At 43.7% G+C, this 72,089-nt stretch overlaps 1 protein-coding gene across 1 annotated transcript; it reads left to right on the forward strand.

The window, feature by feature from the left end:
- Positions 1 to 10,148: 10,148 nt before the first annotated feature.
- LOC309545700 (E3 SUMO-protein ligase ZBED1-like) lies at positions 10,149 to 35,016 on the forward strand (the record flags this gene model as incomplete). Its single annotated transcript, XM_082245035.1, has 3 exons — positions 10,149 to 10,493; positions 33,078 to 34,195; positions 34,338 to 35,016. The coding sequence occupies 3 exons, from the start codon at positions 10,149 to 10,151 to the stop codon at positions 35,014 to 35,016; spliced, it is 2,142 nt and encodes a 713-aa protein (XP_082101161.1).
- Positions 35,017 to 72,089: the final 37,073 nt, after the last annotated feature.

Genomic DNA, 72,089 nt, shown 5'->3' on the forward strand with positions numbered 1-72,089 from the left:
GGCGACCGCGGCCTGGACAGGGTTAACACAGGCTGCGGCTGGCACTTGCCTACCACTGTGCGGCTATGCCTGTGTCTCCTCTGGCTGCAGGGCTGAACTGTGCATCTCTCTCACACAGCTCAGCTTCAGAACCGCCGCTGACAGTTCCCCTCTCCTGTCTCTGCAGGGACGTGAGAGGGGGGAGAGAGCTCGTCCTCTTCTCCTCCTCCCACCCCTCTCCTACTGGGTCTACCCTGCCCACACTCCCCAGGGATGTGTGGGCGGGATGTTTAAATCCAGAGGAGAAAAACTGCAGACAGCCTCTGCCAGAGCCTCTATTCTGGGGTGAGTAAGCTCACCCTCTCTCCTGCCTCTCGGTATAAAAAACTAATGTAAGGGGAGGCTCTGTGTGGACTCTAATGTAAGGGGAGCTGTGCGGACTCTAATGTAAGGGGGGACTATGTGCAGACTCTGATGTAAGGGGGGCTCTGTGCATACTCTGATGTAAGGGAGGGCTCTGTGCAGACTCTAATGTAAGGGGGGGCTCTGTGTGGACTCTGATGTAGGGGGGGCTGTGCGAACTCTAATGTAAGAGGGGGCCATGTGCAGACTATGATGTAAGGGGGGCCCTGTGCAGACTCTGATGTAAGGGGGGGCTCTGTGTGCACTCTGATGTAAGGGGGGACTCTGTGCGGATTCTGATGCAAGGATGGGCTCTGTGCAGACTCTGCTGCAAGTGGGGCTGTGTGGACTCTGATGTCAGGGCCCTCTGTGTGAATTCTGATGTAAGGGGGACTGTGCGGACTCTGATGTAAGGGCGGCACTTTGCAGGGGGGAGTCAAAAAAGCTGCCCTCCCCCTCCACCTTAGACTCTATTGGCCACTGATTGCTAGAGCTGCCTCTCTCACCCCTCTCTCTCTCACCTCCCCTCTCTCTCTCTTACCCCCTCGCTCTCTCTCTTTCTCTCTCACCCCCCTCTCTCTCTCTCTCAACCCCTTCTCTCTCTCTCACCCTCTCTCTCTCTCTCTCACCCACCCTCTCTCTCACCCCCCATCTCTCTCTCTCACCCCCTCTCTCTCTCATCCCTCCTCTCCCCCTCTCTCTCTCACCCCCTCTCTCTCTCATCCCCCCTCTCTCTCTCTCCCCCTCTCTCTCACCTCCCCTCTCTCTCTCACCCCTCTCTCTCTATCTCTAATACCCTCTTTCATCCCCATCTCTCTCTCACCCCCCTCTCTCTTTTATCCGCCATCTCTTTCTCTCATCCCCCCTCTCTCTCTCTCTCATCCCCCCTCTCTTTCTCCCTCCCTCACCCATCTCCTCTCTCTCATCCCTCCTCTCTCTCTCCCTCCCTTCCTCACCCACCCACCCCCTTCTCTCTCTCCTTCCCTTCTCACCCCCTCTCATGAGATCTCAGGGGTTCATTCTGGGACTTGTAGTCCTTCAATTTTGGAGGGAGTCACATCCATTAAAAAGGAAGGAGTGGGGCAAATTTACATAGGAGGGCGAGGGGGCGCCCAATTTTAGTCTTGCCTAGGGCAGCACAAAACAAAAATACACCACTGCTTGATCCCATTCAAATCTGTCAAGTGACTGCTGAGCATTGTTCTCAGACAGCTTGCCCCACTGCTATCCAATCATGCTGAACCAAGGAGATGGATCTATCATTGCTTCTTACTCTCATTCACATATATGCGGTGCAGGAAACAGAGTAAATCTCACACAATCTCGGTATTTGCAGATGATACTAAACTAAGCATGCCAATATCTTTGATGCAGGATGTGGAAACCTTACAAGCGGACCTGAACAACACAATGGGGTGGGCAACTACATGGCAGATGAGGTTTAATGTTGAAAAATGTAAAGTAATGCACTTGGGCATCAGAAACACGAAAGCAAGCTACTCACTAGGGGGGGGGGACCTCTGGGTTAATCTAAGATGTAAAAGGACCTGGGGGTCCTAGTGGACAACAGGCTTGGCAGTGGCATGCAATGCCAAGCCGCTGCAAGCAAAGCCAACAAAATACTGGCATGTATAAAAAAGGGGATTCACTCCAGAAATAAAGATATTAATCTCCTACTCTACAAGACTCTGGTCTGGCCACATTTGGAGTATGCCGTCCAGTTCTGGGCACCGGTCCTCAGGAAGGATGTGCTTGAACTGGAGAGAGTCCAGAGAAGGGCGACAAAAATAATGAGGGGAATGGAGGACATCAGCTAAGAGGAAAAACTACAAGCATTGAACTTATTCTCTCTGGAGAAGAGACGCTTGAGGGGGGATATGATATCAATGTACAAATACTGTACTGGTGATGACCCTAGCATAAGGAACAAACTTTTCAGAGAAAGGGAATACAATAAGACATGTGGCCACTCACTAAAACTAGCGGAAAAATGGTTTAACCTTAAAATACGTAAGAGGTTCTTTACTGTCAGAGCAGTAAGGATGTGGAATTCTCTTCCACAAGCAGTAGTATCAGCAGGGAGCATTGGTAGCTTCAAAAAACGATTAGATGGGCACCTTAAAGACCACAACATACAGGGGTATACAATGTATGGTTAACAACAAACACACACATCATTGGTTGAATTGGATGGACTGATGTCTTTTTTCAACTTCACAAACTATGTAACTATGTAAATCCTGAGCGTTTCCTGCACCCCACTGAAATCGCACTCCATTCATGTAAACTGCCACCGGTTTCAATCTTAAATTAATGACACCCCAAAACTGGTTGCACAAAGAGTCCACACTACCCCCACCATGCTGAACACATCTTGAACGTTGCCAAGATGAACACATGAAGCCTTCTGTCTTTTGTTAAACCCTGTGCCTCCTCTGCTGACTACAGTGCATCCTGAAAGTATTCATGGCGCTTCCATTTTTCCATATTTTGCTATTTTACAGCCTTATTCCAAAGTGGATTAAATTCATTATTTTCCTCAAAATTCTACAAACAATGCCCCATAATGACAATGTAAAAGAAGTTTGTTCGAAATCCTCGCAAACTTTAAAAAAATAAAAAAGGAAAACAATCCCATGTGCATAAATATTCACAGCCTTTCCTCAATACTTTGTTGAAGCACCTTTGGCACCAATTACAGCCTCAAGTCTTATTGAATATGATGCTACAAGCTTGGCACACCTATTTTTGGGCAGTTTCTCCTATTCTTCTTTGCAGGACCTCTCAAGCTCCATCAGGTTGGATGGGGAGCATCGGTGCACAGCCATTTTTAGATCTCTGCAGGAATGTTAAATTGGGTTCAAGTCCGGGCTCTGGCTGGGCCACTCAAGAACATTCACAGAGTTGTCCCGTAGACACTCATTTGTTATCTTGGCTGTGTGCTTAAGGTTGTTGTCCTTTTGGAAGATGAACCTTCGCCCCAGTCTGAGGTCCAGAGTGCTCTGGAGCAGGTTTTAATCAAGGATGTATCTGTACATTGCTGCATTCATCTTTCCCTCAATCCTGACTGGTCTCCCAGTTCCTGCTGCTGAAAAACATCCCCAAAGCATGATACTGCCACCACCATGCTTCACTGTAGGGATGGTATTGGCCAGGTGATGAGCGATGCCTGGTTTCCTCCAGGCATGATGCTTACCATTCAGGCCAAAGAGTATAATCTTTGTTTCATCAGACCAGAGAATTTTGTTTCTCATGGTCTGAGAGTCCTTCCAGTGCCTTTTGGCAAACTCTAGGCGAACTGTCATGTGCCTTTTACTGAGGAGTGGCTTCCGTCTGGCCTCTCTACCATACAGGCCTGATTTATGGAGTGCTGCAGAGATGGTTGTTCTTCTGAAAGATTCTCCTCTCTCCACAGAGAAACACTGAAGCACCCATCTGGTTCTTGGTTCAAAGTACAAAACAGTTCTCTCAATATTGATGCAAAATGCCATGTGTATTCTTCCTGTTTCTATATTCACCACGGTGACAACTCTTCAGTATATACCACCAGCAATCACTCTCCGCGCTTACCATATTGTTTTGACCTGTTAGCAGTCACCACGCGCTTTCCCCTTTTAAGGGGTCTTATGAACCACTCCAGGACTCCAAGTGCTTCTATCTGATTTGTTCTCTGTCTTCCTCCAATAGTGTATAAATGACCGAATCAGCGCTCCACCTTAACTAGCGCTCAAAGGGAATAGAGATTATATACAAAGTTTAATCATGTACAGATATTTATTAAAATGTATTAAAATGCGCTCACAAAACCAGTGCACTGATTCCCAGCAGTGCACCACTTTAAACACGGACTTTCAATATATGGGTACATGCCTCCCTTAAGGCTAATATCCCAGCATCACTAGTCAGCATGTATCCAAGCATATCTTTCCTAATGGCATGATAATGTCATTAAGCTCTGCCCTGGCATGTTTCGTCACTTCCTTTGTCTTCCTCCAAAGGGACAAGGACCTTGACTAATCCAGCCCCAGACTATTTATGCTCTCTCCAGTCACCTTCTTAGCACACCCTTAGGGATTGACGGGGACTACATAAATATTCAGGCAGCTCACTCAGGCTGCTCCACTCCTATTTTCTGGTGCCTTCCAGAAAGCAGGGTGAAGCAATCAAGTGTGCAGCCTGTGGAATCCTGATCAGCCTAAAGCAGTCAGCAGAAGCTCCATTGATTACAGAATAGCATGACAAAAAGGACTACATATACCTGACAGCCTAGTACTTACTTAGGAGGGTGCTACAACTATAGTGTGGTATTGATGTGGTTAAGACACACCAAGTGCAACTATTGGTTGTGTCACTAATATAAATGGGATAAATGTTGGGAATAATTACATCATCACAGGGTGGTGCTGTAAATGTCCATATCAATAGCAAAGTGCCACATCCTCTGTAAACTGCACAATATGAAGTAAAAAAAATAGAGAATGAATACTAACAATATGGTTCATGATATCTATGCATACCTTATATGATATGTAAAAGACTCTTATTGTGTATTTTCGATTTACCCAGAATAAGTTAAGCTCCAGAGTAAGCGCACTGTCCCGAAACATGTTGAGCTAAGCTTCAATCGGCTACATCAACCCACACCAATCCTGTCTGGCAGCCTTGTATCCTTGGCTTGTGCACTATACCTTTTAGTGATGAGCCGAACACCCTCCGGTTCAGTTCGCACCAGAACACCGCAAACAGAGGAAACGTTTGTTCAAAACAACAAACTCCATTGAAGTCTATGGGACTCGAACCTCGAAAATCAAACGGCCTCATTTTGAAGGCTTAAATTCAAGTTATTGCCCCAAAAAAGTGTATGGGGTTCCGGGTACTGACCTGCGGAACATGTAGCAATGAAAAAAAAGTTTTTAAAAACAATCATTTTTAAAGGAGCAGTGATTTACTGATTTTAATGAGGCTTAAAGTGAAACTATTAAAATGAAAAATTCCTTCAAATATCGTGCCTAGGGGGTTCCCTGAATGTTCCTGTAAAGTAGGGCATCTATATGATGTATGTAGCCTGCTGCAGCAATACTGACATTTCTAAAGCAAAAATGTCATATACAAATTTACATACAAATTTTAAATCGCATGTACTTGTCATACAGGTGAAGAAAAATTGGGCCTTTTGGTGGTTGCAGTTACTCTTGTTGAGTGCAGGAACTGGCCCTGCTGCTAAAAAATCCATACAAATTTGAAATTGCATGTACTTGTCATACAGGTGCAGAAAAATTGGGCCTTTGGTGTTGGTGGTGCCTGAACACCATAACCCCTCACAATTACTCTTGCTGGGCACAGGGATAGGCCCTGCCATTAGAAATTAGATACAAAATTGAAATCGCATGAACTTGTCATACAGATGCAGAAAAATTAGGCCTTGGTTGTTGGTGGTGCCTGAACACCGCAACCCCTCGCAGTTACTCTTTCTGTGCGCAGGAACGGGACCTGCTGGTAAGAATTACATACAAATTTGAAATTGCATGTGCTATACAGGTGCCAAAAATTGGGATTTTGCTGTTGGTGGTGCCTGAACACCGTGACCAAGCCCTCGAAGATTCTCTTGCTCGGTGCAGGAACGGGACCTGCTGGTAAGAAATACATACAAATTTGAAATTGCATGTGCTTGTCATACAGGTGCAAAAATAGTAGGCCTTTGGAGTTGTTGGTGCCTGAACACCATAACCCCTCACAGTTAGCAGGGCACAGGGACAGGGCCTGCTGTTAAAAATGACATACAACATTTAAATTGTATACACCTATCATATAAGTGCAGAAAATGAGGCCTTGGGGGTTGGTAGTGACCTAAACCAAAAACATTGTTGGAAGCTAGCAGAATCAAGGTAGAGGAATAGGATAGACAGCATATGTAGTCATCAAGGGATGGCAGACCCCTAGAAAATTCAATCAGTTACATCAGCATCAGGGGCTTGATAGCTCTTGTTGATCCAGGACTGTTTGATTTTGATAAAAGTCAGCTGGTAAACAGAGTCTGTGGACAGGCACACTCTTTTGTCCGTCACAAAACCTCCAGCAGCACTAAACGTCCATTCAGAAAGCATGCTGGAAGCAGGACAGGCCAGTAGCTCCATTGCATATTGAGCAAGTTCTGGCCAGTGGTCCATCCTCCCCGTAGCCCATTGGATGCTGAGCTGCAAAGGTCTCCAAGTCTGCTCTTGCGCCTAGATAATCATGCACCATATGATGGAGACGCTGCTGATAGTTGCTTAAACCTAACAACCCTGGGTGCTACTGAGGACTAAAGAACTGTTTAAAGGCATCGGTCAGCCGGCCGCCTTCTCCACCACTCCTCCTTTGGCTGAACGATGCCTCTGAAACACGTCCAGAGTATGTTGACCTCCCAGTGTCTGGAAAGGTGGTACACAATTTTTTTTTCAAGGTCTCCTCAAGATGTTTCATCCTCTGCTCCCTCTGGGAAGGCAGGTTGAGCTCTGCAACTTTACCCTTTTAACGTGGATCAAGAAGGTTTGCCAACCAGTAATGATCCCTCTCGTTGATAGCACGAATCCTCAGGTCCTTTCGCAGGCTTTGCAGAATCAGGGAGCCCATGCAACATGAGTTGAAGGAGGTATGAGCTTCTGAGTCCTCTGGGTCACTAAGGATGACATTGTCAGCAGGAGCAACCGCTCCCCAACCACGTACAACTCCTAAGGTTTCTGGGGAATCAAAACCATCCCTTGAAGACTGCTGTATGCTATCCTCTAATTCCATGCTTCCGAAACCCTCATCCTCCTCCTCCTCTTCCTCCCATGTGTTTTGTGGCCCTGCAGGAATGATATCTGCATAAAGAGGGCCTTGTGAGAAAAGGAAGTCCTCCACTTTCTGCCCCTGTTCTGCCTCAAGTGCCCTGTCCATGATTCCACACAGCGTGTGCTTCAGCAGGTAGACTAGCGGGATAGTGTCACTGATGCATGCATTGTCCCAGCTCAACATGCATCCTAAATCAAAAGCCACTGGCGTGGCAAAAAAAGCCAAGGTCCCCTGACCCTGTCCTTGTGCCATACTCGCACAGGTACTGATTGATGGCCCTCTGCTGTGTGTGCAGCCGCTGCAGCATTGACGACATTGAGCTCCACCTGTTGGGCATGTCACAAATGAGGCGGTTGGTGGGCAGGTTGAATTCCCTTTGAATGTCAGATAAGCAAGCACTGGCATTGAACGAACGGCGGAAATGGCCACAGACTTTTCTGGCCTGCCTCAGGAGATCTTGGAAGCCTGGGTATCTGCTCAAGAAACACTGCACCACCAGATTCAGAACATGTGCCAAGCATTGGACATGTGTCAAGTGTCTCTGTCAGAGGGCAGAGAGAAGGTTGGTGCCATTGTTGCATACAACCATTCCTGGCTCAAGCTGTCATGGCGTCAACCATCTCTGAGCCTGCCCCTGTAGAGCTGACAGAATCTCTGCACCGCTGTGACTCCTATCCCCTTGACAGACCAACTGAAGCACAGCATGGAATATTTTAGCCTGACTGCTTGCGTAGCCCCTTGAACGCTTAGGGAGCACTGCTGCTTCAGAGGACAATTGAGCAGAAGAGGACATGGAGGAGGAGGAGGAGGAGGAGACCGTGGAGTAGCCAGATGTGGCAGAAACAGCACCAGCTTTTTGGAGGCATGTTGGCAAAACAAGCTGCAACACCAAACCATGTCCTGCATCCTTCCCAGTTGCCAGCAGAGTTACCCAGTGCGCCATGAAAGAAATGTAATGTCCCTGTCCATGTCTGCTGGACCAAGAGTCAGCAGTAATTTGCACCTTCCTGCTAACCGCTTTGTCCAACAAGGCCAACACTGCCTTCCACATGACAGTAGAGAGCCGGAATGGCCTTACGGGAAAATAAATGCCTTTTTGGGACCTGCCACTGTGGTGCAGCACATTCCACAAATTTGCAAAAGGGAGCCGAGTCTACCAGATGAAAAGGCAGCAACTGTAATGCTAGCAATTTGGCCAAGCTAGCATGTGGGTGGCTGGGACAGTATTTCTTTCTACGGTTCAAAAACTGGGGTAGTGAAATTTGCCTGCTGCTCAAATCAAGCAGTAGTGTACTGCTAGCAGATTGGGTGCAAGTCTGTGCCACTCATTGCTATACCATCATCCCTCTCAATGCTGGTATTTGAGAAGCCATGAGGTATAGTAGGGTTAGAGATCACAGATAAGGAGCTAGGTGATGTATGCTTGTTTTGATCTGGTGCCTCTTTCATCAGGTGCTGTTGAAACAGACTACATGGCAGGTCGTCATATGCCTTGTCAAGCATGTGGTGCCCAAGCGGCTTGTGTTCTGGCCACACTTGATCCGCTTTAGACAGATGTTACAAACAGCAACGCTGAAGTCTATTGCACATGTGCCGAAAAAGCCCACAATAATGAACTTTTGGGAGTCCACGGGGAGTTTTCAGCACCCTGCACCTGTGGAGCTCTGTGCTGTGACGCAATAGGTTGGTTACTGCTATGGCGGCCCCTGGAGCACATCCTGCCTCGTTGGAGTTGTGCGTCCTCCTCATCCTCCCCCTCCTCCTCCTCTATCCTGTCAGGCACCCAAGTACAGGCTCACGTTAGTCCCTTCAACAACCTTCAAACCAACATCACAGCTTTCAAATTGCTGCGCATCCTCCAGCAGCATGTCACTGACACTATGATCGAATAGTTCAGGTGACTCTTTTGTGCATGATGGTGGGGCGACAGAAGGAGTAGCTGTGGAGAAGGAGCCTGTGGAATGGGCAACTTTGGCAGCTGCGGTGGAAGGCAAACTACTGTGAGATTGGGGGGCTGAGGACGAGGAGGATGAGGACGGCTTATTGATCCACTCCCCCAACTCTTCCACATGTTGTGGCTGAATAGCATGGGCAGCACCCGAAATAAAGGATGGGTGAACCCCGCCTGCAGAGGATGCACTATGTCGACTGTGACCACCACTTTTCACAATGGACACAGAGGCTGCTTGCCCTCTTTTTGTGGCCTTTAAGCACCGGCCTCTCCTTGTCTGCCTTTCGGACATGATGTTGATACAGATCAATACAGGGTAAACGCAACTGACCAATAGATACTCAATGACCTGATATGATGTAATCGATAGCCCTATAGATGAGCTGTGGTGGTTATAGATGTACGCAAGTAACCGATTAACAATACTCTCACTGATGTGATGTAATCGATAGCCCTATAGATGACGAGCTGTATTGGTTATAGGATGTATGCAAGTGACCGATTAACAATACTCTCACTAATGTGAAGTAATCGATAGCCCTATAGATGAGCTGTGGTGGTTATAGTTGTACGCAAGTGACCGACTAACAATACTCTCACTGATGTGATGTAACTAATAGCCCTATAGATGATGAGCTGTGGTGGTTATAGGATGTACACAAGTGATCGATTAACAATACTCTCACTGATGTGATGTAATCGATAGCCCTATAGATGAGCTGTGGTGGTTATAGATGTACGCAAGTGACCAATTAAGAATACTTTCACTAATGTGATGTAATCAATGAACAAAATGAGGTTGAAGGATTTTAAGAGATGCATGAAAGTCAGCCAGCCCCCAGTCTGATGTACTCACCCTCCAGTCTGTCATCAACCAAATAAAACCTGTCTCTTGGTGCAAAGAACAGGGGTTTAGTTGACACACATTTGCAAACGCATGTGAAAGCTGCAGAGCCACTTCACGGCACCCTGTTAAATCTGCAGTCCTACATCTGCAGAAAATATGGTACCCAGGAGCCTGCGGTGGGAAGTATCACCGCAAAGTGACATCCTGGATACTGAGGAATGGTACCAGTACTTTAACAAAGCAGGGCTGGAGCTGTTACGGTTCATGGTATCAAAAAAACGGCTTAAACTTAAAAAACTGGACGGGGAAATTAATGTCATTAAGGGTAAATTAGAGGAATTTAAGACCAAAGAGTCATATAAACAAAAATCTGACTCCCTGAAAAAGCACTTGGAGAAAGAGGATATAGAGCAGAAAAATAAGAAAAGAAAAAAGTTCTTAAGGGATAGTGGGGACTATAAGAACAAACTTATCTTCAAATGGCAAGCTAATCGAGGGCCTGTAGGTCCAGCCCCTAATGAGGCGCAAAATCCCCCTTCTATTCTTCCCCCTAGTACCCCCATGGAAGTCACGTTACCATCGGGGCAGTTTCATTATCCCCACGTCACGTCTGACACCTGGGTACAGCCCCGGCGTGGACGTGGACGTGGTCGAGGAAGAGGCAGGGGTAGAGGTAGGGGCAGAGTAGCCTCTCAGCAAGGAGGGAATTTTTCTGCCTATGATAACAGATTCCTGCCTTTACAGGGGGAATTTGAGGGTGGAACCCAATATATCACCTCACACCCACAGGAAAGAGATTTTACGCCCTCTTTTCATCCTAAGGGACCCTACTATCAAAATAGGGGGGAGCAATGGGCTCATAACCCACAAAATTATCGCCCATTACAACCCGCACATTCTAATGCCTCTGGGGGACAGGGCCCACACAAACAATACAATACCCCTTTTCAGGGGGGTACCCCAAGAAGCAAAAGGCAGAAAGAAGGAAGAGAGGGACTAGAGGGGGGAGGAGGGTCCGCGACAAAAAGAAGTCGGCATTGAGAGACCAGGGTCTGTTTAACCTTAGTACCGCCTCCCTTTCGGTTGAGGAGAAACATGTACTGAATCATGGTCTAAAATATGCCCCTCCCCGACCTCTCAATAAATTTGACACATTTATAGATCTGCAAAAATATGTGCGCAAAATGAGTGTTAAGAGACATTTTCTGGGGAACCCGACGGTTTCCAGGATGGAGTATAATATGGGTGTGAAATCCACTTCATTTGCAAATGCCTCACTGTTCAACCCTCCTGGTCCTTTGGCCCCTACCTTGACGGTGTTTCGGGATTTAGTGGCCAAGGACCTCGACAAGCTGAGTCTCAAAAATGTGCACCAAACAGCTATGTTTAAACGAGGGATGCGCTCCCTAAAAGAGCGTAGTGATATTGTTGTGAGACCAGCTGATAAGGGGGGAGGGATAGTTATTCTGGACACCTCTGCCTATAATAGAGAGATGGACAGGTTGTTGTCCGATCATGACACCTATGTGCCCCTCAGAGGCAACCCTACAGTTGCCTATAAGAACGAGCTTTTAGCATTGGTGGAGGAGGGGTTTGATCGGAAACTTCTTACCAAAAAGGAGAAATCCTTTTTGGTACCATCTGCCCCTAGAGTTCCAATCATGTACTATTTGCCCAAGGTGCATAAGGATGCGGTGAACCCACCCGGGAGGCCGATCATTAGTGGCATTGATTCGGTTACCTCCCGGGTGGGGAAATACATCGATTTCTTTCTGCAACCCTTGGTGACAAAAACTCCCTCATTTCTGAGGGACTCTATGCAAGTGATCAATCTTTTGAAAGACATAGAGTGGAAAGACAGTTATATCCTAGCCACTGCTGATGTCTCGTCACTCTATACGGTGATTTCGCATCAGCATGGAAGGGAAGCTGTCGAGTACTTTTTGGGACATAGTACTATGTTGGGTTTCCAGAGTCGTTTCATCTTGACCCTGTTGGACTACGCCATGGCCCACAACTTCTTTTGGTTTGGGGGCACGTACTACAGGCAGAATAAGGGTGTGGCCATGGGCGCCAAGTTCGCGCCAAGTATGGCCAACCTATTCATGGCCAAGTGGGAGGAGGATGTCATCGGTGACGTTCCGAGGCCAGAGGTTGTCCTCTGGCGGAGGTACATCGATGACATCCTCCTCTTGTGGGATGGAGATGTGGAGTCTCTCGACTCATTTATCTCGATGCTCAATGATAATGACAGGGGCATCAGGCTCACCCACGAAAGTAGTAGATCTGAGATCCATTTTTTGGACCTCAAAATCAAGGTAGTGGGAGGTGCCCTGGAAACCTCCACGTTTTTTAAAGAGACTGACAGGAACGGATTTATTGACACATCCAGCTGCCACCATGTGGCGTGGCTTAAATCCGTTCCTGTCAGTCAGTTCCTCAGACTTAAAAGGAACTGTTCTAACAGATCTGATTTTCTGCAGGAGGCCAGTGTCCTTACATCCAAATTTATGGAAAAAGGCTATAATAAAGAGGAGCTGGAAAAGGCCCTGGTGCAAGCTGATAGCCGGAATAGGGACGACCTCCTACAACCGAGGATACGGGGGGAAAATAGAGATTTTGAACATGCCTTTTTCTCCTCGTACTCGATCCAGCACTTTTCAGTTAAGAAAATAATTCGCAAACACTGGCATATCCTGAAAAGTGATAGTCTGTTGGGGCCGGTGCTGCCGGCGGCCCCTAAGATTATCTTTAGGGGGGTGCCTCCATTGAGGCTACAAGTGGCCCCTAACATTCTGGATGCGCCTACCACCATCTCGTTTTTCCAACAGAGAGGGGGGTTTTACCGATGTAGACGCTGTGCCATCTGTAAGATCAATGCTTGCAATGAGAGGCGGGTTGAGTCGTTTACCTCCAATGCCACCCAACAAAGTTTTAGGATTAAGCCGTTCATTACTTGTACCACCAGACCTGTTGTCTATTTGTTGCGTTGCCCCTGTGGCCTTGAATATGTGGGCCGTACAATTCGTAAGTTACATGTACGTTTACAGGAGCATGTAGCAAACATTTTTAAACTGTTCCCGAAACACAGTGTCTCACGGCACTATGATCTTTGCCATGGAGGGGACCCAAAGGGCACGGTCTTCCTCGGCATTGATAAGTTTTCAGGGAGCTGGAGGGGCAGTAACCGTACCAGGGGGGTCTCCCAGTTGGAGACCAGCTGGATATATCGGTTAAAAACATATGCCCCCCACGGGTTAAACATAGATTGGGACATCAATTCCTTCATTAACAATGCTTGAATGGAGTGGTTATTTGATGTCCCAATATGTCTTATGTTTGCTGTTATGCTCAAGTTTTATGAATTTATTAATGTATTATGGGGTTTTATTATATCTCTTGCAATATAGGATATGCATTTTTAATTTTAATTACATTTTTATCTGTATTGTATATGTTTTATTAATGTGGTTGTAATTTTGCATTTGGGAGAGGAGTTACCCATTGAGACCTGTTTCCGACCGGGGGATGGCGCTGTATCCTCTTGTGTGTCCCAAGCGGTAGTGTCATATAAGTGTACTTATGCACTCTAGAACCATGAGTATCCTTTCGGTGAGACAGTATTAAAATCTTTGGTCCCGCAATACGGATCGAGATCTCACTTATATGGGACTATCGAGATGCGCTGGCTATCAGCGACCTTGGAGTCCCTATACATGCAATTAATTAATTCTTAATTGACATGTTGTTAATGATGGTTTGATTTCCGGGGTGCTGGCACGCAAACTGCTGGCTTCCGGCTTCTGACCGTGTTGATTCCGGTATCAGGGATGCTGGCATGTGATGTACTGGCTTCCTGTTCCGGATCATGTCAAGTCCGATCCGTCATATCCGGTTGTTGGAGCGCAACTGCGCAACTTCCGTGATTCAGGTCGTTGACTAGTTATCCCGCCCCTTCCGCCTCGCTCAGCATATAAATATTGATGGCTCACCGCAGGCCACACCCCCTGACGACGTCAATTGGCTGACGAAACGCGTAGGAGGAGCCTGCGGCACGCCGAGCTGAGACACACGAGGGGACGCGGCGGCCATCTTCTTGGTTTGGAACCAGGTCCTAGGATTGCTCCCTCGAGATATATGCTGTAATATCTCCATCTAAATGTGAGTTGCCACCTACTTTTTGGCCTAAATAAATGTGTGACGGTATTTCACCATGGGAGTTGTCCCTTCTTTTTATTTATGTACTCACATCGAGTGGAGCCATTGAAATCTTCCTAGTGAGCTGGACTGTCATCTACTTGGTCCATCTGATTTCCATTACAAGCGGTCAATGATCTCTGTGGTGGGGATCATTGCGTTGCGGTAAGGGGCCATTTCTTCTACTTGGTGGTGGTCTCCATACACTGGATTTCAGGATGGTGAAAGTTTGATATGAGATTTGGGGAGCACTTCCTTCCTCCTTTCTTTTGACGGACCTATCCTTCCAATTATCTGTGTTTATTGTTCATATGGACTGTTAAGTTCAAAGAACTAGTATACTAGCGCTACACCATATTTTGTTACATCTTAATTTAGTGTCCTCACACTGGAGGCACATGGCCGCTAATGGGTGGATGGGGGAACAGGTGAGAGGGAGACAGCCCAACCTCCCCCAACCCATCCTCATCCACGACTGGCTGTTGTCTCAAAGACTCAAATAATTAGGTTATAACCATGGTGCAAACTGGGAGAGACCAGCTGAAAAGCATTACACCTCCATCCCCTTGATGGATGCAGTATATAGATAGGAAGGGATTTTATGTATGGGGCATGGCCTGTAAAGCTCACTGCCTTTGAAATCCCTAATTTCCTCTTTGGGACTTTATGTGAGACAAGCATGTCATGCTATTGGTCTCCATCCCAGTATAAGGAAAACACTAAGGTCAAATCAAAACTGCATCCACCAAAAACGCACGAAAATCGCACGGTGGGACTTTATATGAGGCACCAAGCTGTAAGCAATGTGATGTGATGTAATCAATAGCCCTATAGATGAGCTGTGGTGGTTATAGATGTACGCAAGTGACAGATGAACAATACTCTCACTGATGTGATGTAATTGATAGCTCTATAGCTGTTGAGCTGTGGTGGTTATAGGATGTACGCAAGTGACCGATTAACACTACTCTCACTGATGTGATGTAATCGATAGCAATGTAGATGAGCTGTGGTGGTTATAGATGTACGCAAGTGACCGATTAACAATACCCTCACTGATGTGATGCAATCGATAGCCCTATAGATGAGCTGTGGTGGTTATAGATGTACGCAAGTGACTGATTAACAATATTTTCACTGATGTGATGTAATCGATAGCCTATAGATGAGAAATCTCTCTCCCTCCCTGCTAGGAATGAATCACTGGCACTGCACTGTCTGACAAACTGCAAAGAAAACGATTCTCTCCCTGCCTGAAACACGTTCCTGGCCCTCCCTACACTGCTAGGAATGTCTCACTGGCGCTGCACTGTCTGACAAATTGCAAAGAAACAAATCTCTCCCTGCCTCAAACATGTTCCTGGCCCTCCCTACACTGCTAGGAATGTCTCACTGGCACTGCACTGTCTGACAAACTGCAAAGAAACAAATCTCTCCCTGCCTCAAACATGTTCCTGGCCCTCTCTACATTGCTAGGAATGTTTCTCTGCACTGTCTGACAAACTCCAAAAAAAATAACTCTTGCCCTGCCTCACACGCGTTCCTCTCCCTGTCTCCTCGCCCGCACAATCACACTACACGCTGCAGCTGCGTGGGCAGCCTTTATGTAGTGTGGGGTGTGTACTTTGCCCCTGAGCCATGATTGACTAAAAGCAGCCTACCTTTAGTCCAATCATGGAAGAGATCATTTGATTGGCCAAAACATGAGGTCAGGGTGCATGCTTTGGCCAATCACATAACGTGCGGCGTGCACGCAGTGCATTATGGGAATCTCGAATTTCCCACGAAGAAGCATTTGTTCGCATTCGACGAACGATCGAACGACCAATGTTCGAGACGAAGTTAGCTTCGACTCAAACTCGAAGCTCATCCCTAATACCTTTATAGCAGGGGTCTTCAAACTATGGACCTCCAGTTGTTCGGGAACTACAATTCCCATCATGCCTAGTCATGTCTGCGAATGTCAGAATTTTACAATGCCTCATGGGATGTGCAGTTCCGCAACAGCTGGAGGGCCGTAGTTTGAGGATCCCTGCTTTATAGGATTGATTGTGGATCTCACAATATGATAGTAGCTGATGTTGGATATCAAGTTTTATATAAGAGATTTTGGATGTTTTTCTGTGTTGTAAAATATATGAAATACAATGTTGTTACTTTATTTAAAAAATTCAGTTGTTTTTAATTTGGTGCCTAGAAAGTCGATAATTTTTCACTTCATATTGTGCAAATAGGTTAAATGTCTAAATGATAACATTCACTTAAAAATAAATAACATAATAGGTAACACAGAGCTATGTTACAGCTAGAAATAATAGCTTTCATAATTTGTAGGTTTTACTTTTTGTTTCTTATGCTAGACCTGCACAACATAATAACTGGTATTGATTCCCCTGCTGTGCCATATTTGACATGAATGCACAGGTATTCCAAAGAATACATTTGAATCACTGTTCATTGAATCAAGGGCAGTGAAATGATAACTGTAACTTTCCCCCATTACGTTAATGAGACTATTGCAATAGCTGCTGTGACTGTATACTGAATCCTAACAAATGCCAATGGCTTCAAATGGAGTCACTGACAGATTCTATTGATTGAACTTTTACAGAAGATCAAAGTAGATTAACAACATGCTGAGAAAAAATTAAAACCCTCAGGTTTAAAGCAAATGTTCACGTTTAGTGAGTTCACAAAATCTGAATTCAGTACGAGGATAAAAAAGGTAATTTACTTGATTCATTTGCAATATATTGTCAGCTAAAGTGAAACGATAAAGTGCAACCTAATTTATCATGTTCTAAGACTGACTTCTTTTCTTTGAAATCTATTGCATTATAGAAGAAGAAAGGAAGGTAAGATTAGAGAAGAATGACCCAGCAACAAGTACAACGTACTAGGTGATTTTTTCTTTGATTTCACACATGACTAGTAGTTGTATATAGCAATGTGCTGAGTGAGAATATGACAAGAGTGTAACTAACCTTTGTGAAATATTCTGTGTTCCTCTCTGCCTTCTCCTCTTCACCCAACATGCACTTCCTGTCCTCTACTTTATATGCTCTATATATTTTAAATTTCTATCACTGCTGCATCCATACATGATTGTCTCCTATTCAATAATGAATGCTGCTTAAAGTGGTATTAAACCCAAAAGCAAACATGTATTATATTGTAGCTTACAAAAAAAAAAAAATGCAAAAAGTGGTCACTTCCTCCACCTATAACTGGTCTAAACAGCAAGGAGCACTGGAAGGACAAACAAATGTCAAAAAGCCATGGAATTTCCAGTCACAACTTCCCATCCAGCCTGCGACCAACCTGAATTAGCCTGTCTAACAGTATGCTTTAAAAACAAGGGTTTAGTTGCACACATTTGCAAATACATGCGTAAGCTGCAGGCCCTGGCAAGGCACCCTGATTCCTGCAGACCCTAACTCTACCTTTAAAGAGTCTCCACAGTGGGTGCACATGTATTATAATGGATAGATGAAGGACAGGTGACTGGAGGGAGCCCACCCATCCTCAAAGGCACAGGAACGCACTGAACACCCAGCACATTGCACAATGGCAGCAAAGGTGTCAGTGCGTTGCCTGACCAATATAACAACAATACAAAAAGTGGTCACTTCCCACACCTATAACTGGTCTAAACAGCAAGGAGCACTGGAAGGGCAAACGCGTTTTAAAAAAGCCATGGAATTTCCCATCACAACTTGCTAACCAGCCTGCAACCAACCAAATTAACCTGTCTAACAGTAAGCGTTAAAAACAGGGGTTTCGTTGCACACATTTGCAAATACATGCATAAGCTGCAACCCCCGGCAAGGCACCCTGATATCTGCAGTCCCTAACTCTACCTTTAAAGAGTCTCCACAGTGGGAGCACATGTATTATAATGCATAGATGTAGAACAGGTGACTGGAGGGAGCCCACCCCTCCTCAAAAGGAAAGGAGCGCATTGAACACCCAGCACATTGCAAGCTGGCAGCAAAGTGTGTTGCCTGACCAATATGTAAACAATACAAAAAGTAGTCACTTCCCCCACCTACAACTGGTCTAAACATCAGTTAGGGACTGCAGATATCAGGGTGCCTTGCTGGGGCCTGCAGCTTACGCATGTATTTACAAATGTGTGCAAATAAACCCCTGTTTTTAACGCATACTGTTAGATAGGTTAATTTGGTTAGTCGCAGGCTGGTTGGTAAGTTGTGACTGGAAATTCCTTGGCTTTTTTAACATGCTTGATGTAGTGTGGGTGTCAGCGCTGCTAATATGGAATCTACTCAAAGTGCTTGTGCTAAATCAATACATTCTAAAGTGCAATAACAATGTCATAAATCAAAATATACAATCAATATTACTTGCAACAATCAAACAATGAAGTGCAAAATAGGGAATGTATTTGGTGCTTATAAAGTGACAGTGCTTAAATAAACAGTCCTTCTGTATTTCCAAAGTGCCGCTGCTTGAAACATTAAACGGTGAATCACTCCATGTTCCCCTCTTGAGTTCCTACTCACCAACATTATGATAAGAATCAGCTAAGTAAGCGCTGTGAAGAATGGCAATAATCCTCCTTCTCCTTTCCCATTTCCAAGATCAAAACATATGGTTTTCTCCACGGTTAGGCTCACAATAAGGTGCATGGTAGAAATGAGAGAAGGATTCTCATAGTGTAAAACTGTAGCATTTATTAAAATGTAAAAACAAATCCACTTCCAAGTTAAGAAGCAGTAACAAGCCATGATTGCTAGTGGTGGACGCCGCCACGCTGTGCATTCCAACCACTGGATATGATGTCACAAACCAGTCCCCTGTCTGATGCGTTTTGCCCCCCCCTTTTTGGCGTCTTCTGAGGCTGGGGTGGCCTATGTGGTTCTGCCTTTTAAATTATAAACTTCTCCTACTTCTCCTAAATTGGAAAGGAGAAGGAGGATTATTGCCATGGGATAGTAGGCAGGAGTTTTGATCAACTACTGTTCATATCGTTATAATAAATATTATATAAAGCTTACTTGTTATAAACAAATAACACCAAGACAACGGGTTGGAAATAATTATGGCCGTGGCCATTTATTATCAGTTATAAACAATATTAAGGTTAAAAAATATTCATAAACAAATAAGTACATGAAAACAACCCAGTCACCACGACTCGGGTTGCATAAATTTAAAATCACTAAATATTTTTCCAACATAAATAAGAACTGAATTACCACAGTAAACTCAATATAACTGAATTATACTCGTCATATTATCAATAATAAATTGATAGTAATAATAAAACAACTGTCCCCCTTTGAATAATCAAAGGTGACACCACCACATAATAATTGGCCGTGGCAAAAACTTAAAACTTGGGAGGGAGGGTGAGAGCACCACAGCTCCGCTTCTGAGGCAAATTAATCTGAGCCCCACAGAACCCCTTTATATACCCCTACCCAAGCCTTCTAGAATGTTCTTCCCAGAAGGTCACATGACCCTAGGAGAGGTCGGCTGACCCCTCCCAGAGCCCCCCCCCCTTATCACTAAGTGCCCAGGGAAGACTTGAAATCGCCTCTCTCCCGCCACTATCCCATGAGAGAAAGGGGAGCTAGACACTGCTCCCCTTTACCTCACATGGGATAGTAGGCAGGAATTTTGATCAACTACTGTTTATATCATTATAATAAATATTATATAAAGCTTACTTGGTAGAACAAATAACACCAAGACAACGGGTTGGAAATAATTATGCCGTTTATTATTGGTTATAAACAATATTAAAACTCAATAATATTCATAAACGAATAAATACATGAATAAATACATGAAAACAACCCAGTCACCACGACTCGGGTTGCATAAATATAAAATCACTAAACATTTTTTCCAGAAGAAGTATGAAAAACCCCACCTGTCACCAACCACCCCAGCCAATTGACTACAAGTAAGTAAATCATTGTTAAATAAGTAAATCATTGTCCGAAAAGTGTACACCATCACTCCTATAAAGACTCATGATACCCCCTTCTAAATCCACATGCCTAAAGCAGTGTTTCTCAACTCCGGTCCTCAAGGCACACTAACAGAGCAGATTTTAAGTATTACCTTGGGGAGATGCAGACTAGAATACTGCAATTACTGAGCAGCAAATTATATCACCTGTGATGTATTTCAGTTTTCTTGCAAACCTGGCCAGTTGGTGTGCCCTGAGGACCGGAGTTGAGAAACATTGGCCTAAAGGACACTATTCCTAAAACTGCTAAAAACTTGTTCACAGTTCTTTAAACCCTTTTCTGTATTTTTTTCTAAAGGTCTTAACGAACGTATCTTGAGCCATCTAAGTCTCGGGACAACCTCGGAAAATATAATAAGAGTATTGGGAAAAGCCAACTGGAAACGATTTAAGTCATTCCTACTATTAAAAATGAGATCCAACATTCTCATTTGTCTGATATTGTTGCCCCCCAGGTGCACAATTAACACATCCGGAAAGGGCAACAACTGTAAAAGCCTACCTATTACAAATGACAAATCAGACCAGACCATTCCCCTCCTACCATTCCAAAAAGTTTTAAAAGACAAAGGTTTTCCATATAAACCCTTTTTCTCGCTCTCTGCTGGGCCCAGAGGACGAAGGAATGGCTGATTATCCAAATAATTCAAGCAATTCCTGTAGATATTGTCAGAAACTAATTTAGAAACTCTGAGCACAGCAAAGAAAGCGACAGAAAAAGCTGCTCTAAATAATAATGCTTCAAAATTAGAAAAACATACTACAATAGTACTATTACAAAGCTTCTCTAAAATTTCAGGAGTAATGGGAGTAGGCCTACCTGGCTGGAAATTAGTTCTTATATAACCTTCCAAAGCTTAACAGAAAAGAAATCTGAACAAGATGGCAAATTTTGTAATTTGAGAAAAAAGGAAATTCCAGCCAAAGTTTTGTTAACATACGACCAAGAATAATGTTTCTCAAATAAATAAAAAATTTAGAAATAGCAATACTAAGCTTTCCGAAAAAAACGTCACAAGGCTGTTGTATAGAATTCAAGATGGATAACCACAAAAACCAGGCGCGACTGATATCCAGCCAAGGTATTTGGAGCCAATGAACCTTTTATATTATTGGCTATAAACATTAAATTAGGTCCCAAAGGTGTGAAGGGCAAGCAATTCCCACTCAACCCGCTTCCGGTAACAGACGATAAAATCGCTCCATCTGCAAGCGAGATAAAGAGTCCGCCATGTCATTGTCACTTTCAAGCCACATATGTAGCTTTCAGCCAGATATTCAAGGATAAACATTTAACTACTAGGTAACGTAATAGACTTGGAAGATAAGCAATTAACAGCATAAAGCACTCCCTTATTATCTGTCCTAACCATGATATGCTTATTCCTAAAATTGTGGCCCCAGATCTCTAATGCCACAACCACCAGAAAAAGCTCCAATAAGACTATGTTGCGCTAATAGCCGGAATGCCACAACCCTGCACACCAATGAGTATGCCAAATTGCAGCAAACCCACCAGATCTGGCTGCATCGGTAAAGAGGCAAAAATCTTTATCTAATATGAAATCATCCTGCCAGACAGCTCTACCATTAAAGTGATAAAGAAACTGACACCAAACTAAAATATCCTCCCTCTTTTCATGAGTAATCCTTACGTGTGATGACGATGACTTCAATCTTGAGATAGCCAAATAAAGCCTTCTGGAAAAAAATTTACCTACCGGTATAATCCTTGATGCGAAAGCTATTAATCGTAAAAGTGACTGAATCTCTTTCAAACATACCTTTTTTCTTCTGATAATAACTGTCAACAAATTCCTCAGTTTGCAGATCTTTTCATCAAGTACCCTGAATTCCAGATTGATCGTGTTGATAGTAATGCCTAAAAATTCTAGACAATTAGATGGTCCGGATGTCTTCTCATGTGCTAGAGGGACTCCAAACTGCGAACACATCTTACTAAATGTGTCCAATAAGTACATACAATCTGTAGAGTTCCTCCCACCCATAAACAGGAAATCATCCAGATAATGAATAATAAAAGATGAACCCGTCAGCATAGATAATACTCATTCCAAAAAAGAGGAAAAACACTCAAAATAAAAACAAGATAAAGAACAGCCCATAGGAAGGCATTTGTCAAAATAAAAAGAGTCCAAAAAGAAAAACCCCAAAGAATTAAAGCAATCTGAATGAATAGGAAGTAGGCCTAAAGCATATTTAATGTCTGCTTTTGCCAACCAAGCCCCTTTCCCCAGTTGTTTACGTATTATTAAAGCATCATCAAATGAAGCGTAATTAACTGATGCTAAATTCTCATTAATCTGATCATTAAGGGAATCACCCCTAGGGTAGGATAGGTGATGGATTAACCTATAAGTATTAGGTTTCTTCTTTTGGACAATGTCCAAAGGAGAGATCTTAAAACCAGTAAACGGTGGAGATTTAAAAGGACCTGCAAGCCTACCCTCTTTAAGCTCTTTTAAAAAATGTTGCTGAACTATATCCTGCATATGCTAAACAGATTTTAAATTCTTTAACACTTTGCAACCCTTATCATTAAACTTAGGCAAAATAAATCCATCTCTAAAACCTTCAAGGAGGAGTTGGGCCTTCAATTTGTCTGGGAAAACCCAAAGCCACAGAAGTATTTCTTGGTAACTCACTGGAGTTATAGCTCTTTGAACCACTTCCCGACTGCTGGCCAAATGCAGACAGGCACTTAAAGACACTTTAGCGTCTGGGTGGGCTCCAGCACAAAATGCGCACTAATGTCTGTATCTACAAGAAATCAGCCATTTACACTGCGAGTCGTTGAAGTTAAAACATATCCCTTTTTTATAGTTTGTTGAGGGAATTGTTTGAGAATTACATGATTGTCTGGGGTAGCTCAATCTTTGGGGAAGAAAAAGATTCAGCCAAAGGCGATGTCTTTCTGTCCCCATTTTAAACTTGGGTGAACGGCTAGCTTTTGACGAAAGGCTTCATCATAACTAAACCACCTGCTTCCCTCAAAATTCCTATAAGCTTCAAAAAACTTTGTCAAGCTGTTGACAGAGACCCACGCTTCTTTCGGGGAACTTTTCACATAGAATTCCAGAAAAAATAAAAAAGGCCTGCAGCCAATTATTAAATGACTTGGTCACAGGTCTTTTCCTCTCATCTTTCTTATCTGATTTAAGAAATTCCTTTGAAGATGGTAACAGCGATAAAATGTCAATAAAAACTCGACATTGAAAGATGATAACCTAACGGGGAAATTTCACAAGGTAAGAACTCCTTCAGATATACTTCAGGGATGTTTTGAACCCTGGCCTCTTGCATAAGAGAATCTGAAACAATTATAGGCTGAATAATTTGACTGCTATTCTTTAACTGGTCACTAGGTGGCAACCAAACGTTAGCAGCAGACCCAGCAGGAGGTGCTGACGCTGCATCCTGACTAGACTGCATAGAGTTTAAATCCTTAACTAACTTTGCTAATAAATCTGAAATCCCATTTAACATAGGTAAAGATAAAGACTCACCAACACTAGCCTGCTGTGGAAAAATAATTGCTTGTACTTCGGACTGTGTAATTACTTGAATGGGGGTCCCCTGTTGTGAGGCTTCCTGTCACCATGGGCTAAAGAGAGCTGATGCCTCCTCTCTAGCTCTGGCCAGTGTCTTCCGTTGCCTAAGCAACTCTTCAGCTGTTCGTCTTCTGGCCCGCCTTCTCGGTGATGCTCCACCTCCGGACACGCCCCCTGCTGCTCTGCCAATCGCACAGCGCCTGTGCGGTGACGACCGCAAAGCGTTTCCGATGGACTGCGGCTGGTTCCTAGAAGGGGAGTATCTTTGGCGCAGGGTGCGCCTCCTGTTCGCCGGCCGCCCGCCGACCCGGAGATGACTCTGCGACCTGGATCTTCTTCAAGCGGTTCCTTCTCTTCTTCTTCCAGCGGTGGAGGCAGCGGCATGTCCCAACTTGGATCTTCATCGACTCCTCGCTCTCCGTCTTTGACCGCAGACTCACCGCAGTGGCTGCGACTGTTAGAAACTGCTCCCCTTTACCTCACATTCTTCATAGTGCTTACTAAGCACTATATGCTGATTCCTAGCATAATATTGGTGAGTAGGGACTCAAGAGAGGAGCACGGAGTGATTCACCATTATATGTTTCAAGCACCATCACTTTGGAAGCACGGAAGGACTGTTTATTTAAGCACTGTTACTTTATAAGCACCAAAGACATTCCATATTTTGCACTTTATTGTTCGATTGTTGCAAGTAATATTGATTGTATATTTTGATTTATGACATTGTTATTGCACTTTAGAATGTATTGATTTAGCACAAGCACTTTCGAGTAGATCCCATATTAGCAGCGCTAACACACACACTACATCAAATATTTTTGTGAGGCTCACACCCCTATGATCAGCAGCAGCTAAACTAAACAAGCACTTTCTAAATAAGCACCTTTTCACACTTGTTGAGAAATTATTCCAGAGAGTGAGTACACATTTTATTACTTTTTTGACCTGCATTTGGCCTTCCAGTGCTCCTTGCTTTTTAGATTAGTTATAGGTGTGGAAAGCTACCACTTTTTGTATTGATGTTATATTGGTCAGGCAACGCAATGACACCTTTGCTGCCATCAGTGCGTTCCTGTGCCTTTGAGGAGGGGTGGGTAACCTCCAGTCACCTGTCCTCCATCTATCCATCAGAATACATGTGCTCACACTGTGGAGACTGTAAAAAGGTAGAGTTAGGGTCTGCAGATATCAGGGTGCCTTGCCTGGGCATGCAGATCAGGCATGTATTTGCAAATGTGTACAACTAAACCTCTGTTTTTAACGCATACTGTTAGACAGGTTTATTCGGTTACTGGTTGATAAGTTGGGACTGGAAATTCCTTGTGGAGGCTGACTGGTGGAGTTTGGAGGCAACGGTGACTCTGGAAAAACAGTGTCCGTGAGTACAGAGGAACTTGCCCAGAGGTCTGCCAGGAAGGGGACCACTCCAGAGGCTAGAGTCAGAGGACGGGTGTCAGCACACATGCAGTGAGAGTAAAGGGGGTGCCAAGTTTAGAACCCTGAAGAGAATATCCAAGCAGGAACATTTAAAGCAACTTCACTTTTTATGGCAGAGTGAAGCAGTGGCCTTGGCCGCATTCTACAGTTAGCTGTCCTCAAGATTGTGAATAGTTAATAGTTGGAGTATCCCACTCATCCCTTCTCCTATCCAAGTTCTCAATAAAACCACAAAAACAACATCCCTGGACTGATTATTGACTGAGCCAAGAACTTTCATTGCTATTTATCTGCTGTCAGTTGCTGAGGGTAACCCAGGGAATCCAAAAAGTGTAATTCTCAGCAGTCCTCTAGGGGCAGTGCTACTTAAGCACCCTTATCAGTGGTAAATGGTTTGTCCCATCTCTGAAACATTTTGCTGGAGAGCTGGTTCTTTTAAAAAACAACAGACTTACTGGCCAGTTTACCAGATAAAGACAGAAGAATGAAAGCCTAACAAAGAAAATTAATGCAGCCATCACATCCAAAAAAGAGTAAGATACAATATGGGTTCAGACACACTTTCTGGTTCATCAGGCTGACTGCCTGTGACCACCTTCCACAGCTTCAAAAAAACAGACAGGCATCACCCTCCTTCTGGGACTTGGCTTCCTGCCCAAAGACCCCCTGCCTCATGTGTCCTTGGCTTTTATACCCTATCCCATGATGCACCTCTCACTGTGCCAACCCGCTGGGATAGTTACAAAAGCCCGTGCGTCATTGGTCAGGTTTCCTCCCTTGTCCCACAAACCTCCTCATTGGATACAGTGGGGACACTCCCTCAGCCAACATGAATCACAAATTGAGCACATAGAGCAGGCCTAACAATTAATCAGGCTCCCCTGATAAGCAGAGACAGCAACTAGGCTTTACCTGCTGCTCCCCTGATAGGCAGGCAGAGCAAACTATTCTCCCTACCTAGCACCTATCTAGGTTGGTGCTGCACTTGATCATCTTTTTTTAAATGTAAAACCTTTATAGCAAAATGAAAAGGATCTGCTGTAACTGCCTATATATTGTGAGCTGGAGTTTGGCTTCAATTTGTTAGTGTATTTACATCTGCAATCTGCTAGTGCAAAAGATGCTCCCTGTTCCTATTCATCCAGAGTGAGGGCACTATAATACAGGAGGGATGTTACGGGCCAGATCACCAGCTGAAAACAGAGGGGAAAAAAACCTAAAAAAGAAAACAAATCCCATCCCACCTAATGATTTTTAAGCTGCAATAATTTACATTTTTGGTTTTGGGTTTAATAACGCTTTAAAGTATGCAGTAGGTATAGAAAATAGTCACCACCCTTAAAATAATCACATTTTGTTACTTTGCAGTCTGAAATGAAGACAGACACGGTTTTTGTTTTATCCAGCTGTATTTACTCAGTTCAACTAATAACATCCAAGTAAAAGGTATAACACCAACATGTCAGAAAAAAATAAATAAAGACAATTCAAAAACAGAATAACTGAGTTGGAAAAAGTATCACCCCCTTGTGTCAGTATTTTGTTGAACCACCTTTTGCTTTAATTACAGCCTTAAGGCCCCTTTCACACAGGCTGACCATTCTGATCAGCCTGTCCCTTTTTTTAGGCGGATCTGAATGGATGCCCTATGCATCTCTATGGGGCATCGGATGTCAGCGGAGACATGTCCGCTGACATCCGATCCGATCTGACAAATCTGGACGGATGGAAACCCTATTTTCCATCTGTCCAGTGGATCGGTTGGGATCAAATGTGAACGGACAGATGGTCCGTTCTCATCCGATTCCCCCATAGAGAACAGAGGGGACCTGACAGCTCTGTCTCCACACACAGCGTGGAGACACAGCTGACACCCACCTGCTCAGCGGGGGATCGACTGTGGTGAGGATTCAGCGTGAAAGCAATGCCACGCATCATATAGGTCATTAGGTTGAATGTGTCTTTGGAGTGACAGAACTTTCCGCCGACGCGAGGACATAGAGTCCATAGTCGGATCTGGGGTAATGTTAAAGTTTCCACGCAGTAGTATATTACCATGTTGATGTTTCCATGCAGTTTTCAAAACTCTATTAAAGAAGCGAATCTGGTTGGTATTGGGAGCATACACGTTAACCAATGTAAGGATGGTAGAGTTAATAGTGCAGATTAGGATTAGGTATCTGCTTTGAGAGTCCCTAATTTCCTTATAGAGGGTAAAATTCACAGTATCCTTAATGGCTAATAAAACTCCCCTTTTCTTTGTATCTTTGTTAGCAGAGAACACATGAGGAAAATGTTTGTGCGTGCATTGCAGTGGGGCTGAGTTGCAAAAGTGTGTCTCCTGCACACACAGGACCTCACTAAAACATAGGGCTTCTTGCCACATAGATTTCTGTTTAACCACATGTACTCACTGTGATCGTTGGTTGACCTCTAGTGGCTAAATCTGGAAATGTCCACATTTCAACGTTGTCCAGCAGAGACAAATTCGATATAGAATTAAGCCCCATACACAAGTACCGATCGTCGGCCGAACGATCGGCCGTCTTTTGTCCAGGGCTGTCCTGTCCGCTGAAAAGTGCAAAAGACTGCACACGAATTTTGTCGGCCAACAACAGCCGACTGCAGAAGTGATGTCATGTGATGGTTAACTTTCCGTGTTTTTTTTCTTCTCTGAGCATGCCCAGTCTTGCAAATCTGCTGATTGTCAGCCGAAATCTGTACTGACTGACGCACAATCGGCCGTTCTGTTGTCGGCCTACAAAAATTTTAATGCCTGCACGACAGATTCTGTTCGGCCGAAAATGCGCTGTCGGCAGAATCATACTAACAAGCCTACAATCGGCCAATCGGTCGGCGGCCGAATATTTGCGGCCGACAATCGGTACGTGTGTACGGGGCTTTAGTGAAGAGTTGTGTCTTGTGTCTTCAGTGGAAGTGGAAGTGGACCGCACTCAGAAGCAAAAAAATATAAAATGATATAAAAAAAAACATTTAAAACATATTCTTAGTGTACAGTAACTGAGCAAAGATGAGCAAGATACCCGTATGCAGCAAATACGGGGTAAATAGAGCCTCCGTTGCACAGGGATAATTGAGGCCAAACATGAGTCCTATGCCAGAATTATGAATGTTTTTGGGAGTTTTTTATTAATCACCGCTTTCCACTCCGGGTCAACATGGGTGGTATTCCTGGAGGAGAACATTCTTCTGGGAGTATCTTCCATGTTTTCAACAGGGGAACTCCCTTTTCCAAGGAATCTATGACAAATAATGAACCATCTTTTGTTATCATAATTTTCATGGGGTACACCCATTTGTAGCTAATGTCATGATTTCTCAGAGCTTTGGTTATGGTATAAGGATTTTTCCTTTTCATCAAAATATATTGGGATACATCTGTGTAAAATTGAAGCCCTGAGTATTGAGAGGGGATGCGCTCCTTTCTCCACATTGCAAGCATAAGCTTCTCCTTAATGTGGAAAGAGTGCAGATGTAAGATCGCACCTGATCCGGAAAAAGAGGAGAACGTTTAGGGAGACGGGGGTTAGAGGTAGGGAATTCCTCAATGGAATCAGGCAATTCTCTTGTATCATCCCCAGAGGCAGTGCTATTGCTTGCTTCAGTATCTTTATACTGCTTATCCATTTTAAATCCGGTCTTCTCTGGGCTTCCATACATGGCTGTAGAGTTACATGAGTTGGGGCTGTGCTGTGAGTTGCAGGCTGTAGCATGTGAGTCCTGGGGTAAAGAACGTGAAGCTGCTCTAGAGGGAGAGGGGGGAAGGCCTGGGAGCGCCATCTTGGCTATCTCCGCATTGCTGTTGGTGGAAGAAGGCTGTACATTTTCGAGGCTTCCGAAGCTCCTTTAGTTTCCTGTACCCCTGATGTCTATAGTAGGTTTGTCCATCAGAGATAGGGGGAAAAAATCCTGGCAGGTCACTTTGTGCTGATCTGTCCCCTGTGCAGCCATTGCTCTCTCTCACGCGTCCATTCTGCTCTACAGCTAGTCAATCATTTATTGACCAATCCAAATTCGAATCGTTCTGAAAATTTGGAATTCGTTGGAAAACCAATTTATGAAACAAAATTAAACGAACTTCAACAAAATTCTTACTAATTCATTTGGAGATTAGGGTACATCCGAATTCCTGAATAGCCAAAAATTCTTCAAAATTCACATTCAGATTGAAATGAATTGCACATGTCTGATTCTAAAAGCAATTCTAAAATCCTGCTATTTTCTCTGCCAGGAAGTTAGAGATTTCCGTGATGCTGAAATTAGACTATACCCTCGTTCACATTAATGTGGGTTTGAAATTGTGCAACTTCATCTGAATTTGCACAATTTCAAATCCGCATGTCCGTGGGTGTGCGATTTGAAAGACATCTGTGCGGCTTCATGCACACATGTCTATTGAAGTTGCACCCAAAATCAGCAAAAGTAGTGGAGGAGCTACTGTTGCAAATCGGTGCGGCGCCGCAAAGTCAGCTTTGCACCAATTTGAGCGGTACCATTGCCGGTAATAGGCTGCGATTTGTCATGCGATCGCACCTGTCAAATCGCATGACCAAACTCTCCAATGTGAACGGGGGCTAATTGAAAGTGCTTTTTAATGTAGCAGATTCTTTAATGGCATCAAAGAGATATGCGATATTTACATTACACTTTTCTCACACATTCTGCTCCAGTCTTTAGTTGAATTAAAATCTATCCAAGGAAGCTGTGTGTGCAGCAATATTATTACATGTTGCACACTGTCTTTTTACGTGTTTATGTTTGCCAGGTCTAGTAGGCTGAACAAGGAATATGCATTATTTAACTGCTAAAGAAAGTCTGTTACCAACATATATTTTTAGTGCACAGCTGAACTCGTTTATGCACATGGACTTGTCACTACCTATCATGTTTTGTGTGATCTCCTCTGATTTCAGTTGATAAAAAATTAATTGCCTGCTATACTTTTCATATAAAAAGAAATCTCCACCTAGTGGTTTTAGAGGGAGGTGGGGTGGAACTTTTTATGTTGTCTGGAAGATTTTTCAGTTTAGAAGTCAGGCAATGCCGTCACTTGCCAATTTCACCTGTGCTGTGTCATGGGCGTTCTAAACACCGCAGAGCACACTGGAGGGGCCCATTCAAACTAGTGCTGTGACTGGCATTTACTGGAAAAACAAAAGTCACCACTAAAGCACAAAGAAAACACTTGTCTTCTATGTGCCCCAGTCTTACTAAAATTCAGCCCACAGGGCAGCGTGTCTGCATTTTTACTGCAGAGCTTACCTTCAATTATTGATAACGGCAGTTATAGCTGCCAGCAATAATAACTTTATTTTCCCAGCGGGGACGAAACCCCCTGTCCCTGTCTGCGCCCCCCCCCCATCCACCGGTAGAACACAATGTTTTGGCAGGAGGGCTTTCCTTATCAGCGCTATCTGTACTGATGGGGGAATCGTGCAAATTTCTTTCCTGCAGCCATGGAAGAAATGTTCACCATCTTTGGCCTGCCTTATTGTATTTCCACTTTTATAGCCAAAATTGAGATATCCCCACTATAAGTTTTGAATGTGTTTCCAATCACACAGCGGGCTCCATTCATAAAAAGCAGTATCTGACCACATCCGAGTAAGCGGTAAAATACTGCACATCATTTTTCAAAACGTTTTTTGACATTCACTAAAAAAACGCTACTAAAATACCTATTTTTTTTAATGAAGTCATGCAGTATTTGGACTCCTTGATAATGACCTATTGGACGGAACGCATCGGGGAGGAGAAACTAGTGCTGACGTCAGGCCACTGCCGATACTGGGTTGGTAGTGGCACCCATTGTCATATGGTTTTATGATTCATTTTATTTTGGCTTTTAACCACTTGCCGACCGCCGCACGACTATCTACGTCGGTGGTCAGCCCCTCACAGGCAAAGTGACGTAGGGCTACGTCACTAGCTTGTGAGGGTCTAGGGAGCGAGCGCGCGCCCCCGGAGGCGCGCTCCCGCTCCCGAGTGGTCACGGACCCCCCGCGCGTGTGACCGGCGGACCCGATGTCCGCCGGCCACTCTGCGATCGGCGGGGGAGAGGGAGAAAGTCAGGCAGCTTGTGTAAACAAGCTGCCTGTCATTCTCCTCGCTGTATGAGAGCTGATCATCTGGATCTACTATGTAGATCCGTTGATCACTCTGCATACAGCTGAAGCCCCAGCCAATCACAGTTAGAATCACGCCCCTAGGGACACACACAGCCCCTCCCTCTCAAATAAAGTTAACCCCTTCACTACCAGTGTATTTTTACAGTAACAGTGCATATGTATAGCACTGATTACTGTAGAAATGTCACTGGTAACCCCAAAAGTGTCAAAAATGTCAGTAAAGGGTCCGATCTGTCCGCCGCAATGTCGCAGTACCGCAAAAAAAATCGCAGATCGCCGCCATTACGCGTTAAAAAAAAAAACAACAAAAATGACAAAAATCTTTCCCTTAGTTAGTAAACGCAATAACTTTTGCGCAAACCAATCAAAATACGCTTTTTGCGATTTTTTTTACCAAACATAGGTAGCATAAAACAAATTGGCCGAAAATTTTAAAAAATTAATCGGAATGGGGGTAAAATCTTCCGGGGCTTAAGTGGTTAACATACACATCCAATAAATACTCCCTATGGAGACTTCATCTTGTTCCTGGTGAGCTTTATTTACCACAGCTACATCTGGATGGTGCAAGTTGCGGAACAGCCTTCCCCACAACAGATGGCGGATCTACACTGAGTGCGTGTTTGCTGCTGTAATGGCAGCCAGCTTTTCCGGTGAGTGTCCATTTCACAAGGGTGTGGTGGATTATTTTGGAGCACTGTACTGGATCACTTCGTCACTTTTCAAGTCACCACTATTTTTTTGTGCACATCTGTGTGGTTGCATTTAAATCTATATTTTTCACTATATTGTTTTTTTATTGTTGATTTTTATTCAAGATTGGACATTATATATATATATTAGTGCTGTCAAAATTAGCGCGTTAATAACGCATTAACTCAGATTCATTTTAACGGCGATAATTTTTTTAACGCGCGATTAATGCAGCGCGCATCACCTGTTTGCTGTTTGACCCGTGGCCTACGACGTCCAGACGAAGCTACGCAAGTTAGCCTGGCGGCACACCCCCTCATCGCTCCAAGCAAGCATCGGACGCCAGGAACCACGAGGAAGAGCGGAGACTGATGACAGCACGAGAGCGGACAGCGGAAGCAGACGCACTGACCTACAGATCGGCAGAAAGGTACATAATAAAGCATTCACCACACAGGGGTGAAGAAATGGCTTTTAGCCATCGGAGCACTGTTTCCACTTATATGCGGTACTGAACCGACGTTTATATAATAACGGCAATACAGCCATATTCTGCTGTCCCAACCAAGGAAATCTTGAGCGGTAGTTCTTACAGCCCTGCTTTCAATACTTAGATAAAACCACCCCTAAACGATTTCTTAGGAGCAACTCAATAAGAACAACTGCCCATACACAGTCACCAATTAAAATCGACGACCGATTGCCCAAAAGGAGCCCCTTCAAGAACATTTACGGCTATTAAAGCATGTTGTGATTAATATATGTATATCACTTGAAGTATATGCCGGCCGGTTATCTGTCACTTTATGTTATGTCTGTCTTGTTTCCTATTAATGCACTGATTGTATTCACTAACAACCTTATCTTGCACGGGTGTTACTAAACCCCAATATATTTAATTTATCAATAAACTGTCTATGTTACACACTAATAGCCTCAAACATTACTGCTGACTAAATTGACCCTCTTTCTTCTGTGGTCTATACAGAAAGAAACACTTCATGAAGTTCATATATATTGACCCGTGGCCTAGCCTGTAGTTGGAGAGATAAAGATGCAGCAGCAAACAGAAATGGAAAAAGAAAGGGGTCTTCTGAACGGAAAATTTATATACAAAACGAGGTCTGATGGTTCTGTCGACAAGACAAAAGTTATCTGCAGTTATTGTCGATGTGAATTAAGTTATCACCGCAGCACGTCGAGTTTAAAATATCACTTGATGGCGAAGCATACAACTGACACGGAGAGCCCCCCTCCCCCTCGTCAAAGGCAGACCACAATGGATCAAAGTTTGCAGCGGAGATCGATGGATAAGTCCACAACTAATAGACTCACCTCAACTATAGCTAAATGGGTGGCTACAGCATGTAGACCAGTTAATGTGGTCGAGGACGAGGGTCTACTTGAAATTATTCGCATCGCATCTAACGATTCTACATACGAACTACCTTCAAGAGCCACCATTACAACCAAGATTCACAACTTATATGAAGAGGAGAAAGCTAAAATTCAGGAGGCATTGAGACAGACAAACACGGTTGCGCTCACCGGAGATTATTGGACTTCCCTCAGTAACCATAGCTACCTAGGCGTCACAGCACATTATTTTGACGCGCACTGGAAACTTCAGTCTCACGCTTTGACCGTTATGAAGACAGAAGATAGACACTATGCTGACGTTTGCGCTGAGCACTTTCTTCAAGTAGCCAGACAGTGGAACATTGAACTCAAAATTAAAATAGTGACCACTGATAGTGCACGCAACATGATTGCAGCGGCCAGGCAGCTCCCGTTCGAGCATATGCCTTGCATTGCACACAGCCTCCACCGAGCCATCACAGTTTCTCTCCAAAACAGCCCGTTTGATGGCGCCTTGGCAAAATGCAGGAAGTTAGTGGGTCATTTCAAGCATAGCCCTGCTAACGCAGCCGAGCTTGAACAGCAGCAAGTCAAACATCTTCAAAAGAAAGAGTCACTCGTACAGGAGGTGTCTACTAGGTGGAACAGCACCCTAGAAATGATAAAGCGTGTTGAGAGAAATCAAGAACCATTGAGAGATGCACTGGGCCTACATGCAGGCAACATCAACATGCCAACTGCAGCTGAATTTGATAAACTGAAGAGGTTGGAGACTGTGCTGGAACACTGCAGGTAATTTATTGATACTCTTATTATTATTATATTTGTGTGTGTGTGTGTGTGTGTGTGCGCGTGCGTGTGTTAAGAGTGAGAGATTGAAAGTGAGTGAGAGATTCATTATGTCTAACTAAAGTGCTTTTCTCTATTATTCCAGGTATGTGAGTGAACTTTTAGGAGGAGAGAAATTTGTTTCTTGCTCAGTTGTGCTGCCCGCGTTGTGTCATCTATCACGTGTGATGGAGGTCTCAGAAGATGACCCAGCCTACATGATTAAGTTTAAGGAAACTTTCACAACTGACATGGACAAACGGAAGGAAAAAACCAACACCACATGGCTGAGGGTTGCATCAGCACTGGACCCTAGGTTTAAGGACCTCAAATGTCTGAGCAGGGCTGACAGAGCTGAGGTGTGGAGTTCAGTCTGTGCCTTGCTCAAGAGGGAGGGGCTTGCACAGCCAGATAAACCAGTGACACTGACAGTGACAACTGAACCACCTAAGAAGATAACATGTCTCATGTCTGTGCCAGAATCTTCATCTGATGATGATGAAGAGGACTGTATTGAGAAATGTGTGGAGCGCTACAAGGCAGAGCCCTCTATTGCCATAGAGGACTGTCCCCTGCAGTGGTGGTCCAATCATGAAGGGGCACACAGTGAGATGGCCTACCTTGCACGCATATACTTATCAACACCTGCCACATCCGTACCTTGTGAAAGATTGTTTTCACTCTCAGGACATGTTGTTCAGAAAAAGCGAGCTGCCCTGTCATCTGAAAATGTAAACAGGCTCGTCTGTTTGAGCAACTGGCTCAGTGCAAAGAAAGAGAAATAATCTGTGAGGAACCTGTGGGTTTTTTATATTCTTTTTCCCACCTGTTTGATAGACATGAACACGTTCTTTGTAAAACATGTCAATGTTCTTTATGCTCTGTTTAGGGTGATTTCAGTAATAATAAATGTACATTTAGGTTAGCATGTTTACAAGAAGTGAGCTGCCCTATCGTGCAAAAATGTAAGGTTTGTGTAAGTAAATTGAGTAAAGAAAGAGAAGTAATGGGAACCGTTTATTTCTATGTTGTTGTTTTTTCATGTGTATAATAGACATGAACAAGTTCTTTGATAAACATATGACTTTTGATACTATGGTCCCTTTGATAGATGTCCAGTCTTCATCCTATGTTAAGTATGGTTTCACTAATAATAAACATGCATTTGCATAAAGCGTCTATTTGTCCACTCCCATGTTGATTAATGTATTCAAAACTTGAAAAGTATTAATTTAAGGTACATTTAGAACTGATACAAATGTGCGATTAATCGCGAGTTAACTCATGACAATCATGCGATTAATCGCGATTAAATATTTTAATCGATTGACAGCCCTAATATATATATATCTATAGATATATATAGATATATATCTATATATATACATTTTTTTCACTTAAGCACTTTTTTGGACTTTATTTCAATGTGTTTTCCATTTATAACACAGTATTCACATTTCATTGTATTTCATTTACTTTTGGCGCTACACACTTTTTCTTAAGAATTCATAATTTTAGTAGTGAAAACATGCAGTAATTTAACGGCTGGCAGTAGCCGGCGTATTTATTAACATTAATAAAAATGCATTGTTAAGGTGGGGTTCCAGCCTGGGGTAAAAAAAAATTAAAGGTCAGCAACTATAAATACTGTAGCTGCTGACTTTTAATATGAGAACTCTTACCTGTCCAGGGATCCTACAATGTCAATACCCCAAGCCGATTTGTCCATCAAGCAGGTGCCGGCATTGCAAGTAAGGGAAACCTTCAGCTTCCCAGACACTTTTAAACTACGCATGCGCGAGTTGTGCTGTGCTTTCTGAATGGTCCCACCATCTTCTGGGACACACATGGGTCCCAGGGGGCAGTGGGGGGAAGGAGGAGGGGCAATCTTACAAGAAAGTGGAAGCAGGTACCTGTCAAAAAACAAGTACTCAACCCCCCCCCAAAAAAGTGTTAAATTTGGCAGTAGAGGGGGGGGATTAGGGTGCAAAAAAGCGGAGCTTCCCCTTTTGGGTGGAGCTCCACTTTAAGGTGTGGGTGGCTCCCCATGTCCTTAACATCCACTAAACAACATAGTTGTTAAGAAGCGGGTGGCCCTTAAAAGTGAGTCATCAGCTGTATAAAAAAATGAAAAAAAAAAAAATATTGCCGGCAATAAAAAAAATCAGCCCAAATGGGGGGCTCCGATGCATACCAGACCCAAAGGGCCTGGTATTAGTTTTGAGGGGAACCCCACACCAAAATGAAAAAACAGAAATGGTGTGGGGCCCCCTAAAATACATACCAGAACCTTATCCTGGTGACCCTGCCCCCTGTGACATCATTAACACAGCATGCCCCAGACTGATGATGCCACAAACGGGCGGGGTCACTTGGTGATGGCAGATGGTGACCCCCACCCCTTAGTTATTTAGGAACTGTCAGAGGGGACTCAATTATTAGAAGGACAAGAGCACTCAATTATTAGAAGGACAGACGGGGCAATCTGTCACAAAGACTGTATGTGCCGAACTGTCTGTTGTTTACAGGGTGCTCGGGTTCAGCACATCACGGATCGAGTGGACAGATTACTGGGTGGGGCTGGGGAAGACCCAGCTGTCATGGTACATGTGGGTACCAATGACATAGGCAGAGGGAGATGTAGAGTCCTAAAAAATGATTTTGGGGACTTAGGAGCTAAGTTGAGGAGTAGGACCTACAAGGTAGTATTTTCAGAAATACTACCTGTACCTCGAGCCACACCAGAGAGGCAGCGGGAGATTAGGGAAGTTAACAAGTGGCTGAGGAACCGGTGTAGTAAGGAGGGTTTCGGGTTCCTGGAGAACTGGGCCAACTTCTCAGTTGGCTACGGATTGGGGATGGATTGCACCTAAATGGGGAGGGTGCAACCGTACTGGGTGCGAAGATGGCCAACAAGTTAGAGGGGCTTTTAAACTAGGTGATTGGAGGGAGGGTACAGTTGTAGAATTAGCCAGCAGGGAGCAAGGTTCAGCGGGCACAAATGGGGACATTAGTGGTAGGGTGTTCAGAGTTCCTAAATCCAAGGTAGGTACAGGGTAAAATCACAAGAGCAGCCTGAAAACAACATGAATGAGAATATAGTATGCAACCCGACAAAATTACGAGGTTTGTATACCAATGCTAGAAGTCTGGCCAACAAGATTGGAGAGTTGGAGCTGCTGATGCATGAGGAGGACTTAGACTTTGTGGGGATTACAGAGACTTGGTTAGACAGCTCTCATGATTGGCTGGTGACCATTCGGGGGTATTCCCTTTATCGCAGAGATAGAGAAGGTAAAAAAGGGGGAAGGGTATGTCTGTATAACAAGAACAGTGTACAGGTAAATATGAGGGATGATTTTAAAAATGGAACTATGGACGAGGTAGAATCCCTATGGGTAGAACTTCAAAGGGAAGGCACTATGGGGGAAGTAATATTGGGTGTATGCTATAGGCCCCTAAACCAGACGGAGGAGGGGGAGGCGGACCTACTCTCACAGATTGGACTGGCAGCAAAGATGGGAAATGTCATTATAATGGGGGACTTTAAATATCCAGATATAGACTGGGCAGAAGGAACCGTGCATTCATCCAAGGCTCGCCAGTTCCTAAATGTTTTGCAGGACAATTTTATGGGTCAGATGGTGAATGCACCGACAAGAAACAATGCGGTACTAGACCTACTGATTACCAACAATACAGACTTGCTCACGGATACAGAAATACGGGGCAACTTAGGAAACAGTGACCATAGATCAATAAGTTTCAGTATTAATCATAGTAACAGGAAACACAAGGGTAATATAAGGATACTGAATTTCAAAAGAGCCAACTTCCCAAAACTGCGCTCTTTGGTAGAAAATTTCAAATGGGATAGAACCCTGGGAACAATAACAAGGAGGAAAAATAGGAGTGCTTCAAGAGCATACTAAACAAAGGGATTGGCCAGTGCATCCCAAAGGGAAATACATTTAAAAGAGCAAAACTAAACCCTGGGTGGTTAAACTCCAACATAAAAATGCATAGTAACACTAAAGAAAAGGCCTTCAAAAAATACAAGGCTAAGTAGTCATTGGCAGCATTCAAGCATTACAAAGAGTGTAATAAGAAATAAAAGGCGAAATCAAGGTGGCTAAAATAGAACACAAGAGACACATAGCGGAAGAGAGTAAAAAAAATCCCAAGAAATTCTTTAAGTATATAAATAGTAAGAAAACGAGGCCAGAACACATTGGCCCCATAAAAGACGACAAAGGGAATCTGTCCACAGAGGACAGAGAGAAGGTGAAAGTGTTAAATAATTTCTTCTCTTCAGTTCTTCACAAAAGAATTTGGGGGCTACACTAACCCAGCTTGTAATGCTGAACTAAATAATACACCTCAAGAAGTACCCCCATGGCTAACAGAGGATAGACTTAGAACTAAACTAGAGAAACTAAACATAAATAAATCACCGGGACCGGATGGCTTGCACCCGAGGGTTCTTAAAGAGCTTAGCCAGGTGATAGCCAGACCATTATTCTTGATCTTTAAGGATAGTCTACAGACGGGTATGGTGCCAGCTGATTGGAAAAAAGCCAATGTGGTACCAATATTTAAGAAAGGGCCGAGATATATCCTGGGTAACTATAGGCCGGTCAGTCTAACATCAGTAGTCTGCAAAATTTTGGAGGGGATGTTAAGAGACTATATACTTTAGTAATGAGAATGGTATTATTAGTAGTAATCAGCATGGATTCAGAAACAAAGAGATTATTCTCCCACTCTTCAAGACCCTGGTCCGGCCACATCTGGAGTATTCCATCCAGTTCTGGGCACCGATCCTCAGAAAGAATGTGCTGGAACTGGAGAGAGTCCTGAGAAGGGCAACAAAAATAATTAGAGGTATGGAGGATCTCGGCTATGAGGAAAGACTACAAGCATTGAACTTATTCTCTCTGGAGAAGAGATGCTTGAGGGGGGATATGATATCATTTCACACATACTGTACTGGGGATGACCCTAGCATAAGGAACAAACTTTTCAGAGAAAGGGAATACAATAAGACACGTGGCCACTCACTAAAACTAGAGGAAAAACGGTTTAACCTTAAATTACGTAAGGGGTTCTTTACTGTCAGAGCAGTAACGATGTGGAATTCTCTTACACAAGCAGTGGTATCAGCAGCATCGATAGTTTCAAAAAACTATTAGACAGTCACCTTAAAGACCACAACATACAGGGGTATATAATGTATGGTTAACAGCAAACACACACATACACATCATAGGTTGAACTGGATGGACTGATGTCTTTTTTCAGCCTCACAAACTATGTAACTATGTAAGGGGGAATCCCACTACATTTTTTAAAAATGTTTGCGTGGTGCTTTCCTTTAAAATACATACCAGACCTGAAGGGCCTTTTAAGGATTTGGGGGAGATCCCAGGCCATTTTGTGTTCACATTTTTTAATTACCGGAAGAAGTTTTTTTTTACTTTCAGCTGCCTGCTGACAGATGATGACTCATCGGTTGTTGTTTACTGGTTGTTTAGGAGTGGGCGGCCACCCGCTCCTTAACAACCAGTACAAATTCCACATATACCTCATGCCTGGACCACTACTTATTTACTGCATGCATTTAATTATTTATTTTCTTCTGTGATCTGAGTTTAAAGCCTGTGCATGCGGTATTTTCTGAGTGTTAGCAGCGTTTTGCGGTAAATACAGCAGAGCAGTATAGTGAATTGACAGTTACAGGATTGCATCTGATATTTCGACAAAACCTGTCCGGACAGCTAAATATTGCATGCAAGCTCCTTTTGTGAATGGAGCCCAGAATACTTACAAATAATTTTAACAAAAATGTTCCTTCCCTTTCAAGGAACCTTCTTTTGTTTATAATAACTTTTAAGGTGCAATTAGGGGACAGATTGAGGGATGTATATATATATATATATATATATATATATACTGTATATATGTAGTATCTAAAAGTATCAAAAGTGAGTACACCCCTCACATTTTTGTAAGTATTTTATTATATCTTTGCGTGTGACAACACTGAAGAAATGACACTTTTCCACAATGTATAATAATGAGTGTACAGCTTGTATAACAGTGTAAATTTGCTGTCCCCTCAAAATAACTCAACACACAGCCATTAATGTCTAAACTGCTGGCAACAAAAGTAAGTACATCCCTAAGTGAAAATGTCCAAATTGGGCCCTATTAGCCATTTTCCCTCCCCGGTGTCATGTGACTCGTTAGTGTTCCAAGGTCGCAGGTGTGAATGGGAAGCAAGCGTGTTAAATTTGATGTTATCGCTCTCAATCTCTCATACTGGTCACTGGAAGTTCAACATGGCACCTCATGGCAAAGAACTCTCTGAGGATCTGAAAAAAAGAATTGTTGCTCTACATAAAGATGGCCTAGGCTGTGAGAAGAGTGCCAAGACCCTGAAACTGAGCTGCAGCACAGTGACCAAGACCATACAGCGGTTTTACTCACAACAGGCCTCGCCAAGGTTGACCAAAGAAGATGAGTGCACGTGCTCAACGTCATATCCAGAGATTGTCTTTGGGAAATAGACATATGAGTGCTGCAAGCATTGCCGCAGAGGTTAAAGGGGCGGGGGTCAGCCTGTCAGTGCTCAGGCCATACACCGCAAACTGCATCAAATTGGTCTGCATGACTGTCGTCCCAGAAGGAAGCCTCTTCCAAGATGATTCACAAGAAAGCCCACAAACAGTTTGCTGAAGACAAGCAGACTAAGGACATGGATTACTGGAACCATGTCCTGTGGTCTGATGAGACCAAGATAAACTTATTTGGTTCAGATGGTGTCAAGCGTGTGTGCCAGCAACTAGGTGAGAAGTACAAAGACAAGTGTGTCTTGCCTACAGTAAAGCATGGTGGTGGGATAACGACCCCAAACACACCTCCAAGATGACCACTGCCTTGATAAAGAAGCTGAGAGTAAAGCTGATGGACTGGCCAAGCATGTCTCCACACCTAAACCCTATTGAGCATCTGTGGGGCATCCTCAAATGGAAGGTGGAGAGCGCAAGGTCTCTAACATCCACCAGCTCCGTAATGTCATCATGGAATAGTGGAAGAGGACTCCAGTGGCAACCTGTGAAGTTCTGGTGAACTCCATGCCCAAGAGGGTTAAGGCAGTGCTGGAAAATAATAGTGGTCACACAAAACATTGACACTTTGGGCCCAATTTGGACATTGCCACTTAGGGGTGTACTCACTTTTGTTGCCAGTGGTTTAGACAATAATGGCTGTGTGTTGAGTTATTTTGAGGGGACAGCAAATCGACACTGTTATTTAAGCTGTACACTCCCTACTTTACATTGTAGCAAAGTGTCATTTCTTCAGTGTTGTCACATGAAAAGATATAATAAAAGATTTACAAAAATGTGAGGGGTGTACTCACTTTTGTGAGATACTGTGTATGTGTGTATATATATATATAATTTATTTATTTATTTTTTTTTTTACATTTTTACATTAACATACAATGTACAAATCATGCCTTGAGATCTTTAACCCTATGACAGTGTGCACATCCAGGTTACAACTGATGATGATGTTTGCCAGCACATTACCGACAGGATTAATTATGGTAAACATATGTAACTCCACAGCCCTCACTATAGCATAGAAAAGAGGAAGGCTAGAGAGGATTTTAAAAGAGTAAAATAGAAAGCAGCATTTTTTTTATATTTTTTTAGTTATGATATGTAAATGGGGACATGTTACAAATATAAAGTAAGTGTTATCACAATTTGGCTGCAAAAATGGAAATACACTTTCAGTAAAATAGCAGAGTTCAGATGCTGCGCAGCCCCACCACTTTAGTTTGATTGAATATTTGTCTGTAGCAGCTGTAAGTGAGGCATTTCCATTTTTTTTTTTAACTGAAAGTGCAAAATTACTCTGGAGATTTTTAATTTATCTATTTATTTTGAAAGCCGAACTTCATGAAAACAGCTAAACAAATAGATAAAATAGAAATATGGTGGTTGTTCTACCTGCCAAAAGAATGTGTATTTCTGTCCATTCAGCCCTGATATTTACTTAACCAGTTCTGGACTGGCAGGATTTCCCCCCTTAATGACCAGGCCCTATTTTGCGATTCGGCACTGCGTTATTTTAATAAAAAATTGCGCTGTTGTGCGACGATGTACCCAAATAAAATTTATGTCCTCTTTTTCCCCACAAATAGAGCCTTCTTTTGGTGGTATTTGATCACCTGTGCGATTTTTATTTTTTTGTGCTATAAACAAAAAAAGAGCGACAATTCTGAAAAAAACATTATTTTTTCCACATTCTGCTATATAACATTCCCAAAAAAAAAAAAATTAAAAATCAAAATCTTTCATCCTTTTAGGCCAATTTGTATTCTGCCACATATTTTTGGTAAAAAAAAAAAATAGCAAAAGCGTATTTTGATTTGTTTGCGCAAAAGTTATCGCGCCTACAAACTAGGGGAAAGATTTATGTCATTTTTATTTATTAATTAATTTTTTTACTAGTAATGGCAGCGATCTGTGATTTTTAGCAGGACTGTGACATTGCGGAGGACAGATCGGACCCCTAACTGACATTTTTGACACTGGTACCAGTGACATTACTACAGTAATCAGTGCTAAAAATATGCACTGTTACTGTAATAATGACACTGGCAGGGAAGGAGTTAACACAGTGGTGATCAAAGTGTTAAGTGTAAACTTGGGGAGTGTTTTCTAACTTTGGGGGGGGGGGGGTGTACTTGTGAAATGACCATAGAGACCTGTGATCCTATATAGAAGGATCACAAGCGCTCTGTGATCATTTCAGAAAGAATAACGGTCAGCTGTGTTTACAACAGCTGAGCATTCTTCGCTCTCAGTGGGGATCAATCGCTGGAGCTCGACAGGCAATTGCGGCCACTGGCCCCGTGGATCAGCATCCCTGCTACCCAGTGGGGGCGGGAGCACACCACTGCTGACGCGCACCAGCCCCCCAGCAACACATGCGCGACTGACATAGGGTTCGAGCAGGAGAGCCAGGCTGCCACAGTAAATGTGCGGCGGGTGTTCAGGAACCTGTTAAAGTGGTAGTAAAGTCTACTTTTTTTTATGTATACCTATTACCTACAGGTAAACTTATAATAAGGTGTGGAAGTGACGCCATTGCAGCTCAGCCATTTAAATGGCCAGAGCCTGCAAACCTGGAAGGAAGACCAGGTGAAGATAGAAGCCCTGTCAGAGGGGACAGCGCACTGGAGGGCTTTGTTTTAAGATAAGTCTTTCATAATGCATTAGTATGTGATGCATGCTAGCACATTATACTTTTAACCTGCAGGAGGAAGATTTTTTTCATTTTTTTTACAGTTTACTACCACTTTAACTCAGGAGACCTACTTTTTTTCTGCTGCAGCTCCTTTTACTTTTATAGATCCCTCCCTAGCCTGTGACTGGACAGTGAAAGGAGAAGCAGTAGACCGATTAACACACATTCTTAATTATAAAAAAGTTGCGCTGTATAATGTGACAGAAATCAATAACTCATCATTAATAATAAATGTCCAAATTATGAAAATTGACCATAATGTGAAAAAAATCCATAAACCAGTATAAATGAAAAACACCAGTGATTATGTCGAAACAGGTAATTAAGCCGCAATGCAGCTGTGCAGCTGTATCATTTTTCTGTGATAAAAAGCCTTCACCACAAAAAGTGATTCCTCCACCAAGCTAAATGGCCTCTTACCAGAAAATTGTGACCTACAAGGTCATCAACGCTTGTGGCATAACCAAGCCGGGGCCTCTGGGATAGGAAACATCATGAATTGTATGGATCCAAAGGGTTAGTGAACACCAAGTAAACCTCCACATCCACCTTCACTCACTATGGTCAACATCACTCCCCATGAAAGAAATAATGAACCTCCATAGTGTAAAACTGTATCAATTTATTGGTAGGTAAAGAAATGCACTTACCGTACTTAAATGGAATTGAATGGAAATTAATAAAATAAAATTAATTATATTCAAAATAAATCCTCAAGAGAGCTAGCAATCCCCAATAATTGATATCAGGTCAGAAATAAATAACAATAATAGTATTTTTATTATATATAACCAAAGATTTAACACCTAATAAAATATAAAACCTGACCAATTTGGAACCTCATAGAACTCACATTCTTGTCACTCTGCTCTTTTTTCCTTTCAGCATTTTCATTGCACTCAAGCACAACTCCCTCACCCTATCTGGGCCCCTATATACAGGACACTGCAAGAGGCTAATACCAAATAAAATTGGATTGCTTACATTGCTTGCCTTTAAACACAAGCTAAATTTAAGGATGCATTAATCACTTGACCTCCGAATGATTTTACCCCCTTCATGACCAGAGCATTTTTTGCTTTTCAGCACTGAGCTATTTTAACCACTTGCCGATTTACGTCGGCAGTCAGCCCCTCACAGGCAAAGCGACGTAGGTCTACGTCGCTAGCCTGTGAGGGTGTAGGGAGCAAGCGCGCGCCGCTGGAGGCGCGCTCCCGCTCGCTCACAGACCCCCCTGCACGAGTGACCGGCGGACCCAACACCGCGATCGTCGGTTACAGAGGGAGAAAGGCAGGAGGCTGATGTAAATAAAACCGCCTGTCATTCTCCCCTGTGTAACAGCACAGATCATACGGTCCTGCTATGTAGGACTGTTGATCTGTGCTGTTACACCACAAGCCACATCCAATCACAGTAATAAACACACATAACCCCTTCCTCTCAAATAAAGTTAACCCCTTCACTGCCAGTGTCATTTTTACAGTAACAGTGCATATGTATAGCACTGATTACTGTAGCAATGTCACTGGTAACACCAAAAGTGTCAAAAATGTCAGTCAAGGGTCCGATCTGTCTGCCGCAATATCGCAGTCCCACAAAAAAAAATTGCAGATCGCCGCCATTACTCGTTAAAAAAAAAACAACAAAAATGACAAAAATCTTTCCCTTAGTTAGTAAACGCAATAACTTTTGCGCAAACCAATCAAAATACCCTTTTTGCAATTTTTTTTACCTAACATATGTAGCAGAAAACAAATTGGCCTAAAATGTTAAAACATTCTGCTTTTTTAATTTTTTGGGGGGGGAATTTTATATAAAAAAATTTGAAAAATATTGTTATTTTTGCAAAATTGTCACATTTTTTTTGTTTATAGCGCATGATCATAAAATCACACAGGTGATCAAATACCACCAAAAGAAAGCTCTGTTTGTGGGAAAAAAAATGACGTCAATTTAATTTGGGTACAGCATCGCATGACCGCGCAATTGTCCGTTAAAATCACGCAGTGCCGAATCGCAAAATAGGCCCTGGTCAGGAAGGGGGTAAAATCTTCCGGGGCTTAAGTGGTTAACTGGCAATTGCGCGGTCATGCTACACTGTACCCATATGAAATTTAGATGATTTTTTATCACACAAATAGAGCTTTCTTTTGGTGGTGTTTGATGACCACTGGGTTTTTTCATTTTTTATTATATCATTTCAAATTTTTTGAAAAAAAAAATATACCGTATATACTCGAGTATAAGCCGAGTTTTTCAGCACATTTTGTTTGTGCTGAAAAGTCCCCCTCGGCTTATACTCGAGTCAAGAAAAAAAAAAAGTCCCTGCCCGCTCCGACGTGTTTAAGCTTTAAAAATGGCGCCGCCCGGCGCATACATGTCACCGCGCACGCGCCGCCGCAGCTCGAGAGAGGCCGGGAATAGCCGAAAGTATACGAGCAGCGGCGGTGCGTGCACAATGACGTGTCGGCCTCGGGCGGCGCCATTTTTAAAATGAAGGCGCCTCTGGAACAGGTAAGTGACACTACCTGCCATTATGCAGGGCTGTGGGCATACTACAAGGGGTGCAGTGCTGCGGGCATGGTCCACCTGTACCATGCCTAAAAGCACTGCATCTCCTGTAGTATGCCCACAACCCCGGATCCTCTTGTACCATGCCAGTACCCTGCATTCTCCTGTACCATGCCAGTACCCTGCATTCTCCTGTACCATGCCAGTACCCTGCATTCTCCTGCACCATGCCCGCCGCCCTGCATTCTCACCCTAGGCTTATACTCGAGTCATTGATTTTTTCCCATCTTTTTGTGGTAAAAGTAGGGGCCTCGGCTTATACTCGGGTCGGCTTATACTCGAGTATATACGGTATATATATATATATATATATATATATATATATATATATATATATATATATTTATACTTCCTGTTATAAAAAATATATTAAAAAAAAGTCAAATTTCTTCATTAATTTAGACCAAAACGTATTCTGCTTTGTGTCTTCGGTAAAAAAAAAAAAAAAATCCCAATAAGTGTATATGAATTGGTTTGTGCGAAAGTGGCATCTACAGTACATGTATATTCTTTGGCTGGGAAGGGGTTAACATCTACAGGCAATCAAGGGGTTAACTATGTGCCTAACAATGTGTAAACAGCCAGATTATTCTTTACACTAAAGAGAGTTCTGTGTTTTTGTAAACACAGAACTTTGTGTGAGATTGGACCAGGGCAGACACAAGGGTTGAGCAGGAGGGGCAGCTGCCCTGGGTACTGTGGTATCATTTGAGGTAGGGGGGTGACACAAGAAGATTGGGGGGAGGGTATTTGTGTTGAAAGGGGGAATTTGGGAGGCGACAGGGGGTAAGTATTGTTCTAGTAGGGGACATTAGGGGCGGGGTGCTAAGAGTGGGGATTTAGGGGCATTTGTGCTGGGGGCATGGGAGGGGAAGAAGATTCGTGCTGGGAGGGTTTTGGGGGAATTTATGCTGGGAGGGGGGATTTAAAGTGGGGTGGGGAAGATGTGTACTAGAAGGGGACATAGGGGTAGAGGATTTGTGCTAGGAGGGGAGAATTTTTTTGGGGGGGTGGACATTTGAGCTGGGGGAATTTGGGGGATGGGGGTGCAAAGATTTGTGCAGGGTTGGGGGATTTTAGTGTTGGGGCAGGTTTTTACTGGAAGGAGGAAATTATGCATATGTGTTAGGCATGCAGCTCAGTGTTTTTGTGGGGGGGGGGGGGGGGGGGGGTTTGCTGACATATAATGCACATACGTCTTGGGGGGGGGGGGGTTGTGGTTTGGCATGTTTGTCAAACCTGTCCTTGATGCGAACTTTCTGCAATAATAGCTTTTGGATGACATTTGGGGATCCTTGGTGTGCTGGCGAATATATACATACATATATTTATATGTGTGTGTGTATGTGTGTATGTGTATGTGTGTGTGTGTGTGTGTGTGTATATATATATATATACATATATACACACAGTTCTATATATACAATCCCTTACCCACTTTTGATCCTAAGGAAGGCAAGAAACCACCCAATAAAGCATGATCCAATTTGCTCCGGCAAGGGAAAAAATTCCTTCCTGATCCCTCAAGAATTGATAAATACAGAGCTACATTGGATTGCACTTTTTATATCAGCTTTAAAAATGTCTCTCCACATTTTCATCCAGGTTTCATACAGGTAAAAAACAGTTCATTTTTAATTATAAGTGCAATTAAGTGTCAGAAACTCAAAGTGGCATTTTATGGTAACAAGACTAATCTATTCACATGATCAATGTGCATTAGTGGGGTCAAGACAAGTATAAGTGGAATTTCAGCAAACATTCAATAGACATAGCATTCCTATGAGTGCTGCAGTAATTTGGATCTTAAAAGTATTAAAAGCCTCCACAAGGTATTCTGCATGGCTCTATAAATGCAAGATAATTTCTAATCATATCTGACAAAAAGGCGTAAGGGACTAATGATTAAAAACATTTTCTGGCATCGTGAGTATAATTTCCTGCCTTCTATGACTGAATTCAGGATGATATCCCTTTTGTTCTGTTTTATATAGAATATTCTACAATTAGGATATTTCATCTTAATAATTAAAGGTTTTTCATAGCTACCTGAGGTGCGTTACCATGGACAATTCTGCCTACTGCTGAGTGTATGCACAGCAGGTTAATGTACGGTGTACAATTATTTCTTAAAGTTGGTATTAGATTATATTACACTAATGACAGTAGCACAGACAACTGATATTAAATTTTACTCTAGCTGACTTCAATTTTGTATCTTTTTATCACATACATTTTACATTTAAAGGCACCCTTTGCTTCTATCTTTTAAGTTATTTTATTGTTACTGTTTTATTTACATGTTGAAATGTCTCACAGTAAATTTGATGTAATAAAATCCTACTGTGCAGGTCGCCTTTTGCACAAAGTCGGCTTGCATCTCAGTAGGTTATAGGCATGGAAAACTTGAAGCCCCACCAATTAACACATACCATATCTGTATGCCCCTTTAACAATATTTTTTTCTCCTTGCAGCTTCAACCGCTTTGCATTAGCAATAAAGAAGTGTGCCTCACCCAGCGACAGCAAGATCAGTGTGGGTATTTACTATTAAATAGAAAGAAGTATTTAAATCGTGGTTGGACTCCACGAGTTCTGTGTTATTTTTCTACGATTGGAAAAACACAATAAAGTTTAATATAAAAAAAATGGTGGTTGCAAATCCAATACAAGATGCTGGCTGCCCACTCATCCACTAGCGCAACCTATTGGCATGGACCTAACTTGTATGCCAGAAAATCTGGCTATACACATCATTTAGGTAGCCAGCCCTGAAACTTGTCCCGTTTAAGTGAATGAATAAAATGTTTATACTATTTATGTATGCTAAATATTAAAAAATGATATGTAAATATCTGGTAAATGGTGATTGTTTGTCATTTGTAAATAATATTGAAAGTTCTTTTTTCTTTCTATGTACAGTACAAGTAGCAAAGCATATAATGTTGTCATAGTGTTGGCTGTAAAGTGATGCTTAAGGCTTCCATCATATGTAATGGAAAAAGGAAAACCAGACAATTCTAATCCAGCAAAAATATTTTTGTCTGGTTTTCGAACTTATTCCTCTTTTCAAGTCTTTTATTGGATTTTTTAAATAAGGTAACAGAAGACAGCATGCCCACACAGGGACTACCAAGCATAGAAAATTGTCTTCAAATAAAGGTATGATCAAGAAATAACTAAAATATTAACAATAGCCAATTCTCAGGGGAGATCTCTTGATAAGTGCCTCAGAACAAAGCATGGAAGAAAAGTGAGAACATTTACATAGAAACAGACTAAGGAAGAGGAGAGAAAGGAGAAGGGGGGGTGGGGGCAAGAACAACTGGAATGGGGAGGAACCAAGAGGGGTAGAGGGAGGTATAGACCCCACAGGTTTAAATGACAACCCAGAGGTATGGATATTTAAAATAGGTTAGGCTTGAAGAATTCAGGGTAGGTAAACTGTAATCAAGACATGGCTCCCACACTTAAAATGAAGCTTGTGTTTTCACCCTGTGCCTGGGTTTCCTCCTATACTTCAAAGACATGTAGGCTTCTTAATTGGCTCCTGTCTAAATTAGCCCTAGTATTTGTTTGCAGGGGCATATCTACCACAAGGCAAACAAGGCATTTTCCTTGGCCTGCATTTTCCAGGGGGGCCGCGCCTTCCCTAGGCAACCACACTATAGCCGAATGATGGCTACAGTGTGGTCATCCAGTTCTGGGAGGCTGTCCATTGATGTCCTCTCAGAACTGCATGTCTGCTGTGGTGCACTCTGTTAAAGCTGGTCACAGGTCAGGGTAAAGAGCCAATTACAGCTGATCATGATATAAACACACTTGCCCTCTATTGGTATTCTTTTCCTCATGCTGTCAAAACATGAAGAGAGGAGAGAGCTGGTCACCAGGAAGTGTAAAAGGGGACATCTACACTGATAATCAGCACACTGATCACCAGCAGCCCCAACAGAGCCTCCTCATCAGTGCCACCTATCAGTGCCATCTATTAGTGCCCATCAGTGCCACCTATCAGTGCCCATCTGTGCTGCATATTAGTGCAGCTTCATCAATGCCTCCTCATCAGTGCCCACCAGTGCCGCTTCTTCCTCTGCCCTGCTGACCCTGTCCTATGTCCTGCTGACTCCATCCACTGCCCCATTGACCACATATGTAGCACATGGACAAATCAGGGTCTAATGAGAAAGCCACAGCTGTTCACTGTGAATGGTTGCGGCTTCCTCATTAGACCCTAAAACAATGACAGTATACCATGCCTGGGGTGGGACAAAGTTAAATGGGGGGCACCAGATTTTTATTTTGCATAGGGTAGCACCTAACCAAAATACATCTCTGTGTGTATATATGAATGTTAGTTAGGGACCTTAGATTATACGCTCCTTGAGGGCAGAGACTGATGTGAATGAGCAATATGTGTATAAAGTGCTCTGTAAATTGACAGCGCTACAGTATATAGGTACCTCTAAAAAATAAAGGATACAGTGAGTTTCTTTCCCTAAATGTTGACTGTTTGGAAGGTATAAATAGAAACATTCTGCTGGTGTGGTAAAGAAGCCTGGAAATTCGCCTGGCTGTCCCACTCCCGCGCTTCTTGACAGGGTATGGCAGAGAGCTAGGACACATTTTACCTATGTTGGATTCTCAGAGTACTCCCGTATCCTGAATAACGCTAACTATCCCGAGCTGGATAAATTGCGGACCTCCCTGAGATGGGGTGACTATGGCATCCGCTTTATTTACCAATTGTATAGGGGGGATGAGCTTAAGGATTTCCAGTCTCTGCGCACCGAATTTGGACTGCCTAACTCCCTCTTCTTTCAGTATTTACAGTTGCGTCATGCCATGAACACTCAATCTAAGGTCTCTCCCTGGGGTTTGTGCCGGCCAGCTATCCTCCTGAGTCTGGTTAACACCACGAGCAAGAAAGGGCAGATCTCCTCACTCTATACGGCCTTCATGGGACAGATATCAAAAGCTATGGCATTTAGGTGCAGGGAATCCTGGGCCGAGGATGTGGGTCCTATATCCGCTGAGGAATGGACCGGCATCCTGGACAATGTTCCCAGGGTATCGCTGTCCTCCTCGCAGAGACTCACTCAACTGTTTATTTTACATCGCACCTACAGGACCCCACAGTGCTTGCACAGTTGGCAGAGGAGGGATACTCCCCTTTGCCCTCGGTGCAAAGTTCACACGGGAAATCTATTGCATATGCTGTGGCGCTGCCCAAAATTACATCGCTACAGGCATGGGATTACTATACGCTCTATTAACGATATCTGGAAATTGACATTGTCTGTGGAACCCAAGTTGTGTATCCTGGGATGGCTGGATGAGGAACTCTACCCCCCCCCCCCCGAGATACACACTGCAATCCTTAGAGTACTTTTTATAGCTAGAAAGCTGATAGCCTGGAAATGGATCTCTGCTCAGGCTCCTACGCATGACACCTGGGTTGAGGAGGTTAAGGTGCTTTTAAACAGGGAACATCTCACCTACAAACACAGAGGGAATGTCATGAAATTTGAGTGCATATGGGGCCCGTGGTTGGATGTCCCGGGTCTAGCCCCACTTCACCTGGTGTCCAATAGGATTATGGGTGGGGTTCGACGACCTCCGACATAAGGTGGCTGCAACCTTGGGGTTTTTCCCTGGGTCGGCGCCGGGGGGGCTCCTCGAACTGTCTACCACATTTTCCTTATAGCTGGTACTTGGGCATTCCCTGTAGCACACGTGCATGGAGTAGCTCACCGGAATTTCAGTGTCTTGTTTTGTTTTTGTCGGTGACGGGGGCGTCTCCTCCTAGAAATCTGTGCTGGATGTATGAAGCTTAAAGTATAAGATTATTGATACTGCACTGCATTTTCTTGCTGGATAATGTATTCTCTAAGTACGGTTTATTGGGAAATGGAGTACTCTCCGTCTGTTTCTGTCCTTTAAGTTTGGTTTTGTCTTGTATTGTATGTGAAAAAGTTTTTTCTCAATAAAAATTATCTGATTCAAAAAAAAAAAAAAAAGAAGCCTGGAAAAGGGTAATGGAGGGCCAGTTTTGCATTATTAGGGACCTTAAAGTGGAGTAAATTTGGAGTAACCCAAACATTCTGGACCAGAAGGCAGTCAAATTTGGGCATCCCCATATATAAGTAGCACTGACATGAACAATCCGGGCTGGGACCTAATACAACCTGAAGAGACCCTTATATCTGAATTTCAGAATATGTGTGTTAAATTAACAGTTCGTTACTTGCTCCAGGTGAGCACATTAGCCATCCATCCACAGCATAGTCAGGGTTTTAGGTGAAGGTGCTAGAACAGCTTGTCTGCAGATACACAATCAAAAGAAATCTGGAATTCACTGCAACTCTTCACCTTTATTGATCCTTCATGCAAAAGACATACAGTAAAAGTTGACACACTTTGCACTGTGACTAGCGCTTATTCACACTCCTACAACACTTTGTTACAGTTGACTAGACTGTTCTCCAGTCCTCTAGCTCCATAGGGGTTATGGAGGCTCACCCCCAGTATGCCACATATGACAAAGAGAATAAAGAAAATCATATAGAATATAAATAAGTCTTGGGGATCCAGGAGAATGGAGACAGCTGGCTATGCCCATAAACAATTTTACGGAATTGAAAATCTAAGAGTTTGCACAAAGACTGAATCCAATGTAGAATTTGGAAGTACCAGTAGTGTTCTGTGGCAGGTGAATGATGATGCTCCAAGAGAGAGGCCCAGGATGAAAAGGTGTGGGAAGTCTGGAAATGGTGAACAAAACAAGTCTAAATCAGTGGGTTGTCCGCCATGTAAACATGTGTGCCTGTTCCCAAACCAGAGGAAGCAATGGCTTTTTACTGATTAGTAAGAAGGGCCGGAATGGAGACATCAGGTTCCCAGAATAATGGATGGAGTCCCAAAGATTCAAACTATACTGCATTAGGGTCTCAAGTAGGGAGGATGAAATGTGAGAGAGAGCTACAGGAGGGCCAAAATAGGAATGAAGTCACAATTCAGGAGTTCTAGAAATACCCAGAGGGGAGTATCTGAGGTGGGGTATAGCAAAGTGAGTTGTGAGATTTGTGCTGTTTAGTAATATTTGGTAATGTTAGGAACATCCAAATTATCTTGTAGTCATTGTGTGTAGAGGGTGGAGCAGTAAATCCTCAGATGTTTAGAGGCCCAAATAAATGAGAAGATATATTTCTGCAAACGACCTGGGAAAAAGGAAGGGACCTGGATTGGTAGTAGTGTAGAATTTGTGCTTGGACCCAAAGACATGGGTTTGGATTTCTTGGTTCTATCAGTAAGCAAGAAGTGGAGTTCAGTAGCTATAGCACCTTGCTTTGACTTTGTTGTGGGAAATGAAAGGGTCTTCCATGTATCCTCTGCATGAGCTACCAGGGATGAAAGTTTACAGATCCTATGGTCTTAGAAAGCTTTTTTATGGACAGCCATCTGAATCAGATTTCAATTAATGGTTGTCATGTGGGCTTCCTACAAGGTGACCAGGAAAGAGATGGAATCAGATATGTCAGAAAAAAAGTTTTGAATATGAGCTATGAAGTTGGAGAAAGTGCTCCTGGGAAGTGAGGAGTGACTTGTTTAGTCTCCTAGAGAAAGCTGAATGGCCTGGACAGGCTCCAGGGGTAGTGAAGATAGTGACTGTAGTGACCAGGGTGGAAAGACAAAAAAACATCATCAATTCTGTAAAAACTATGATGGGGGTTCAAGTTAAATGTAAATTCTCTGGAATTCAGATGTAATTTGCACCAAGCATCAAGTAGACCATACGACTGAAGTGGCAAACTCATCTAAGCTTCCTCAGAAGCGGAAAGAATGGACCCAGATGTGCCCTGACTGTCAAGAGTGTAACTTAAAGGGTAACTCCACTTTTGTGGGGGAAAAATAATAGCAAATAAAGAAAAAACAATATAGCATATACAAATGTGACACAAATCATATTGTAATTGAATGTTATTAAAAATGACCTTTCCTTTTCAATCTGCAGCTGTTGTCATTTTCTGCAAATGCAATGCAATATGACTACCTGGAGCTGTTCTGTACACAGAATGTGTACTGGCCACAACCCAGAAACATAATTTCCTGCTTGTGTGATTGGCTCACCAATTTTCCCAGAAGTCTTCCTAAGATATAAGTCAGATTTCTGGCATCCCCTGCAACAAAAATGTCATTTTTGGTGAGATACTCCCATTAGGAACACGTCTAAAGGGATGGAGACCCAGCAGATTTCCTCATTAGTGCCCTGCAACTGCCACAGCTGACTGATAATTATGAAACCACTCCCATTAGACCCACTCAGCATAGGAGAACAGCGGAACAAACAGTGATTTCTTCAGAATAACAAAAGGTAGGAATCTGCAATAAAGTTTGGTAAAATCCGTGTAATAAAAAATAGATCACCCAGAGGGGAATGTTTTTTTCTCAACAAAAGTGGAGTTACGCTTTAAGGTAATATTAGAGTCTCCCATGAGGAAAAGGGTGCCCTTACAGTGTGAGTAAAAACATTGAAGAGGTGAGAGAAAAACCTAGATTGAAATCTGTGAGGAGCATAGTAGATGGCTATTGTTACCTCCTAAATGAAAAGCTTGCCCTGAAGGAACAGTGGAGTCAGCAATTTCTAGACTACAGGAGAATGGGATGTTATGAGGAAAGACAATCAAAACTTCCCCTGTTTGTCTTAGGAAATTCTAGTCTCCAACTTCCGGGTTCGGCGAGGAGAGCGGAGAGAGACAGCGTCCTATGGTGCACCCAGCCGCAAGGCAACATAGGAGCTCAATAGCGGTTTACTTTATACCGACCCCTACATTGGTTGGGGATTTTTGTTTTGCTGTGTCACCCACGTTCGTTTTTGGAGTGTTTTTACCACTTGGGAGTTTTAAAGTTATCAGCTGCAGTTTTGATCGGGGGTTTTATGGAGTTTTTATTTGGACATTGTGTGTGAAGATTGATGTGCATTTTATGATATTTTAAGAGAGTTCAATAAAAGGAAAAACCTTTTTACACTATGAGGAGCACATATTTTTTTCTTCCATACGGAGTGTCCATCCTATGTCCATAAGGAGAAACGTCCACCCACGTATTCATATACAGGAGCAGCAGCATAAAGCCTGTTAGATTCCATTTGGCGTACGCCATTGGAATCCACACCATCTGGTAAGTGCGATACCTTACCCCATTTGGCACAGAGTGATAGAACCTTAAGAATCACCGTCCTGCACGACCCAACCCAGCACTTCAGAGACTTTATGAGCACGTTTTTGCACTTTATAGTTTAACTATCCACGGACTTTATACATGATATTTATGCTATTTATATTGTTACTATTCTTGCTTATTTAATACCACATATATATATTATTTTTTTATTTATTTTTTTATTTATTTATAGCCATTGCCACACAGTTTTGTATTGTGCACTTCACAGTGGATGATGTATCACAATTGAACCAATGTTTAAATAGTGTATAATTTATCTTCAGCATCAATACTCATTCAAGGAGTTGGTACACGTTTGCACGTGCACTCTTATTTGACCCTTCACTATTAAAGTTAGCGCAGTAAATATACCTGTTTTATATTTCCTGAGATCACTCCCTACATAGTTAGTGATTTTTGATTACTTGCTGCTTCCCTACTATTTAAATCATACACCTAGGCGCGAGTATATTTATCATCCAAACTACATCTACTCATACGGATTTGAGATGATGAAAGAGAATGGTTCTCTGAACAGGGCAATTAGATCTTTTAATATTTTGGGAATATATAACTAGCGGAGAGGCTGCCATGACTGTGGTAGGGGTGATGTTGCTGGGTAATGTATAAGAGCCAGTGACACCTGAAATATCTACCAGTAAGGTAAGATCCATGCCTGTAGAGGGAAAAAAAGAGAACCAGAGGGAGGAGGGGGCAGTGTCACGTACCTTGTAGCACATCCTGATGTGTAGAGGGAGACCTCTCATACAGCCCTGGCCCAGGCACCGCTGGAGTTGCAACAGTGGATGCAAGAACACAGTGGGGTAAGAGTGCCTGCTCTGGTGTTCCATTGGGAGCCGAGATGAGTGGCCGAAGAGTCACTGGACAGGATGGGATTGCTGAGTAGCAGGTAGAAGCAGGTACAGTGGTGCGGATGCACAGCGGATGCAGGACAGCGTCACCAGGCACTGGACGAAGCAGGATAGGCAAAAGACTGAAGCAGGGTCAGATGAGCTGGATCAGTCACAGATAATCAGATATGGCATAAGCAGTAGGCAGAGAATAGTCGGTGTGCAGGCAGAGGTTGGCAGCAGGATATCAGGCAGGAAAGCAGGTATAGCAGAGTCCAGGCAAGCCGTGGGTCAGGATTGGAGATAAGCAAACGTGCTTAGACAAGCCGGGTCAATTGAGGAGTCAATACAGAAACAGAACTCAGGTAAACCTGCAGATCAGACAGCACTGCAGTAGTGCAGCTGCTGTCCTTATATATGCCATTTAGGCACCAATGGTAAAACGGCTAGCATTTGGCTAATCTTTGTATGCACGCGAGCATTCCTGCACACGTGCATGCATATTTGCATATTACCAAAATGTCCCTGACAGGCAGAAAGGGGAAGAAGCATGAACAAAGAGTGTCACAGATGCTAATGTGTCCTGGTCCATGGTGGACACAGTGTGGGGGGTTTCCACCCACTGGGATCATGGCTGCTCAGTAAGAAGCTAAATGGATGAGTCAAAAGGAGAGACATAGAGGGAAGAGTAGTAGAAAATAGGGGAGAAAAAAATGAAAAAAAGGGGGTTATAGAGAGTAAGGATAGAGAAAGGAGAGGGAAAGGGAAGGGAGACAAGGGGAGAATAGGATGAGGACAGAGTATGCAGGAAAAGTAAAGGGTGAAAGGGAAAAAACACAATGCAGAAGAGAGAAAGGGATGGTCCAGAAAGCAGTTATGTGACAACTAGCTGAGGGGGAATAAGGGAGAATGCCCAGGCTAAGAACTGGTGAGGGGTCCTGTGCTCAATAAACCAACAACTAGAAGCACTTCTCAAGGAGTACATGACAAATCCATGTGACCGGAGGTGGGTGAGCTAGACTGACCATGGATATGGCAATTTAAGTTTTAAGCAAGAAGGCAGATATCCCGTGTGTATTTTATTAAGACTAGGGTTGAGCGGACACCTAGATGTCCGTGTTCGACGGGTTCGGCCGAACTTTAAAAAAAAGTCCGGGTCCGTGTCCCGGACTTTTACCGAACTTTTCCCGGACACCGAACCCCATTGAAGTCAATGGGGACCCGAACTTTAAGGCACTAAAATGGCTCTAAAACACCAAAGGAAAGGGCTAGAGTGCTGCAAATGGCAGCAAAACGTAATTAAGAGCATGGCAAGTGCTCTGCAAACAAATGTGGATAGGGAAATAACTTAAAACAACAAAAAAAAACAGAAAAATAAAACAATGTTCTTCTTCATCTCTGAAGGACGAGGCCCATATGGAGTAGGAGGGAGGTTGAGGTGGTGGTGGATGTGGCGGTGACATAGGCATGCGCACAGGGTGTGCCGGGTGTGCCTGGGCACACCCTAATCACCTAGGGCACATAGCATTGCCAGTGAGGAGATGGGAAAGATCTCCCTCAGACCTGCTCTGCTCTATTTCTCTTTGCCTACAGGTACATGGCCCCGATACATTACTCTCCCTGCTGGCAAACACATGCATGTGTATTTCAACTTTGGGGTGCACACCTTAATGCAATAGGCTGCGCACACCTATGGGCGGTGTAGGTGGAAGCTGCGGTGGAGGAGGACCAGGGCCGGATTAAGAGCATCATGGGCTTGGTGCTGAGGATTTTGAAGGGCCTTAAGGGCCGTGCCTTGCCATGCACCCAGAGGAGGAAGGGTGCAGCCATGCATGCCTAATTCAACATGGGATGCTGTCTCTGAAGCCCATAAACACATCCATGCATCGGCAACTGTCCCTCCTTGTCCGGCCTTCGCGCTGTGTGGGGAGGTTCTGAGGGTGCTGCCTGGGGAAGCGAGCATAGAAGCCAGACTTCTGTGTTTACAAGTGACAGAAGAGCGGTAACAGTGAATATGGCCAACCCGAGGCCTATATAAAAGGTAGGGGCCTGGAGCTGCAGCTCCAATAGCCCCTACGTTAATCTGGCCCTGAGGAGGAGGACGAGGTAGCCAACACTGCTTCTTTTCACAAATTTTAAATGAGGGTACACCCCAAAAGAGTGAGAAAGAGCAAAAATTGAACAATGGGTGGGTAAGGTCGGTATCCATTGCTATTCTGCATAAGGTACGGAAAAGTCCCGTGGGATCCATGCCTGGTTCATTTTAATGAACGTGAGCTTGTCCACATTGTCTCTGGACAGGCGGCTGCGCTTGTCTGTTATAACGCCCCCAGCCGTGCTAAATACCCGTTCAGATAATACACTGGCTGCAGGGCACGCCAGCACCTCCAAGGCGTAAAGGGCAAGCTCAGGCCATGTGCCCAATTTGGAGACCCAGAAGTTGAAGGGGGCAGACCCCTCATTCACTACATGTAGGCGTGTGCACACATACTGCTCCACCATGTTGGTAAAATGCTGCCTCCTGCTAAGACGTTCCATCTGAGCTGCTGGTGCTGCTGTTTGTTGTGGCGTGCTGACAAAGCTTTTCCACATTTCGGCCATGCTAACCCTGCCTTCTGAGGTGCTGGTGGTGCCCTGGTTGCGTTGGCGACCTCCTCCTCCTCTGCCTTGTGCTTCCACTGCGGCCCCGCTGTCAGATGGGAATGCCAGCAGCATGGCGTCTACCAGCGTGCGCTTGTACTCGCGCATCTTGCGATCGCGCTCCAGTGAGTGAATTAAGGACGGTACGTTGTCCTTGTAACGGGGATCCAGCAGCGTGGCCACCCAGTAATCAGCACAAGTTAGAATGTGGGCAACTCGGCGGTCATTGTGGAGACACTGCAGCATGTAATCGCTCATGTGTGCCAGGCTGCCCAGAGGCAACGAAAGGCTGTCCTCTGTGGGAGGTGTATCGTCCGTGTCCTCTGTATCCCCCCAGCCACGCACCAGTGATGGCCATGAGCTGGCCTGGGTGCCACCCTGCTGTGAACATGGTTCCATCTCCTCCTCCAGCTCCTCCTCCTCCTCATCCTCCAGAACTGTGCCCCTGCTGGACAATTGTGTCCCTGGCGTTTGTGTGTGCAGGAACCCACCCTCGGAGCCCCTTGCGAATGACTGCCCTGAAAGCCTTGGAAATGTTACCTCTTCATCCTCCTCCTCCTCCTCATCCTGTGCCACATCCTCTTCCATCATCGCCCGAATTGTTTTTTCAAGGAGGCATAGAAGTGGGATAGTTAAGCTGAGAACGGCGTCATTGCCACTGGCCATGTTGGTGGAGTACTCAAAACAGCGCAACAAGGCACACAGGTCTCGCATGGAGGCCCAGTTATTGGTGGTGAAGTGGTGCTGTTCCGCAGAGCAACTCACGCGTGCGTGCTGCAGCTGAAACTCCACTATGGCCTACTGCTGCTCGCACAGTCTTTCCAGCATGTGCAAGGTGGAGTTCCACCTTGTGGGCACGTCACATATGAGGCGGTGAGCGGGAAGGCCGAAGTTACGCTGCAGCGCTGCCAGGCGAGCAGCAGCAGGGTGAGAACGCCGAAAGTGCGCACAAACGGCCCGCACTTTCTGCAGCAGCTCTGACATATCGGGGTAGTTTTTAAGGAACCTCTGCACCACCAAATTCAGCACATGCGCCAGGCAAGGGATGTGCGTCAAACCGGCTAGGCCCAGAGCTACTATGAGATTTCGCCCGTTATCGCACACCACCAGGCCGGGCTTGAGGCTCGCTGGCAGCAACCACTCATTTGTCTGCTGTTCCATGCTCCTCCACAACTCCTGCGCGGTGTGTGGTTTGTCCCCCAAACAGGCAAGTTGTAAAACTGCCTGCTGTCGTTTACCCCTGGCCGTGCTGAAGTTAGTGGTGAAGGTGTTACACTGTCCGGATGAGGAGGTGGTAGAGGATGAGGAAGCGGAGTAGGAGGAGTTAGGAACAGGAGGCAAACTGAAGCGCCCTGCAATCCTCGGTGGTGGAAGGACATGCGCCAAATTGCTATCCGCCTCAGGCCCATCCGCCACTGCATTTACCCAGTGTGCCGTTAGGGAGATATAACGCCCCTGACCGTGCTTACTGGTCCACGTATCGGTAGTTAGGTGGACCTTGGCACAGATGGCGTTGCGCAGTGCACACCTGATTTTTTCCCCCACTTGGTTGTGCAGGGAAGGGATGGCTTGCCTGGAAAAGTAGTGGCGGCTGGGCACGACGTACTGTGGGACAGCCACCGACATAAGGTTTTTAAAACTGTGCGTCTCCACCAGACGGAATGACAGCATTTCAAAGGCCAATAATTTTGAAATGCTGGCATTCAGGGCCAGGGATCGCGGGTGGGTAGGGGGGTACTTCCTCTTCCTCTCAAGTGTTTGGGAGATGGAAAGCTGAACGCTTCCACGGGACATTGTGGAGATGGTTGTTGGTGACCCAGGTGGTGGTGTTGCTGACAGATCGTCTGTTTGCGGGGTGGCAGGTGCCGGTATCACTACAGATGTGGCTGGAGCGGCCGAGACTGCAGCAGAAGAGGAAGCAGGATGAGCCAGAGACGTTTCTTGGTTTTGAAGGTGTGTACTCCACTGCAGCTCGTGCTTTGCACTTAGATGCCTGATCATGCAGGTTGTGCTCAGGTTGAGAAGGTTTATGCCTCGCTTCAAGCTCTGATTGCACAGGGTGCAAACCACTCGTGTCCTGTCATCAGCACATTTTCTAAAGAACTTCCACGCTAGAGAACTCCTTTGAGCTGACTTTGGTGCGCTCGTTCCCTTGCTGCGTTGGGCAGTAGCGGGCGTAGTGTCTAGGGCACGGCCGCTCCGCTTCTGCACCCTGCTCCCTCTTCTGCTGTGCTGGTGGCTCTGTGCGACCACCGCCTCTTCCTCCAAACTAGTCAGGTCACCTGCATGACGTTCATTCCATGTGGAGTCGAGGACCTCATCGTCCTCCACATCATCTTCCACCCAGTCTTCACCCCTGCCCTCCTTGTCGGTCTCCACAATGCTGAACGCCGCAGCAGTTGGCACCTGCGTTTCGTCATCATCGGAGATGTGCTGCGATGATCCTTGCATGTACTCATCTTGAGAAATAAGTGGTTGGGCATCGCTGCACTCAATCTCTTCCACTTCTGGGGCAGGGCTAGGTGGATGGCCCTGGGAAACCCTGCTGACAGAGTCATCAAAAAGAAGAAGAGACTGCTGTATGGCTTGGGGCTCAGACTGCTTGCCTGATTTGCAAGGGGGTGAGGTGAAAGACGGTTGGACATCGGCTGCAGGTGCCAACTGTGACCTTTCTGCAGTAGACTGGGTGGGAGACAATGTGAAGGAACTGGAGGCACTGTCAGCAGCAAACCAATCTACTATTGCCTCCACTTGTTCTGGCCTCATCACTTCTAGGGGCGTATGATGCCCTACCAAATACTGATGCAGGTTCTGTCGCCTACTCACACTTGAGGAAGGTGTTTCACTTGTGCGTGTAGCTGGCACAGATCGACCACGTCCTCTCCTTGCAACAGGAGCTCTACCAGCAGCACCACGACCCAGGCCACGGCCCTTATTTGACGGTCTCCTCATATTTCTGTAATTTAAGATCTTGCCCTAGAAAGGTTTTTATTGAATAGCGGAATAGGAAATATGATCCAAAAAAGTGTATGTATCTCGCACGTACAAAACCACACTAGGCCCCAATTACTATTGTTTCTACCCCTAAAAGGATGGATGAGGAGTAGGAGGAGTATGGAACAGACAGCACCCTCAAATCTTCAGAAGTATGAGATGAACCTCAAAAACTTGGAAAGGTGGATCTCACACGTACCGACACAGACTATCCCGCAATTCAATTGATCCTCAAAGGTTTTTATTGAATAGCGGAATAGGAAATATGATCAAAAAAAGTGTATGTATCTCGCACGTACACCACCACACTAGGCCCCAATTACTATTGTTTGTACCCCTAAAAGGATGGTTGAGCAGTAGGAGGAGGAGGAGTATGGAACAGGCAGCACCCTCAAATCTTCAGAAGTATGAGATGAACCCCAAAAACTTGGAAAGGTGGATCTCACACATACCGACACAGACTATCACGCAATTTAATTGATCCCCAAAGGTTTTAATTGAATAGCGGAATAGAAAATATGATCAAAAAGAAAGTGTATGTATCTCACACGTACACCACCACACTAGGCCCCAATTACTATTGTTTGTACCCCTAAAAGGATGGTTGAGCAGTAGGAGGAGGAGTATGGAACAGGCAGCACCCTCAAATCTTCAGAAGTATGAGATGAACCCCAAAAACTTGGAAAGGTGGATCTCACACGTACCGACACAGACTATCACGCAATTTAATTGATCCCCAAAGGTTTTAATTGAATAGCGGAATAGAAAATATGATCAAAAAGAAAGTGTATGTATCTCACACGTACACCACCACACTAGGCCCCAATTACTATTGTTTGTACCCCTAAAAGGATGGTTGAGCAGTAGGAGGAGGAGTATGGAACAGGCAGCACCCTCAAATCTTCAGAAGTATGAGATGAACCCCAAAAACTTGGAAAGGTGGATCTCACACGTACCGACACAGGCTATCACGCAATTTAATTGATCCCCAAAGGTTTTAATTGAATAGCGGAATAGAAAATATGATCAAAAAGAAAGTGTATGTATCTCACACGTACACCACCACACTAGGCCCCAATTACTATTGTTTGTACCCCTAAAAGGATGGTTGAGCAGTAGGAGGAGGAGTATGGAACAGGCAGCACCCTCAAATCTTCAGAAGTATGAGATGAACCCCAAAAACTTGGAAAGGTGGATCTCACACGTACCGACACAGACTATCATGCAATTTAATTGATCCCCAAAGGATTTAATTGAATAGCGGAATAGAAAATATGATCAAAAAGAAAGTGTATGTATCTCACACGTACACCACCACACTAGGCCCCAATTACTATTGTTTGTACCCCTAAAAGGATGGTTGAGCAGTAGGAGGAGGAGTATGGAACAGGCAGCACCCTCAAATCTTCAGAAGTATGAGATGAACCCCAAAAACTTGGAAAGGTGGATCTCACACGTACCGACACAGACTATCACGCAATTTAATTGATCCCCAAAGGTTTTAATTGAATAGCGGAATAGAAAATATGATCAAAAAGAAAGTGTATGTATCTCACACGTACACCACCACACTAGGCCCCAATTACTATTGTTTGTACCCCTAAAAGGATGATTGAGCAGTAGGAGGAGGAGTATGGAACAGGCAGCACCCTCAAATCTTCAGAAGTATGAGATGAACCCCAAAAACTTGGAAAGGTGGATCTCACACGTACCGACACAGACTATCACGCAATTTAATTGATCCCCAAAGGATTTAATTGAATAGCGGAATAGAAAATATGATCAAAAAGAAAGTGTATGTATCTCACACGTACACCACCACACTAGGCCCCAATTACTATTGTTTGTACCCCTAAAAGGATGGTTGAGCAGTAGGAGGAGGATTATGGAACAGGCAGCACCCTCAAATGTTCAGAAGTATGAGATTGTGTTCACTGTACCCCACAAAGATTGTGTTCACTGCACCCCACAAAGATTGTGTTCACTGCACCTCAAAAAGGATTTTGTTCACTGCACCCCACAAAGATTGTGTTCACTGCACCCTAAAAGGATTTTGTTCACTGCACCCCAAAAAGATTGTGTTCACTGTACCCCCCAAAGATTGTGTTCACTGCACCCCACAAAGATTCTGTTCCCTGTACCCCACAAAGATTGTGTTCACTGCACCCCAAAAAGGATGTTGTTCACTGCACCCCAAAAAGATTGTGTTCACTGCACCCCAAAAAGGATGTTGTTCACTGCACCCCAAAAAGGATTTTGTTCACTGCACCCCACAAAGATTGTGTTCACTGCACCCCACAAAGGATTTTGTTCACTGCACCCCAAAAAGATTGTGTTCACTGTACCCCCCAAAGATTGTGTTCACTGCACCCCACAAAGGATTTTGTTCACTGCACCCCAAAAAGATTGTGTTCACTGTACCCCCCAAAGATTGTGTTCACTGCACCCACAAAGATTCTGTTCACTGTACCCCACAAAGATTGTGTTCACTGCACCCCACAAAGGATTTTGTTCACTGCATCCCAAAAAGATTGTGTTCACTGCACCCCAAAAAGGATGTTGTTCACTGCACCCCAAAAAGGATTTTGTTCACTGCACCCCAAAAAGATTGTGTTCACTGCACCCCACAAAGATTGTGTTCACTGCACCCCACAAAGGATTTTGTTCATTGCACCCCAAAAAGATTGTGTTCACTGTACCCCCCAAAGATTGTATTCACTGCACCCCACAAAGGATTTTGTTCACTGCACCCCAAAAAGATTGTGTTCACTGTACCCCCCCAAAGATTGTGTTCACTGCACCCCACAAAGATTCTGTTTACTGTACCCCACAAAGATTGTGTTCACTGCACCCCACAAAGGATTTTGTTCACTGCACCCCAAAAAGATTGTGTTCACTGCACCCCAAAAAGGATTTTGTTCACTGCACCCCAAAAAGGATGTTGTTCACTGCACCCCAAAAAGGATTTTGTTCACTGCACCCCAAAAAGATTGTGTTCACTGCACCCCACAAAGATTGTGTTCACTGCACCCCACAAAGGATTTTGTTCACTGCACCCCAAAAAGATTGTGTTCACTGCACCCCAAAAAGGATTTTGTTCACTGCACCCCAAAAAGGATGTTGTTCACTGCACCCCAAAAAGGATTTTGTTCACTCCACCCCAAAAAGATTGTGTTCACTGCACCCCACAAAGATTGTGTTCACTGCACCCCAAAAAGGATTTTGTTCACTGCACCCCAAAAAGATTGTGTTCACTGCACCCCACAAAGATTGTGTTCACTGCACCCCACAAAGGATTTTGTTCACTGCACCCCAAAAAGATTGTGTTCACTGCACCCCACAAAGATTCTGTTCACTGCACCCCACAAAGGATTTTGTTCACTGCACCCCAAAAAGATTGTGTTCACTGCACCCCACAAAGATTCTGTTCACTGTACCCCACAAAGATTGTGTTCACTGCACCCTAAAAGGATTTTGTTCACTGCACCCCAAAAAGGATGTTGTTCACTGCACCCTAAAAAGGATTTTGTTCACTGCACCCCAAAAAGGATGTTGTTCACTGCACCCCAAAAAGGATTTTGTTCACTGCACCCCAAAAAGATTGTGTTCACTGCACCCCACAAAGATTGTGTTCACTGCACCCCACAAAGGATTTTGTTCACTGCACCCCAAAAAGATTGTGTTCACTGCACCCCAAAAATGATTTTGTTCACTGCACCCCAAAAAGGATGTTGTTCACTGCACCCCAAAAAGATTGTGTTCACTGCACCCCACAAAGATTGTGTTCACTGCACCCCACAAAGATTGTGTTCACTGCACCCCAAAAAGGATTTTGTTCACTGCACCCCAAAAAGATTGTGTTCACTGCACCCCACAAAGATTGTGTTCACTGCACCCCACAAAGGATTTTGTTCACTGCACCCCAAAAAGATTGTGTTCACTGCACCCCACAAAGATTCTGTTCACTGCACCCCACAAAGGATTTTGTTCACTGCACCCCAAAAAGATTGTGTTCACTGCACCCCACAAAGATTCTGTTCACTGTACCCCACAAAGATTGTGTTCACTGCACCCTAAAAGGATTTTGTTCACTGCACCCCAAAAAGGATGTTGTTCACTGCACCCCAAAAAGGATTTTGTTCACTGCACCCCAAAAAGGATGTTGTTCACTGCACCCCAAAAAGATTGTGTTCACTGCACCCCACAAAGATTGTGTTCACTGCACCCCACAAAGGATTTTGTTCACTGCACCCCAAAAAGATTGTGTTCACTGCACCCCAAAAAGGATTTTGTTCACTGCACCCCAAAAAGGATGTTGTTCACTGCACCCCAAAAAGATTGTGTTCACTGCACCCCACAAAGATTGTGTTCACTGCACCCCACAAAGGATTTTGTTCACTGCACCCCAAAAAGATTGTGTTCACTGCACCCCAAAAAGGATGTTGTTCACTGCACCCCAAAAAGGATTTTGTTCACTGCACCCCAAAAAGGACGTTGTTCACTGCACCCCAAAAAGATTGTGTTCACTGCAGCCCAAAAAGATTGTGTTCACTGCAGCTCACACACAGAAAAATGGATGTGGATCACTGACACCTGCCTATCTCCTATCCTACACCACACAGCAATATCGATTGTAGTTTGTAGAAGACACTGACCCTATAATTCAGCAGACTCTATCCCTAAAATGCCTACAACTCGCCCTGCCTAAACACTCCGACCTGTCCCTCAATTCTATCCGGACACAAATGTTTTTTTCCTGCCTGTCTTTCCCTAATCAGCAGCCAGCACGTTGATGTGTGCTCTGTCCCTGATCTAAGCAGCAGAATGAAGACGCTGCGGCTGCCTGGAACTTATAAAGACTTGGTCACATGCTTCAGATGGCCAATCACAGCTACTGAGACATTTGCAGGCATGGCTGGGATGGCTTAAGGCACACCAGTTAAACGATTGTTGATTGGCTGTTGAAAGCCCGCCATGAAAAGAGCGCCAAAGCATGCAAAACCCGGAAATAAAACGACCGAACACTGATTTTTACCCGAACATACAGTAAAGTGTCCGTGTCCGTGTTCGGGTACAAAAAATCCATTTATTTGGTACGAACACGAATAATACAGTCCGTGTTCGCTCAACACTAATTAAGACCTCAAATGGAAGATGCACTACGGTACCATCAACGGTAGCCCTTCATTCCAAGTGTGGGAAAGCCAAAGTCATGGAAGGGCAATGCAGATCACTCAGAACCCAATCCTGTAAAAAAAAGGTTCAGGTTTTTCGACAGGTGAAGATCAACCTAGAAACCCACCCCCACCCACATAATGTGGGGGTCAGAGCGTGAAGTTCCCAAAGTGGATGGGGTAAGGGTAGGATTGTGGGAGGAAACCTTCTCCCAGGAAGGACCCAGGAGATTAGATGCAGAGTGAGCTGTTGAGGACTTAGTTGGGCTATAGTAGTCATCTGTGGTGGGCAGCAGGTGTAGATAAAGATCGTTTAAAATGAGAAACCCCACTATAACAATGTCCTGTGGTGGACTTTCTAGTTTCCTTGTACCAAGAGCTCTGTGATTCTTGAACTGAAACAATCCAGCTGAGATTGTTTGAGTGCTTTACATAGATGTTACCTACCAGGACTCATGCACACTGGGCGTTTAGCCCCTGTGCATGGGATCCTGGCGTTTTGATGTGGGTGGAAGACACAGGCATATTGTCCAGCCCCACTGTTGGCAGTCTCCATCGGAGACAAAAAGCTGCTTTGGCTGGACAAGGATGCACAATACAGGGAGTAGTGCTAGCATTTAGGCCAGTATGCACCCAGGAATTATTGTGCAGAATGTCTGCATTCTGGGCACTTAGCCCTGGTTGCATACTGTCCTAAATGTTCCAGTCAGTGCACTGTGTAGCCTAATCAAGCCACATCAGCTTTCAGGATCTCAAAGAGGCAGGCTACCAGCAGCTAAGCTGGATGGTGCATCTGTGCCTTGCACCTGCACCAAAACTCTAAGATCTTATGCACAGGGGCTAAACGCCTAGTATGCATGAACAATTGGGTATAGATGAGCAATTTGTGAGTTTCAAATCCAGCCCATTCCACCAAGGTAAAAGGTTTCCATGCAATTAAAAAACAACATGTTATGATTTTGTTTGGAGGTGCACATTTTTGTTACTGTGGGCAAGGTTTTTTGGTGGCAAGTAAAAAAGGTATTGCAGGACATGTGTAATAGGAAATGTATTAACCTAATAGCACTGTAGACTGCAGTATCAGCACCTGCAACATGAAAGTTATGATATAATTAAAAAAAAAAAATCTATATTTAAATATGTTTTCCTAAATATGCAGAATCTTGGCTGGTAGTGGTAGTGGCAAGCTATGATGGCAGCTCCAGGTAGTGGTGCTGGTCATATTTATAGATGATGCTAATTGTAGTGCAACCCTCCCAGCACTTAGGTCAATACCTTTATAGCCCTACCCACATTAACCCTCTCTTAAATGAACCTACGGTCTTTGCCACATAATTGTTTGTGTCAGTGACATAATCACTAAGATTCCACTCACCTACTCCTGTAGTGCCAAACCGGTGAAATGGCATCCCATCTCTTTCATATGCCAAGGTAATTTAGAATAAAGTTCGGTACCACTAGACTAGTATTAACTCATATATCAGCAAAGATAGCAATAAAAAATGCATATAAGCATTAATTGCAATGTGAATAATAATACTATAAATAGTCTAGAATGGACTCTATGGCTATGAAATAGTGCAATGTCCTCTGAGAGGTACCTATTAGCATAAGCAATAGGTGAAGATCTCTGTGTAGGAACTTGAAAGGACAGTCTTTAGTCCTAACTCTTCAGCCGACTAGCATTGGGGCCCAGTTCTACAGGTGGTGAAGGTGAGAAAAGTCCTAGTCAAGCCTGCTGGCAGCAATAAGGTTACTAGATGGCTTTATGGTAATTTCCTAAAGGCTAAGTCTCTCTAGCAGCAGATAATAAATCTCCACAGCAGCAGCTCACCGTTCCCAGTGATATTGCAGCTTATCACCCGGTCACACACAGTGTTTAGTCTACTCTCTGCTCTGTACCCAGGTGACTCTGGCTGTCAGCACCCCGAACTCAGCGATCTGGATCCCAACTAAGCTACCAATATGCAGCAGTGATGCAGAAGCTGTATTCCGTAGAGCCTTAGAAAGCGCAGCTCGTTCCCCTCTTCCTGGCAATCTCTCTCTAGAAAATGCAGTTCAAATGCCCTTGATTACAGTAGGGTTGCTCTCCTCTGGACTACAGTTCCCATAGTGCAGTGCTGCCTGACTCTATTCTATATGCCTATTATACACTTCCTGCTCATCAGCTCCCTCGTCTTGCTGATTTAGCAGTTAAGCACTTCAGCATCGTAGGTCAGCAGCTATAGAAAGCAGCTGTATCCAGTGTTTCTCTCACTCTCCATTCTTAGCCAAGCATCGTGATACGCATGTTACAGGGATCCGTCTTCAATTTCTTGGAAGGACTAGTAGCTGGAAAGCCTCTATTTTCTTTTTCTGTGAAAATATATTTTGCTTATGCAAGCTTAAAAAACAAAAATCACAAACAGTATTACTGATATATGAAGTGTAGTTTTCTATAGTAACCATACATGAATTATCCCTTGATATTTATGATTAAATCAAATTGAAATGTGATTGGTTGCTTTGGGTTGCTTTGTACATTTCTTGTTCCTTGTGCTTGGTAGAGTTCTTGTTTATTGCACTTTGTGCATTTCTTGTTCCTTGTCTTATTAAACAAACCCAATAGAAACCTCTATATATTACCTGACCCTTCTCTTCAAAGAATGCTTTACCAGCACAAAAGGCTTCATTTGATGTTACAGATATATGCATTACACGCTGAAATGAGTACAAATCACATTTGTACGGTAGACAAGATGATTTTCTGCCACAAAGGACCTTACATAAATCTAAACTGCTCTAAGAAGGGGAATGAGAATATTTACCCTACATATCAGAGCAAAACTCAGAAGTAAATATTTCTAGTGGATCAAATACACCAGCGTATAATAATATTCAACCCCCTTCTACAGCAGTATGAATACAGTAAGTACCATATTCACATTATCCTCTGTTTACATATTAATATTCTGGAAGTGGAAATCCGTGTCTCTACCACATCAGATATATATTTTACAAACTGTCAGCTGCTTGCATGATACAAGTAGCTCTAGAAAAAAAAGACCAAATTAAAATAGAATTTTGAAAACAGCAGGGACATTTTATATCCCCCTCCTTTATCCTTTCTTCTCTGTTTTGTCAATACTTTTTTGTTCTGTTTAAGTATTGGAAAAGTAATCAAGGAATAATCTCATTCACCAGTTCTGGCAGGAAAATGTATCTCCATTGTACCTTCATAGGAGTAATTACATATCTACTCCACCCCCTGTGCTAAGACCTATTTTATACAACCATGTATTTTCTTTCTGCTATGGGCAATGGGGAAACAATACAGTTATGTGCACTCTGTGTTTTGCAAAATTTCCCTAGTGTCCACAGCATGCAGCTCTTGCAAGAATAGCGCGGTGGTTTCCTTGCCATTGCCATGTATACTATAGTGATTTAAGCTTCATCTCATTATATTTCTGCTGTTTAGGCTATTTAAACTGTTAGTATCTATATCTGAAATTCAGCCTGTAGAAATGGGATTAAGCCCCCAGAAAATAGACCTGCTCCGTACATATGTGTGTGTCTTAACACCTTGTCATATCTCCTTTCCCAGAGAGTGAGAACAAAATATATTTTAGGTGCTAGAAGCAATCTAATAGGGAACAGGGAGTTTTCAAACAGCAGCATTAAACAAGCCTACAATATTCAGTTTGTTCATTTTATTTCCACAATAACCTATTGGAAAATTACTTTTTCTTGTAATGATACCTTTGTTTTGAGTATGTTCCTAGAAATTATTTAAACAGTTTTAACCATAAAATTATTAGGTACTTAAAATTATTATCTTTGTAGGGTAAGCTCAGAAATATGTAGGTGTCCAAACATTAACTGTAATACCCAACATGGCCAACCAGCTATTAGTTAGATCCATTAGCTTCTTATGTGTGGAGAACAGGATCAGTACTTAAAGGGGGTTATCAATAATAGCCCCTAAAGAAACAAAGGCTACCTACAGTGCTTGCTGTGAAAATAAGTGCATAACCATAGATGTTCAGTGACTCAAAATTAAGCAATAAGCTTCAAAATGATCCGTGGAAAATATTCAAATCTATAGTGTAGGTGCTAGGTGCTATAAATAAATAAATAAATATGTAATTTAAATCAATAAATATACATCAAATATATCCGTGGACTAAAAAATACAATAAAAATGTATCACTATTTCAAAAATATTTAATGCATATAATACAGTGCTGATAAACTACAAATTTTAACTGTTGTGCGTTCAAGTGTCCTAAATGGGTTAGTTCAAGTCCATATATAGTGACTGTGGTGATCAAAGCTCAAAAGAATTTCCTTCTGCAAAATTGCTCATCCAATACAGTTCAAAGTGCAAGTGCTCAGTGTGGATCTTATCAGCGCTGACAGGCATTTTGTCCCAGTTTACCCTCTGCAACTTGTACCTATAGGTAAGCCTATGATAAGACTTACCTATAGGTACTGTAAATATATCCTAAACATGCACCATTTAGGAGATATTTACTTTGCATGCAGCCAGTGACATCACTGGCGCATGCGCTCAGGCCGTTCCTTCAGAGCCCTGTGCTGTAAACGTCGGCTCCCGTGCACATGCGCGGGAGGGACGCCATCGTGGCTCCAGCCAATCAGATGGCCGGATGCCGCAAACCCGGAAGAAGGGCGACCAAACATGTCACCCGTGAGAGGTGCACAGTCGGCACTGTGGGGCTTCGTTCTAAGGTAAGTATTTCATAATGAGCTAGTATGCGATGCAAACTAGCTCATTATGTGTTTGTCTTTTAGGTGTTTTTTTTTTTTTTTTTTTAATTCTGAGGTTTACAACCTCTTTAAGGGGGGTTGTTATGTACCTATACATTTATCCAGTCCTTTCTGAACCCCTGGCTAGTTAAAAGAGATTGCTAGTTCTTGAAGGACTAATGCTATTTCTCATCCTGAATTCAGATTCAGATTTCAGTGTGGCAGAATGATCGTGACCAGTTCGTAATTGATTATCACCTTTTGGAGAGCTATATCCATCTGCATTACATTTTACTATAGTTTAACCACTTCCATACAGAGCAGTTACACCCCCTTCCT

This window comes from Pelophylax lessonae, assembly GCF_965119305.1.
Source record: "Pelophylax lessonae genome assembly, chromosome: 1".
NCBI lineage: Eukaryota > Metazoa > Chordata > Amphibia > Anura > Ranidae > Pelophylax > Pelophylax lessonae.